Source organism: Anguilla anguilla, chromosome 2, assembly GCF_013347855.1.
Source record: "Anguilla anguilla isolate fAngAng1 chromosome 2, fAngAng1.pri, whole genome shotgun sequence".
In the NCBI taxonomy this organism is placed as follows: domain Eukaryota; kingdom Metazoa; phylum Chordata; class Actinopteri; order Anguilliformes; family Anguillidae; genus Anguilla; species Anguilla anguilla.
Genome location: NC_049202.1, coordinates 14,304,953 through 14,377,041, shown reverse-complemented (window position 1 = coordinate 14,377,041; position 72,089 = coordinate 14,304,953). Strand labels below are relative to the sequence as shown.

The 72,089-nt window shown below is 41.7% G+C and overlaps 1 protein-coding gene across 4 annotated transcripts; it reads left to right on the top strand.

Moving 5' to 3' along the window:
- Nucleotides 1-22,006: 22,006 nt before the first annotated feature.
- si:zfos-911d5.4 lies at nucleotides 22,007-54,149 on the top strand. 4 transcript variants are annotated; one of them, XM_035402743.1, is made up of 7 exons: nucleotides 22,007-22,111; nucleotides 22,806-22,960; nucleotides 23,141-23,241; nucleotides 23,946-24,094; nucleotides 24,971-25,199; nucleotides 26,475-26,695; nucleotides 53,931-54,149. In XM_035402743.1, exons 2-7 carry the CDS (start codon nucleotides 22,836-22,838, stop codon nucleotides 54,096-54,098), a joined length of 993 nt encoding a protein of 330 aa, XP_035258634.1. In that variant the 5' UTR covers nucleotides 22,007-22,111; nucleotides 22,806-22,835; the 3' UTR covers nucleotides 54,099-54,149. The 4 variants fall into 4 exon arrangements, with proteins under 4 accessions (XP_035258634.1, XP_035258637.1, XP_035258636.1 ...); XM_035402746.1 differs by having other exon boundaries at nucleotides 22,038-22,111; nucleotides 22,824-22,960; XM_035402745.1 differs by having other exon boundaries at nucleotides 22,048-22,111; nucleotides 22,810-22,960.
- The last annotated feature ends 17,940 nt before the right edge of the window (nucleotides 54,150-72,089 follow it).

Sequence of the window (72,089 nt, the reverse complement as noted above, 5' to 3'; positions counted from 1 at the left end):
ATAATGGATGGATGGATAGCCCTATTCAAGTAAAACATTCTTCTCCAGAACACATTGATGCTAAGCACAGTGGAAAGCAAATGTACTGACTCCCTCAGAGTGGTGTCTTACACTCACAAGAAGTTTGGACAGAGGAGAGCTGAGAGGAGGGTCTTCTGACGGTTGTAAACAAGTGCTCAAGGCTCAGTTTAGGACAGCCAGTCATCATTACCTTTGCTGAAGTTTTTAATCCAAAAGCGGAATGGTGAATGGGGGGGAGGGGGACAGATGTTATCTGACATTCCATTAGGAACGAGAAGGGTGAAGGGTTGGAGGGGTGGGGGGCAGGATTCAAGGTGGTAGTGTGGAGTCACAGGAGTATCCATTTCTGTAAAACTGGTCTTAACAGACAGGTGATTAAAATGAGGAGGAATGAACATTTGCTACATGTCATACAGAGTGGGGCCTCAGCAAACAGGAGCCTGTCTGAGATAAACTGCCTTTTATTTAAAAAAAAAGAAAAAAAAGAAATGCACTGCAATCAAAACCACCACCATAAGGATGTGTATGTATATATGTATGTAACTATGTACACACACACACACACACACACACACACACACACACACAGATATACGTGCATACAATATGCACATGCATCATTATATGTTCCTCTTACTTCCGGTCTCTGGGCACTTGTCACATGCCTGTCAACCCTCTCCCTGCGAGTTCAGAGCAGAGCTCTAACACGTACACTTGACCTCTCATCCTCGTGGACAAGCCACCACTTGTCCGGCCTGCTGAGGCTGTGACCCGCGTTTCTGCCTCACTGGCCCCAGCTTTGGCAGGAGGATCAGACAGCTGCTGCTCTGGTCACTATCCAGCCACTCAAAACGCCCTGGGCCTGATAGACACAGACATGTGCATGTACACACACACACGCACACAAACACACACACACTCACAGACACACATGCACACACCACACACACACATACAGGCACAGGCACACACACACACACACACACACACACATGCACAGGCACACACACACATACAGGCACACACACACACACACATGTGCACGCACGGACACAGAATAACGCTTTAATTATTCAGTGAGCAGAAAACTGACATTTTGGCTTTGTATAACATACTGTACAGTGTACAAATTATTTATAGTACTTTTATGCTATATTATTTATATACACTATTCATGTAATTATGTATTTTATATATACATATTTATGTATTTTTTTCTTCTGGAGATTGAGAAGAACAAATGAGAAGATTAAACAAAGAAGATTTAATTTCCACCTGACTTTCTAGTTAACAAGAATACTATTTATTTGTGAAGAAGTAACAAACTTCCTTTGAAGCCTCTTTAAATTTCTGAACGAAAGTAGTTTTTCATTTTATTAATAACAATGAGGGACAGATTCGGTGTCAGATGCTAATTAGAAGGTATCCCTGCTCTGTGGCCTGTGACCCTTTTTCCTCCAGGAGATGAAAGGTGCATATCCAGAGGAAATGGAGTTACCTCCATCCCAGTCCATAGCATGGCCATTTAACCACGTTTACCGGAGGATACGTGCTTCCTCAATTCAAAATGCTTGCGGATAAGAAAGAAGAAGAAGAAGAAGGAAAAAACGATCTAAAAATCCACAGCCAATGCCTGTAGGGGGTATGCAAACAGGCCCTCTTTCAGATCCCCCAGAAAGAGGCAAGCCCGCTGTGTCTCACCCGTTGCCCTACAACAGCACAGCCATTCATGAGGCCTTACCCTTCAGCTGAGCTGTGTCTGCCCAGGCCAGAATTACAGACCTTTAATCTAACAGAATGTACCAGCCACCTGAACTACTTAACTACTGTTCTTGTTCGGGGGGAGGGGGGAGGGGGGGGCTAAGATAACCAAGTGTAACAAAATGCCTGAACCTTATCCTTTCTCGGGATGAGTACATTTCCTTTCTGTTGTTCCTTACAAAGGGCAGCAGGTACAAATGGCCCCCGCTATCTGTGTCACCGGGAAGTGGGGAGCAATTTGTTTCTATTAAACAGGACGGTGCTTTTTTCTTACTCTCTTGGCTTTTGTGAGCTGCCAACCTTTAATGTGAGCTGCCTTTGACCAGAGGGGCTCTGCATACCCCGAGAAGAATTCCCCCGTTTCTTGTTCGGGTAATTGAGAGAATACGGGAGGGGAAGACCCCCCTGGGGTACGGGATTAAAACACACAACCCTGCCGTTCTCAGAATCGTACAAAGAGTAAACCTGAATGCAACATTGAGTTCCTGCACCTGCAGGTAATTCTTCCCCCCCACCCCCACCCCTACCCCTACCCCCCACCCCCCACTGCCCCAGTTCACAGGGGGGTCACGGCGACTCCCTTCTGTTTGGCCGGATCACATCCCCAGCTGCTTGACCTGTGTGTTATACACAGGGCCGAACAGAGCTGGAAACAATGCAAGAACACTGCGTTTCACACAGTCAGCGTACACGAATCAGCATGCAAACATACACTGAGGGGTGCCGGAAATGATTCAAACCTTTGGATTTCCTTTCCAAAATTCATACTTAAAAAACGTTATGAAAGAAACACACACACATACACAAACACAGACATGTAAACACAAACACAAGCGCACGCACACTCACACACACTAGTGTGGTGTATTTGAAAAATGGATGGGTGGGTAATTTGATTTCCATCTTGGATCACTTTTCTCAGCCAGAAGCTATATTTCATTTTAAAAGCAAATGTCAAAGCTCTGATATTATATCCATTCATAATACCAAATCCAGGGGACCATAAGTGGCTAACGCTAGGTCTGTAGCCTGTATATTCATTGTCTGAGCCTTGGCCACATCTCTAGGTGACTGTAGCTGAGAGTCAATAACATTGGAATGCAACTGGTTTTGTCCTGCTCGGGTAGAGCGGGTTACAGGAATACAAACAGTGCTGGGGAAATTATTATAAAAGCATAGCTGTACAAACTTCCAGATACTTAACACTAAAAGTAGAACTATAGCAAAGCTATCCTAAAAAGAAATATGGCTTGCAAAACACACACACACACACACACACACACACAAAAATTATCAATATCACATTCCCTAGTCATGATGTGTGTCACATGCACATGGGGAGAACCACAAGGCGGCTCAGAGCGATGAACCAGCATTGTGTGGCAATTGGCAGTTGACAGTTGGTAACTATGGTGGAGCAGAATGCTTCTTATCAATCAGGATTAGAAAGGAAAGAGAGAGGGGCAAAAGGAGTTGGTAATTTCTGTAACTACACCTAGAAATAAGGAAAAGTAATGAGCCGCTACACAAATTTCAATGTAGTTTAACTACCATCAAACTGCGGCAAAATGTGATTAAACTACTAGTTTAACTACATGTAGTTAAGCTAATCCCCAGCACTGCTTACCAACCAGGAAAGTTGTACTACTAGTCATATTTAACATACAATATAAAAATGACTATTTACTTTCTTACTGTATAATTATCACTTCACGATGAAGTGAGATGTTGTGAGTGAATGAATGTCTGTCATTGTCTGTGGACAGCCTTTGACTGTTTAATAAAACATAGCAGTTCAAATTGTGGTCAGGTTACTAATTAAATGTAGCTCTCATCTCTGGGTGAGGCTTAAATGTACATAATGTTTGAAAGAATCAGGATCAATACAAAGCAGTGGTGAGAACGTCTTGGCAAGGGTGCATTTTAAATAAATAAATAAGCAAGAAACAACAATAACAAGAAAGCAGGAAACAACATTCAATACATGGTTTTAGTTTATGTATATCATTGCGCAACATAGTGTTGTGGAGATAAATTTAGATTGGATTCATCAAGTCTCCCATGCTGGTAATGATGTGGGCAGTCTGGAAGAAGCTGTGAAGGTTACGTGTAAAGGTTGTGGTTGTTTTTTCAGCACCCAACAGTAGCTGCATATTGTGTTGTGTTTATCCTTCATACACACAGTCGATTGGCCAAACTCAAAGGACTGAACGATAACGAACCTCTCTGTAGTCAACCAAACAGTGAAACCAGAAGTAGCGGTCACAATTGCACTTTGTCAAGCTCATTATAGCAGATTTCAAAGGTAGGCTGAAAAGGGAAATGAATCACACTTTCCACTGGTGGGGGGGACTAAATACTACTGAAATTAGACAAAGTGACGTGTGTGTGTGTGTGTGTGTGTGGCATTTAAAGGTGACCATGAATATTGTTGGTCTGAATTTGGTTATTCACTTAAATTAAGGTGTATAGCAACAACATTGTTTTTGCTTATATGTCAGTGATTTATAACTCCAATGAAAAAGGAATCAAATTCTTAAAATTGGTTTGTTTTCATGTCATTGTCAAATGTACAAACAAACATTACAACTACACTCATACAAATATCCTGCCAGTAAACGTTGTTCTCGATGACATGATAACTCTTGTGGTAATGTTTCTGGAAAGATTTTTAGTTTGTGCACCTATATTTACTGCACTGAATATAACTGGAACAGTAAAGAGACCAATTTAATGCATGTGACCTTCAGCGTGGGTACTTTCTTATCATTAAACGAGACCTGGATGATCTGCAGGCATGAGATCCTCGGGGATCATGGCAGCCTACCCTGGGTCTAGTGTGTCAGTCATCATTTGCCAAATAGAGACTCAAACAACTGAATACTACTGTAAAGCATACAGTTGGCGATACAATGTCCAAATAAAATTCATAATATTTTATAATATATCATCAAGTTTTAGTATTTGAGTGCTACTATTATTAAATACTACTATTTAATATTATTTAATCAGACATTGTTGCTATGATAAATTCAGCTCATGGAGTAGTCACAGGCCACAATATGAATACATACACATGAATTTTTAATGAATGTTTAAAATTATTTTTAAACATAAATTACTATTAATACTGATTAATACATTTTGTTATTTTTTGCATATTGTTCTCCATATTACACCCTACTCCGCACCTTACGATTGGACCAACAACAAAAAAAGAGCATGATATTATTTATTCATCATTCATTAAGTGGTGCCATCACAGTTAGTTTGCGATTTTGGGAATACTCAATACTGCTAAATTAGATGTTTACGCAATATGATATTTACCATGTTTTAGAGGCTGTTTGCCCTCTGTTTTCAGCAATGTTTTCAATTTGTTTCATTAAAAAACCCAAAAGAAAGCAAAAAGAGACTGATTTCGCCTACAGCAAAAAGAGAAATAAAGGACATTTAGTCCTACTCCTGACCCTTCCAAGCCATGAACGTCATTACAACAAGAAGAACCACACTGTGCCTCCGGACACTGCCTCTCTCCTCCCCCCACAGCATTAATAAGCCACTGGACACATATGCTTCAATTCATTAAGCTAATGAGCGCCGTCAATGGCAAAAGATGGGGGAAAAACACCTCCATTTGTGATTGGGCCTCGGAACCCCATCTGGGCCTTTTGGGGGCGTGAAATGCACAATAATTATTGGTAATCATCACAGACCTTCAGAAAACGATTCTAAAGCTGTAATTACATGATAAATGTCTGTATAACACATGCCCCCCTATTCCGCAGCACCCAGGAGACCCTGGATAATAGACAGCAAACAGGAACATGCCGGAGGTCTTTTATTCCCCGGCCGGTCTATTGTTTACGCGGCCACAATACATTCTCCCGGCCGTTCAGCAAACGCGCGAGCCACCGTCTAAGCCCGCCGCGCCTAGCTGGGCTCATCACTGCACTGCCCCGCTAAAAGACGGGGGCTCGGTCATTCGGGGGCCGAGACGGATTTTTTTTCATTTCAGGTCCTCTTTGCAGGGACCTGGTTTGCCACCGGCTGAAATTCTTACCGTCCCTTCCCCGGCACGCGCGCGCCTGACGGAAACGCGAGATGAAATATTTGCAATTTGTAGCGCAAGCCCCTTTTGTCCAGATGAAAGCCCCTTTTTTTTCTCGCCTTCGACTCCGAACGCTCCCTTGCTGTCAGGAGGCCAGTTTTATGCGTCCGCCCTCTCCAGGTTCGCCTGCCGTGGAAATATGGACGGGGAGATCGGGGCATAAATCTGGCCGGTGCATTTCCCCTTAAATAACTCTACAGAGAGACCCAGCGAGATTGGCTTTATATCGAAATCTGACGCACAGGGCAAAGTTTAGAGTCGCACTGGAAATATGGCCTCCAAACCAGGGAGCATGTTCTGGTCCTTTATTGACACATTAGTACTGAACGGAGTGCAAACACAATTTCCAACACCGGTTATGACCCTATTATAGGGCAAATATGTCTTTTTGTTTGCAGCATGACTGGTGATTTTAAGAATTTTTGTTTTCAACTGCTTTGCAATTCTAGTGCATAAATAAGCGGCATAAATTCTTTTCACGTGTGCTTTATTTTTCACTTTTTTGCAAGCGCCAGCACTTCTATTCCTGTGGATATTCCACGTAGCTGGGTTAAACTGATGTTATTCTCCCAGATGATGTTGTCTTCAATAAAGGGCCACTGATTTGCATTGGACAATATGATTTAAATTGGGTTCATTTGTTACCAGGGACAAAAGGCAATGTTTGTATAATCAACAGCATATTAGCACACAATGTGTGCTGTTAACTTCAAGCAATACATCTTGTATAGGCTAGTGTTTGTGAATGTGATATGCCTGTGCCTTTACCAGTCGTTATAAAGTTGAGTCTTCTATTTTTTTTCAAGTCAGGCAAAGGTCAATGTTTTTTTTTGTTTGTTTGTTTTTTTTTTTTTTTTAATACAAATAATTTATTTGGTGTAATTGCTCGATTCACTTCATGAAAAAAGTGAGCATTGTGAGGAGGGTCAATGCTGTAACACACCTCTAGATGGCAACAGTTACTGATTTTTGAGAAGACTGCATGGCAAGCACCAATCACCTAAACCATAGGTCTGTTGAGAGTCCCAGTATCAGTGTATAGCCTTTACACCAGCTGTGCTTTGGGATCACTGACCCATGGCAAGGGGGAGAGTCAGTCTTTGTGGAGCCAAAAACACAAGGATGAATGCTCTATAGTGTGCCTGAACATCCCATGGAATGTGATCTTGATATAGGGGAGGCAAAAGAAAACTAAACCTACATTTGAAAAGCAGATTGAGCTTAACCTGTTACAGATAATATAAAGGGGTTTGCATTTGAAAAATCTGAATAAATTGATCAGACATAGCCAAAACATAGGATGTATCAAAATCAACTGTTTGTTGCATTGTTAAGAAGCAAGAACACACAGGTGAGCTCAGCAATAGCAAACCATGGAAGACCACTGTAGTGGATGACCAAAGAATACTTTTCAGTTGAGAAGAAAAACCCCTTTTATACTTCAAACAGATCAAGAACACTCTCCAGGATGTAGGAATAAATGTATCAAAGACTAAAATAAAGAGAAAAGTACACCAGCATTACATCAGAGGGTTCACCGCAAGATGCAAACCACCGGTAAGCCTCAAGAACAGAACAGCCAGTTTAGCTAAAAAGTACATTTTTAAAAACTGTGCGGGTTGTGGAACAAACTCTTATGGACATATGCGATGAGTATTAGACTGTACCAAAAGAATGGAAAGAGAAAAGTATGGAGAAAGAAAGGAACTGCTTCTGATCCAAAGCATTCCACCTCATCTGTAAAACATGCTGGAGGTAGTGTAATGGCTCCTGCATGTATAGCTGCCACTGGAACTGGCTTACTGGTCTTTATTGATAATGTGACTGCTGATGGCAGCAGCAGGATTAATTCTGAAGTGGACAGAAACATCTTATTTGCCCAGATCCAACCAAATGCCTAAAATCTCATTGGACAGCGCTTCACCTTGCAGCTGGACAATGACTCCAACCACACTGCTTAAAGCAGAGCCAAAACGTGTAATGTTATTGACTGGCCAAGTCAATCACCTGACCTGAATCCAAATTAACATGCATTTCACTTGCTGAAGACAAGGCCAAGACTGAAAGCTCTTGACACAAACATGAACTGAAGATGGCTGCAGTACAGGCCTGGCAGAGTATCACCAGGGAAGATATACAGCATCTGGTGATGTCTATGGGTCGCAGACTTCAGGTAATCATTAAACGAATAGGATTTGCAACCAACTAAATATTACAGCTCTTATTTAAGATATACATTTTTGGTCAACCTAAAATGTTTGAACATGTGATCCCATAAAATGGTAAATGGCTGTAATTTTTACATAGACCACTGGATATGGATGTAAATACTCATAAATTAAAGCTGACAGTCAGCACTTTTACCTCATAGTCATTATTTCCTTAAAAATCCAATGTGCTGAAGTACATCAACATACTCTATTTATTCCATTAAATAAAACATTAACTGGACATCTAAGTCTAATGAGTATGTGATAGCATGCTTTAAAAAAACACTTTAAAAGATGCCCAAACAAATAACCCTACAATTAGATTAGATGCAAGGCCACCCACACATGTCTGCTGATAAATGTCAGAAATTCCTTAATTGGAACCAAAAGCTAATGAATAATCAGATCTTCTCCACAGTAAAGTAAATCCTCTGCCCTTTTCCAGTTTAACATCCTCACATCATTGCTAAGGGAAACGTTTCCCCGTTTCAGCAGAATTGGCATTGGCAGTGCAGCTTGTTAGTGTGATTGAACTGGATGTGGAATGTGTGCTCTGAGAAGCATTTGCTCCATTATACGCGCCTGTCTGCGGAACAGAAAGCTCTCTTTGAATACGGCGTGAAGACAGCCTGCGGTCCGGCTTAATTAAGACAGGAACAGAATTTCTTTTGACTGAAACATGGATGCACGAAATTCCAGTCCTCTGCCAATGCGACATTCCATGCAGCCACAGAGGAGCGTATTGCACAATACTAAAACCACAGTTTTTCTCATTTACAGATAGTCATCTTTAAAGCATTTGAATAAGTATTAGCTGCAGGTATTCTGATGGTAGCAGTATTAGCAGTGGGATGTATCATTATCATTGTTGAAATTATAGCCATTGGTTGTAGCAGTACAGTACCACTTAATTACTGCATTTCTTTCTATTAACACTTCCTTGAAGTATATCTCTTACCATAGACAGCCACCGTGAGATTTTATATGTTGAATCATTAGGTGAAGGTGTTTAAATGGTACATGTCATATTTTCATCAATGCTTTCACATCAGTTACATCGTTGCTTTGGCTGTCAATGTAACTAAGTTAGCCACTTCCTCTTTTGCCTAACTCTGTGATCTACAGCAAACATTTACGTACTTATTTCATTTTAAACAGACAAAGAGGGATAGACCATATCCCCTGATTGTTTTCAAGATGCATAATGTCTGAAAATCATGTGCTCATTTTTGTCACTGTGTCACTTACTTTGAAGTCCAACCTTACGCATTCACAATCTTTATTTTTGTTTTCGTTGCATCTCTGTAGAACAGCTTGTCCTTAAAAAGTAGAGTATGATTGGTTGAGCACCATCACCATAGATCAGGAGAATCAGCTGGGCCGTTAATGATAAGAATACAGGTTTAGAGTCATTATCAGTTTTGGTCCTCTATGCTCCCTATTCGTAGCTCACTAACTGCAACTGTTTGTAAATCGATGTGAAAGAGGTGAATTCTCCAGCTTGTTCTCTGTGATATCAGCCGATGATTTATGTATTTTGTTAAACTGCCGACCATGCAAACCTTTACAAGCTGACCCATAATTGGCCACTAACTACTGCTTCAGGCTGAGTAATAAAAGCTTTTCATTAGACCGGCCTGCACTAGGAGCAACTTAGCAAAAGGGTCCTTTGTCTAATTGCTTAGCATTACAAATAGCGTGTGGTGGGGCGAAGTGTGAAGCATTGTTTTCAAACATAGAGAAATTTCATTGCTGGCTCTTCGCAAAACCCAATAATAGCAGAACATTTAAACTTTGGTAACCCAATTAGCACTTCACTGTGGCAGTCTCGATTGCATAACACAGAGACTCATTGGTGAAAATTAAGTCTATTAAGGATAATTGGAAATGATGTGCCAACAGTTCAGAGCAGATGTACACTTCTTTCATTTCTATTAATTTATTTATTTATTTATTTATTTTTTTGCCAACTTCAACAATAAAACGTCAATATATTATTGGTGGAGAGCCAGCATTCTTTGGGCCCTGAATCCAGATTGAATAAGAACAGCACACTTTTGGTCTTCTCCAAGTCCCTTGAGTATTCAGCCTATGTGCCAGCATTATGCCATTACGTGCACCTTGCCTTATGTACTTATTTAATTCATCTCCTCTGTGGAAAATATGGTTCCGCTCATTTAGCTGAGACCCTTTCAATACAAACACAGCAGCCTAATCATTTTCAAATTAATCCTTTTTCACGCGAATTGATTAATTGGCAAGGTATAACCTCCTTTGCACAGGCCTGTCCTAGCCATGGTGGCTGGTTGAATGTGTGCATTGTGGCTCTGAGGACATGGCCTTTGTAAAGAGCGCGTGGACCCATAATGATGCTAATCACGCATTTGCATTTCAAGATAGGCTATCACGTGTATAAGGAATAATTGCCCCCCGCCCCCCCACCCGTGGTGTATTACGGTGAACTGCGCAAGCGACAATGTGGACAGTAATGAGCAGATGCTGGAGGGGAAAAAAAAAAAAACAATTTCCTTTGGCACTTACTGTACCTGACACAGTGTAGACAGGCCTCTTATCTGCAGATGGGGTGTTGGGGGCGATTTCAGCGGTGACCTTTTGCTTTAATGTAGAGTGAGTTTCTCTCACCAGCACAAAGGCACCAAGGTGACAGCAATTGGGTTCCAGTTCACGTTTCAAAGAAGCAGGTGTGTGTGTATATGTGCTTTTTTTTTTCTTCATTGCTCTCCAATAAAGAACCATGCAAAATATTACAGCAGGGGCCTCACCTCAAATCAAAATGAACAAAAGGACAATATACATTTGGTGTATTGGAGTGTTCTGAGAGATAGGTTTGGTTCTGTGATTTGCAGACTTTCCAAGCTTCCAATGGTTTCTCTTGCTAAAGTACCGCCACACTCCAGATCTGGAAGTGTGTGACTCATTTGTTTCACCTGATTAAAATAAAAAAAATAAAAATAAAAATCCAGGGCTCTACTGTTTTTTATTTAATATATCCCATATTTCATTAATACACATTTTACAAAGCATGAGATGTGTAATATGTAATGGAAGCATATTTATTAAATAGAAAACAAACACGTTACAAATATGAATTATTGCTGATGCTTAACATTATGAAGGTGATTCACATTTGTCTCTATGAAGCTATTTAATTACATGAAACCTCCTCTACGACCAATCAGGTAGAACTCATGTAAAAGGGCTCCATAAGAACTGAGATACAGATTATATATAGATGTTGAAAGTATTTGTAATTAATTCATTCATTTTTGCTTTGGTCCACATAGACTTTCTGAAAACAACAGTTTGTATTAGTTATATTTTGTATACGTGTAAAATCTGACAAAACTTGGCTTCATTTCATTAATACACCCAACAGTAAACTCCTTCAAATGCAATACACCATAATCATCATCATCATCATCATCATCTTTAGTATTGCTGATTGCCTGCACTATCATTTGTATTGTCCATTCTATTTTGACAGCATGTTAAGTAGTTGAAGCATGTAATATAGTATACCATATTTTCCACTTCCAGCAAAAATTGCAATCCCATTTTTGAAACAATACATGTTCATCAAAAAAATAAAAATTAATGTGCATTACAAATCTAATAAAATAAATGCCTGTTACCTTTGTGACCAACAAAAAATGCCTGTTACGTTTGTCACACACACACACACACACACACACACACACACACACACAGAATTTCTTTTATTATAAAGTTCTTGTCACACACTGAATCTCAGTATGAACAGTTATATTGAAAGAGTGTGGGCATGTATCTACATTGTAGATTTTATTATTTGACCTGCGATGACTTATGGCACTGATCCATTGAGGTGCATGTCAGTGGAGTGCAGAGTTTTCATTATTCGAATTTCAGCAGTTGAACAGAAAAAAAAAAAAAACTGTGGAATGTCAGAGGGCCTCTCGTAGCTTCATTTTGTATTCAGTTCTCAATCCCTTCAGCAGAAATATTACACTAACTCATAAATATGATCAGGAGAGAACCAATGACAGCTGATTAAAGTTGTTCAGGTGATGAAGGCCAATGAGCAGAGGGAGCTGCCGGTGTTAAGCTGAACGGCAGCTGTGACCCTCATTACCATTGGCTGATTTATTCTTGATATATTCTTCTCTTTCGAAAAGAGTAGATAGACTACTTACGCACTTAACTTAAATAGTAGCAATCTTTGTTGGAAACAAATTAACGTAGCTCCTGTGGGAACATATGGCATATTTCTCTCTTATTAATAATTCAAATGAAATGGGTAAAATGAGTTCGCTCGGTTACTGCTGCATTTTGTTTTGCATCAATTTCGCAGACATTTCGGAAATGGGGCTATTAAGTCAAACCCGAGGCTAACACTTCAAAAAAAACTGTGCATTTGAACCTACAAAATATCTTTCAAAATAAAATTTAAAAAGATTGCTCAGAACCAGTAATGAATCACCTGTATTTAAAACTGGTGTGCCTTTTATTGTTGTTCAAGTTGTTGTTGTTGCTATTCCTGTTGTTGTTTTTGTTCTTGTTTATTAGTTGAATTTCTTTCAACTGAAGTGCTTGAGATTTTTCCAGGAGTACAATAATTAATCTATGTGCAATCTAAGGTTAGTGAAGTAACTTTATTTCCCAGTGTAGACAAAAATGATCTGTTCTATTATTTCTTCAGCAACAAAGGAAGATCAATGTTTCTTTCAGTTCATCGTACTAGCATGCATATGAGTCCCCACACAGTAAAATTTACAGTGTAACAACGTACATAAAATTGCAGTTGGAGTTGGAGCTGAATTAACACTCGACATTTTCCTGTGCATGCATGACTGTGCTTCATGTATACTAAAAAGTGCTCCACAAAAACAAATCTCCCTCAGTTCTTTCAACGCGAGTTATGTGATAGCCCAGTGCCTGTCTTTCATTTACAATGCAAGGTTGTTTAGCAGAGCATATCTGGTCAGGCACTGGGCATGTCACAAGGAAGAGCATGTCAGTGCACCCTTTACGAAAACATAAAGCCAGCTGTCAGAATAAAAGCGGGGCATGATATAAAGAGGAACACTCTGGAGCACACAACTCGCCAGGCAACAGATATCAAATCATGCTCAGACTCAGAGGAAGTAGAACCCCTGGAGCACACCACACGCAGAAGAGTCAGACCCTATGACCCTGAATAGAGTAAGTCTAATTTGACACATCATATCCATAAAGATCCACAGACATAACAAATTTCAAACAAACAGGTAGGTCAACTGCACTCTGAAAGACTCTGCACCAGGATTACTGCACTCACAATCTCAATGTAAAACAGTGCAGATACATTATTGTCTTATTTTTGGAAGCTGACAAGCAACGGTGAAACCTCTAGGCAGTCTAATTCTGTCTGAGCTTCCCTGACATCACCACAGGCAGGGGGGAGGTGTATCTAAAAGGCTGTAATACTGTCCACATGTGTTAAATGCTGACACTGAGATATAGGGGGCTGCTGATTCATGACAGGAAGCGTGTGGCTGTGTCATTACCCCACATGACAGGTGACAAGGCAAGGCCCTCTGCCCAGCTCACAGTGGGCCCCCTCAGGCAGTTGTGTTAACCTTCGGCGGCTGTAATCCCCCTCGCCCCTCAAGTCTCTGCAACTCCGTCGGGTTTTTTTTTTTGTCACCGTCCACCGCGCCCCAGGGGTCATTTGGGCCCAGAAGAATGGAGAGCCGCTTCCTCCGAAGACCTTCCTGCCGGAGTGCCTGGACGAGGCGGTGAAGTGCAGAGCGAGGATGGGCGGCCGGGCGCCGTGCCATTAGCTCGGACACGTCATTAGAGCCCGGAGTGCGCCGGGTGACACGGGGGGCCAGCGCACACACGCGGGGACTCGAGGGCACTCTCTGCAGAGTTCCCTTAAGGAAATGACCCAGGCTGGCACAATGGCTGAATTGGAGGCTTTTAGACTGTGAGTAGGGGCGGAGAAAGCCTCCAATTCAGCCCCCCTTTTTTTTTTTTTTTACTTTCTGGTACAATACATGACCCTAATGATGGGATAAAGAGGGGGTCGGGAGCAGGCACCACTTCACTGTCAGCTGTTGACCGGGTCTGTAGATTTTTGAGGTTTGCCGAGGAGGAAAAATGAGTCTATGGATCAGCAGGGGAGAAAGAAAACAAAATGTGACACCAGTGTCCACTGGCTCAACACTGTTACCTATATGTAAAATCACCATGTGACTTGGACATTGTATTGCATATTTTTAAGCCGGAGTTAGTTCAAGGCCAAAAAATGGGCATTGCTGAAGTGAATTTTTATCTGTAAAATTAAATTATAATAATATGTGGAGATTCTTTATTTCTCTGTACATTTAAGACAGAGAGAAATTGAATCATTATAATTTCAGTTTTGTAGAGTATAAATAAGAAATACTTCAGTCATATTTTTGAGGTGACATATTTGTCATCTTTTGATAACATTAATCTTAAAGTATTACCTTAAACATATTATTTATGGTTTATACTAGAATACTGCTTTTCCATGCTGGTGATGCTGCAGGTAAGATTTATACAACATCCACTACTATAATCACATTGCTTTACCAGTCAGTGAATTAACTTTTACATTTTAATTCCATTTTTTTCCCATTGCATGATGGGAGCAAAAATTACCTACATGAATAATGATGGCATACATTATTAATTCATGGCTGGAATGTCGAATAAATTACATTACAGAATTATAAGGTGCCTTTCCTGCTACAGTAATTGTGTACCATTTTATAAATTGTATGCAATCCTGTTTTTTTTTTTAAGTACTCCATTAGAAATTCTGTTAGACAAAGAATGAGTGTGGAATAAATTGACAAGGAAGTGAAGAATACAATTCATATTTATCTCTCCCCTTTCTCTGTAGCTAAAGATGTTATCACAGCTGCCACAGAACCCATGAGATGGGAAGATAAGAGAGGGAAGGATCCATCAGAATCTCGTCAATCTCATGAAAGCATGCCAGAAACTGAAAACTGCCTCTGCATCTGAAATAAGAAACGGTGTCTGCCAGTTTAGCACAGAGCGAACATTTTTCCACTGTAGATTTAGATGTAGAATTAGACTAGACAATGAGTGTGCCTTTAATTTCCTGATTATAAATCACATACTATTATTCAACTCCTTTTACCTTGAGGCCAAACACATTATCCTAAGCGACATTTTATCTTCCGACCCATAAGTGATGGTCTGATGAGAGGACCATCACACAAATCATACTTTCTCTGGTAGCTCAGAATATATCTTCCTTTCCTGAATTAGACATAAAATGTAAGTATCATTTCCTGCACTAAAGAGTATCTTACATGAAATATAATAGTCCTTTAACTCGTAAACATATTACAATATCACACTGTTCACCTTTCATGCAGGGTGAATTTGATCTGTTCCAAGATCACAGATAGGATTTTGAGAAGCTGCTGTTTATGAGTCTACTTGTCTGAAAAAAATGTAAAGAATTTGTGGGTGTTTTGTGTTTGGTGTTTATGTCTATTTGCCTTGATTTATTTTACATTTGAGAAGGAGTAGGGGATTTCACAAGTTATCTGTCAAGCGTCTGCATCTTGCAGTCATTGTTTGGGTAAATTGGTTAAAACCTGAGATGTGGCTGAGGAAAACTGAGACTGAGGTTTCAGTGCTTCATATCACATGACCACATTTGGAAACTGTTTCAGGAAATTCCCAAATGTTTTTCTTTGCCCTGAAGTGAAAATGGAAAGCATACTTGATAGAATGCTAACATATTTTTTAATGAAAGACTGCATTAAAGACAACCTTTCAGTCCTCATATTTACATGTATTTTTAATGCTTTTAAGGCTTCAGCCTATTTCAAATATCCAAACAACTTAAATTATGTTTTGAATGCTGACAATGTGCAGACTAATGGGATGACACAAACAGTGAAACTAGTCCGTAATGCAATTTTAGCTTTAATTATTGCTGCCAAGATTTTTTTTGACTGTGTTTGCCAACTGGATTATTTACAGGATGTTATCAGGTAAGATATATCCAATGGAATAAAACTACAGGGAATAAGGAAATACATACAGTATATCACAGCAGGCTCAAATGTATTGTACATATCTAGAATGTATGCCAGCATCAATATCCCAATGTAGCCTTTTTCATTTAATAGTTGGAGGTAAGTAGTGCCACATTCGGTATTACTTGGGTAAGAAGGGAAGTTAAGAGCACTGAAGTTGCTGCTGCTGTGGCATTGGTTGGCCAGCATGTGGAACCCTCTTTCTGGGCCAATGAGATGGCAATAACAAAGAGTAATGATGGGGACATTGATGCATCCATTCAATTATTTTTCCCTAAATTTGATCCACAATGAATTGTTCGAGTTTCTTTTTTTCTTCTTCCCAAACATAAATTTGCAAGTTGGCACTTGAACCTGGGGAAAACAAATTACATGACAGCTTTTCATCACATGATGAGAAGCATACTTGGTGCACATTTAACTTGCATCATTAACTCTGTTGTTCCCTTTTAATTGCAACCAATGCCATTGTATCAAAAATGCTGTTGCAGATCACTACTTATGTTACAGCTGATGAAACCTTTGCAGTTTGTGCAATAGGTGAGATGGATGGAGGTAACTTCAGTAATTTCTTTATTTTTACGGCTAGATCTACAATGATGCTTGCCAATGAAGTGTGGCTGGAAATCCCCAGTGTGATTTCACAGGAATTTGGAAAATAATCATGTTCGATAAACAACAAGGGGTCAAAAAGTATTGCAGTCCAGACATATATCAATAACAACCAAATGTTAATCAACATGGAGGAAATGCTATTCTACAGGACGTCATTATACTGTAGTATATATATATATACATATATATGTATATATATATAATTATATATATATATATATATATACATATATATATAATTACTTGTGCACCCTTCTCCACAAGTTATGATACATTTTTTGAAATATGAATGAGTGAAACCTGATCGAAAAAAACCCTCACTGAGTTTTATAATAACGTCCACCAGAAGAAATATGGTCCCCGGAAGCTTCATCACACTCAGCAGTCTCAACACCACCCATAAATTGCGAAATCATTGTGTTATGCGTCCTCCTCCTCTACTGAGCGTGTAAGTGACAGAATAGGTTTTGCCGATGACATTGAAAAATATTTATACTGACAATGCCACGAATCACCACAAAGCGAGTTTAAGACTCAATGTTCACAGAGTGGACATCTAGTATATTCTTGTTAAATTCTCATTCACTGTGTGATAAATATAGAAGCCTCTTTTCTCTTCTTCCTTGTATCTGAACACTGTTAACTATAATAGTGGTAATGAGTTACTTAAAGCTAGAACAAAGTGAGGAAGGGGGAAATCACGTTAAATTATCCTTCTGGAAAATAAAGCTTTCTGTCAGTCTCCACCTCAAATAGAAATTGATCTTATGCTATGGAAAGAGCACACTGTGTTAATTTTGATGTATCCAAAGTAACTGAAAGATAATTCTTGTATCAATAGTCTCTAGCTTTACTTGTTAGGGATTACTTGTTTAATATGTACAATATTACAAATAAGTGATATACGAGTTTCCATTTGTGTTACAGTAATTGCAGTTATATTTATTTAGTGATTCACTGACTCAGTCTCTGCAGCATATGTAAGCCAGTCCAAGGAATTTATCCAAGCTGTGTCATAGTGCTTTTTTTTATCCTTAGACTACCAAGGTTTGATTTTCGTAAACCATTCTATACCATTACATACCTGATACTTTACACAAGTTGAGGTTCTGTCTTGTGATTCCAGCTGTTGTGAGTGCTGTCCCACCCATGCTTTTATTACCGCAGTAATGAGGGCCCCTGTTTCAAGCCTTATTAGCCATAATTTTTTTAATGTGTGTGTGATATTCTTCAGTATGTCTACTTTAGGCAGATTGTTAACATAAGCTCAATTCTGTAATATAGCATGGACAATTAAGTGCACAATTTTTGTATGAATGCAAAAAATCCCTCACTGTGAATAATTTAGTTCAGCCACTAGAGCATATTTAATAGAGGTCTTTCAGCAATGGCTTTGGCCACAGAAAACTAATTTCATTCTGTGCTTTGATTTAATTAGATTTTGTGATGTATGCTAGCGCTAATTCACCAGCTCCTTTTGCGGTGTCTAGGTATCTCCCCCGCACTGGTGGCGAGCTGTCAGGCTTCCATTTTTAACAGTATTGAAAAATTCAAACTTTATTATTGCCCGCTCAGTTGCTCTCTCCCATCAGATGTAAAGTAATGAGCTCTTTCCCTTTTTTTGAGAACTACCAGAGAGAGAGAGAGAGAGAGAGAGTCAGTCCCTCCCCTCTGCTCCAGGCTTCCAGCAGTATTTACAGCCTGATTCATGAGTTAAGTTTCCTAACTGCCTGTGGCTATTAGCTTTCAGTCATTTGGCTGTCGTTTCGTTAAAAAGAGTCTTTGGTTAATGCATGGCTTTAATGAGATTCCGTTGTTCGTCTATATTTTTTTTTTTCTCATGAAAGGTCACAACAGGAAACAGGAAATATTAGCGTGGATGTAACGCGACGGCGATACTGTCAGAAGGCGGGGGGTGGGGGGGGGGACTGGCAGGCAGCCCGTCTCGCCCCAATGCTGTAATGGGCTGCGGAACTGATGGGCTCGCGCTCACCTTAACGCTCGCGCTCCATCCATCACGAGCGCTAAGCAGAGAGCGAGCCCGTTCGCGGGGCCAGACACAAAGAGGAGGCATGGATTTCATTACCCATATAATCACCCACATGATTGCCATACAAGTAATGGAGACGCACATCAGCTGAGCTCCTGCAAATGTATGAATTTAAGCTCGCTTGACGTTCACAACGTGTTTGGCGTCGACCAGAGAAGTTTAGCAGGAACAAAACACTTTTTAATTAGAACTTATACCTAATATCAGCTCTAGAAGGCGGATTTTTACAAATAGGCATTCTATCGGTTTTGTTAATTTCCTCTTTTCATTATAGATGTTTTTTTTCTTGTATGCATAATTCAGTCATAGTAGCTAAATTCGAGAGAGACTACATACTATGACGTTTTTAAAAACGAACCTGTTTCCATGGAGTGGTTCTTGTTATGGGCAAGCAGTCTGCACAGTTTTGTCAAGGCTTATGTGAGGTTCTGAATTGTTACCATAAATATACATTTTATGCGCAATTTAAACGTTAATAGGCATGTGTGTTCATATGTTAAAAAAATTAAAAACTGTACCCCCCCCCCCAAACCCTCAACTTTTTACATCATACCTCTTATGTTCTTCCGGATTTTTGATCAATTTTCTTTTCAAAACTCGATGCAATTTAGATTTAAAATTATGACATCATGTATTTTTTTCAATAGTTGAAAGCAGTTTCTTTTGTAACTGACAATGTGGGAACTGATAATGTGGGATGAGACAAATCCAACAGTATGTCAAATGCTGAATTAATGAGCAATAATTATTGAATACACGGGCTCACGAGGGCAGCATAATGATGCTCACATTGTTAAAACTTGATAATTAACGGATAATGGAGACAGAGAATTAGATTATAGTCGCCAGCTGAATTCTGATGTGTCATGCTGAATTACCACTTCACGCTGGCCTTAATTAATTTGATATGCAGAAAGGAGAGTTCAGCAGAGAGAGAGAACATGGCGTTCTTCCTGGAAGTGCCAGGAACTCCAGCGTGCTCTGTGAGAGCGCGTGCAATCCAATGACTCTAGGAAAGGCCAGTTTTCTGGCAGAGAGCGCGTGTGCTGCTGTGTTGTAATCAACAGCCGTGCATCAGTCAACAAACAGCCAGGCCCAGCCTCCCCCACTGTCCGCCTGCCTGGCATGCTGTCAAGGAAGGATTAGACAGGCTAAGGGAACAGAAAGGTGCCCATGTTAACCCCTGAACCGCATAATCTAACACTAATCCATTCCAAAGTAATCAAGCATTTACGAGGCTGCAGAGGCAGCAAGGGAAGTTAATCCATCATCCCCGCACTCTCATTACCTTCCCGGGCATCTCAATATGCCCATGCAAATGAGACAGGGGAGCTGTCGTGGGTGTGTGTGCACGCACAGAAAGTACAAACAAATATTCATCCATAACGCTGGCACGATTCATACATCTCCAGCAATAACCGTGGCTGCACTCGCAGTCCGCGGTATCAATTATTTATAGAGCAGGAACTGACGTGGCTGTCAAAGTGAATTAGTGGCACGTGCCAAGCTTAAATTGTAAATCTCGGCTCACTGTAACACTTCATTTTCTTTGGATATATGGGCACAGTACATGGAGGATGATACAGTATATTGGAATAACAAAGCAGCGGAGGAATTCATCAAGGAAACTTCCGGAGAAAGTGGGTTGAGACTGGACTTGGGGAAAAGGGGGTGCAGTGAGGTTGTGTTGAGTCAAGATTTGGGCTAATAAATGTTCTCTTATTATTAATAATAATAATAATAATAATAATATGGAGGAGAAGAAGTGTGCTTGATGTTGAGAACTCACAATTCAGCCCGTCTAGTCTTGACATTTGGCTACAGTCTAGAAGAACCTGGCTCTGATTCAAGAATGGCATTTCATACTCCAGGGGTCTTTGCATTCTCAAAGACCCCCGGGAAGCTATTGCATGTATTATTAACTCACTATATGAAAATAAAATATAAATAATTTCTATTTATGCTGATGCTGTGCTGACATACATGCGACATATAGGGAGCAATAAACGCAATATAAACACAATAATATGTATGCTTGTATCCATGTTCTCATAAGGTCTATTTGAAATACAATAATTTTAAACAATTTGCCTGTAGGCACATGAGGTTGCAGGATTTTTGTTTTACGAAATTAAGGAGAGACCATATGCCAGAGTCTGTAGGGCAGCCAAATCAACGCAACTCAACCCATCCATGAATCTGCCAGGGCTTTGACTCCCCAGTATGCTAGTTTCTGTACAATGATCCCATCACTATCTGTACCCTCTCTACTCTTAAAAATAAACAAATTATTTACTCAGCCAAATACTTCAAATACAACAAATAATTTTTCATTTGGATACTATGGATACTATGTATGTGTAATAATATGTATAGTGAATGCTTCATTCATTCATTCATTCAATCAATCATTCATACTGAGATCATTAAATATATATATATTTTTTATAAATGTGCAATATGTGAAAAAAAACAGACATACTAATCAAATTACAATGCACAACAGAACTGCTTGCAGAATTAATCAACATCTTTCTTTTGCATCTAGAAAATGCAAAAAAGTTTCATTTTTGATGACAATGTCAGTAAAGATTGAAAGCTCATTATATTTGTAGATGTTTTCAGTTAAATTAAAAATACATGTCTTTATACACTCTATTAATATTTAGGTGGGACAAGGCCATCAACATCACGAAAAATGGTTTTGTTCAAAGGGAACATGCCTGATGGCATTGCATTTTGACCAGCTTATTAACATTTGATATTTGTCATGCGATCTCCAGGGAATTCCTTAAATTATTGCTGAAATGATATCAATGCAAGATGCTAGCAGAGAAATATAGCAGCTCCTGGCAGGCTTAACATTATAGGACAGGGGTATAAATATGCAGGCCCATACATGTATTTGTGTGAATAGCCTACCTGGCTAATAAGCACAACGAGAAAGGTTATAGATAAATAAAAATACAAATTGCATCCAATAGACGAGAACACAAAAGGGAAGCAACATATACACTTTAAATAAATGGCATTGCTTCTAGGGGTGAAGTGAAATGAATAAGAACGATGAAATGGAGTTGAATGGTGAATTATAAACAAGCAAGGTGACGTTTTACGCTGAGTACGCAGCGTCACTTCTGTTCTAAAGGGGGAGGTTCCGTGGAGGCTCCACGTGGCTTGTTGTTTACATCTTTCAGGAATGCCAAAGAGGGGGCGAGAGGAATAACTGGAGATTGTGAAATCGCGTTGCTGGGTAAGATTACAAATCAGGGCTAGTCATTGCATATTTATAGTGTAAACGTAGTTTTAACATTTGAGACATGTCATATTGTTGATTAAAGCTCCGCTTGCTGCAGTAAGAGGTCAGTGAGAGACAATTGCCTTTGTATTGTTTGCCAATTGGCTAGTTAGCTGGCTATCGTAGCGTTAGGCTGCTGGTGAGCTTTGTTCTGAAGCTAGTTTGATGCTTTCGAAGACGTGTTTTGATCAGTCGCTTCCACTGCCTAGTTAGCCACTTCAGTAGCAGTAAAACAAACAAACAAACACTTGTTTTCTGGTGTAGAGGGATATTTAATGACGTACTTGGATGGATATGATAAGGCTATCTTTTTTTAATCTTGTTTGAATTTAAACACATAGGATATCGATCTACTGATAAGAAACGTTTAAACTTGCAACTCGTGTATTCACCAGGCCAACTGGTGCCACTACTTTTTGTGTCAAATTATAAAAATATACTGTTATATTTTTCTATGACGTACAAAAAGACGACAAAAACATGTGCAGCCAGTTTACAAATATGTTTTGTATATTAACTTCTCCTGTTTTTTGTAGTTCATGTAGTTATTTCTTAATTTGGGCCAGGTTGTCCAACATCATAAAATATATCCTTGTTTTATGTTTTAGGGATTTTTTCAGTAATTCATACTGTTTGTGTACTGTTTCAGAAAGACTTCTGTTTTTAGAAACTCACCAAAATGTTCCAGCTTGGAAGCAGACTGGTCCAGTTTCAGTTGACTGCAGATCCCTCTGAGTATCGTGTAGAAGATGACGACACAGAACAGCTATCGCACAGTTTTAACGGATTTCTTGATAAAGTCAGGTACAAATCGCTACTAATGGGAGGGCTTAATGGACTACCTATGCAAAGTTATACCTCATTTTCGTCTGCGTGAAGGTTTAATTGATATCACTGACGAGGAAGAGAAATTGTCAGTCGTGGTAACAAAGTGTAAACTGTTACGCAATATCTGACTTTCCTTTCATGTTGATTGCTATGAAGAAACGTTGGCGGACTGAAAAAAGAAGACATGTTCTGCAACTTGCGGATTCCTAACCAGCATAAGATAGCTAAAGATGAAATCAACCTAGTCCTTCTCACAGGTAACAATAGATACTGATCGCATTAACGTTATCTGTATGCTACATACTGAGGATGGTTTTTAAAACAGTTAGTGATACTGAGTACCACAGCTTTAAGCAAGGAAGCAAGATGTCTTTTTCATATTTCCTTCTATTTTGTAAGGATTAAAGCCTAAAATTGATGTAGGAAACTGTGCTTATGAAGTTACTCTGAATCTGATAACTGTTTTATTTTTAAGAAGACTCCAGCCTCTTGTAACAGCTATTTTTTTCGCAGTATTGTCAGCAATGACTGCAGCAACGTTTTTTAAAAAGCGAATGATAGATTCAATTTTTGCAGGAGTTATCAGCAAGTTTGCTCAACTTTGGCTGACATTTAGGTAGCTTTTGCTGTTAATTTTCACTTTTCAGTGATATGTTAGATCAGGAATATTCAATGGCCCTGTCCCATGATACTGAAAACCAGACCAAGAAAAATTCTTAACTTAGTGATCTGATCTTCAGGTGTAATTAATGATTGCTCCACCCCATGGCTGCCTTGAGGTGATAGAAGGAATGAGTTTTCCTTCTCAGCAACATTCATTATTTGAATTCTCTGTATGAGTCATTATAGATACCTCTCATTGCCATACTGAGCTAAAAAAGGAAAAAGAAACACACAGAGAAGGGTGGATGTACAGTTTATTTTCCAGTGTCCCCAACTCCTTTTTGCTTCCCATGCACAGGCCGTGCTGTGTTCTGCATTGACATTAAGTGCTGGAGGGGCAAGGTGTCGGCGCAGAACCAAAATTGGCAGCTCCAGCAGAAAAAAGAAGACCAAAACTTTACCAACACCTCCATCCTGCAGGTGGCTGACCCCATTGAAGCCATTATGGTAAGGTCACAACACAGGAGCATGTGCCATGTGGTCAGGCTTTTCTCAATGCCACGGTTTGTTTGAGCATCAGTTTTTGACTAACCTGTAGGTGTAGTTTGTGATACATACAGTATTACCTTATTCATGTAGAGAGTGGCAAGATGGAGAAATGCTTCAATAATTTAACACATTAAATATTTCCACCTTATATATTTCAATAATTAAATAGTTAAATTAATTATAATCGATTAGAGGTTACAACAGTTTTTTTTGCACAATATCTGGTATTAGTTTTTGATTGATTCTTTTATGTTTAGTTTGTTTAGAATTTGGGCAACAACACATTTTGTATAGCTGGGCAAGTGCTTCCGGTATGTGAATTTAATGTAACATATGGTTAGAATCAAAGACACAAGTTTTATGTTACTGTAGTTAATTTCCATTGAACCAGCCAACTGGAACATGTATTTAATCCAAAAATGTTTCTGGAACTCTTTGCTGAAACTACCTACAGTCTCATATTGATCATGCATATAAAGTATGCTTTATCATTGTAACAAAATTTTAAGTAAGTGCATTTTCAGGATTTTCTCTGGTAAGATCTGCAGGCCAATAGTTTAGTTAGCCATTCTATATTTTTTATAGTTCTGGATTATGCTCTGAGTGCTTTTTTCAGTCGAAATGATGATTTATTCAGAGGTAGCACATTACTTTGCTGAAGAGCATGGCCCTGCGTTTGGATTGCTCTAATCATAGTCGCTAGAGGAACAACAAGGCCTCACGCCAGCTGTGTGGCAAAATTTTCTGCATAGAAGTTCTGTTTCAGCAGTGGCTGGAATAAGCATGGCTCACTTGCACACCTTAATCGTGATGGACAACACTCTGCTCTTTCAGACCAAAACAATCAATCTGTGGAACCACATGAGACGCAATGGGGTGTCCGTGCGACAGACGGTCTTCCTGCCCAGGGTGCTCTTTCTCTCACCTGACTGCCAGCTGGAAGAGGGACTGAGGAAGAGGAAGGAGCTGGTGTCTCATGAGGACTTGGAAGCGTTCCTGCGTTCCTTCAGGGAAGGCTATGTGGCCTGGTTCTCCGACGCACTGACTCCATCGTGGTTGACTGGTGAGTAAAGTTGCCATCTCATGAAAGGAGACACTGTAGGAAGCAGGACGTTGTGAACCCTAAATATGGTAACCCAGAACATCTGCTTGGCTAGACTTGTACTCTGTTCCAGTGTTTGTCAACCCACGTTCTTCATGTTCCTGTACATATCTCTGGGCCGTTGCTGCCCAGTTTGCCAGTAACTGACCATGCTCTAAATGTATTCTACAGTGAGCTAGCAAAGTCTTTAGTGTACCTGGCATTGATTGGCTATAATGTAGTGTGTCATTTCAGTCTGTGTGTTTATCTTACACCGCCCTGTAGTGGATGTCATGATAATTCATGTTTGCATTGGCAGCAAGTTTCAACAAAAGGCCGAAAAAGATGTTAAAATGTAAGCTAGCTTGTTTAGTGCATGTTATCCACTCTAATGTGTTCCTGAGCAATTGCAGTGTAGCGTAACGGTTGAGTAACTGTGTTTGTCTATGAGGCTGTAGGTGCCCAGGTGGGGCACTGTTGTTGTACCTTTGAGCAATGTACGTGAATTGCCTTGGTAAAAATCCAGCTGTAAAAATGGATTGTATGTAAAGAGCATACAAGTTGTACCACTCTGGATGACAGCATTTTCTAAATGCCTAAAATATAAATATAAAGTTAGCATTATCAAGATTATAGAAATTATATAGCATCGATAGCAGCAAAAAACATTTTTACATAACCTAAGTAATCAGGCAACATTTGTGGGAAAATGTCCCCCAAAAAATTAAGGGAAACACTGCAATTTTTGGTAATGCTGTCATTTGCAGGCTAAACTAGCAGTGACAGGCGGTTCCACAGCAGAGCTCACACAGCTAATGCTCATTTGAGGGTTAGTATCCATGACAGTCAAAAAGTGCACTTAGCAACAAACCTTTATCCCAGAATTTTTCCTCCACTCCAAAAGTGCGCCTGAAGGGTATGCTAAAAACCTGAAATACTGTATTTTTGCCAATTGTCAAATTGAGAGGTATCGAGAAAGTTAATTGGATAAAATCAAGCTATGCTAAATTGTAAAATTGACTGTCCATATGCTCATTGTGAAACCGTGACGTCGGCGGTTCGAGTTCGACCGTGCAACCTTTGTCGGACGTCTCTCCCTTCCCCGTTCTTCCTGTCTCTCTACACTGTCCTATCCAATAAAGCTGAAAATCCCATAAAAATATATAGATATTTTGCTCTATTGTTGTTATTATTATTCAGTTTTCAGTATTCAGTTCAGTTTCAGTTTGTTGAGTCCTGTGTGCTTTTATGTTGCAGGTCACCTGTCGTACCGACAGCTGGGGGAGGTGAAGGAGGTTCTGAAGAAAATGGGCACCTGGGACCTGGTGAGACTGCACTGCGGTGAGCAGCTGAAGGGAGACTACCACGGCTGCCAGCACATCGCTCTCAACCGGCAAGAGACGGACAAGCTGGAGTTCTCCAAGCTCAGGGCGCTGTCCGCCGGGTCCCTCTGGGCCCTGCTGGGACACACGCCGCAGGTAAGCACGGCCCCATCCTCCTGTGCGATTCGCCTCCCGTGTTTCTCAGGAGATGCAATGTGTAGGTGAATGTACGCTTCCAGACAGGCAAATGCAATAACACGCACACGCGTGTGTGCACACGTGCGCACACACACACACACACACACACACACACACACACATGCACACACCGTAAGGTGTAAAGGAAGAGGCTTTCAATGTGAGAACAGTAATTATGTTAAAAGAATAGTAGGGTCATCTGTTTAAGTCAAAACTTTTTGAAATGCTGCATTATAAACTCTATTCCTCTTCTTGCATCTGCTTTATGTTGAATAAAATAATTTAATCTGGAGATAAGTACTTATTCAGGCATAAATGAGAACAACAGTGAATATACATTTACTGAAACACATGAATATCCCATGGAGATGCAAGGATACAGAAATACAATTAAAATGTAAATTTTTTTTGCAGATTGTTGTTAGACATTCTGAAGTATTGACTCGAATGACAACGCTCTTGTAATCCACTTCAGTTTTTCGAGGAGTGCACTGATTCGTGATGTAGTATTATACGGGCTTCAATTGAAGAACTACCGCAGGACAAAAGAGAAAAAAAAAAGAAAAAAGAAATGATGATAAATAATGAAGCAGAAATAATTCCCATGTTTGGGTGACAAGAGAAGGCCGATAAGTTTGCTTTTTTGGTTTATCGCGGGGCGTTATCCAATCGGCGGCATGCGTTTCGTATTTCGCGGTAGCCCATGAAAATGAGGGATGTCCAGGAATGTGCCGGCGGTGAGGCTGGCACTTTCAATCAGGGCCCCGGCGACGGGGGACAGGCCCTTATCGAAGCCGTAATAAATTACCCGCGAGTCCCGCGGAACAATAACAAAAAAGTGTGCGCCATCCATTTCGCCGCCATTTACAAGAAATCAATATCAATACTTAATGCAATACTGCTGAAAAATGAGCAAAGATACAGGGAGCATAAGAAAAGCGCCAACGAAAGACCTTGGGGCAGTTCACCTCCTGGGGGGGGGGGGGGGGGGGGGGGGGGGGGGGAAGGAAGAGAAAACCCATTTTCATCATGTTTTCACGTTTGTAATGGCGTGATATTTTTCACCGCGCCCCGCTTTGATTCGGTGTCCTACCTATCGGGCGCCGCGCAGTCACAGACCTGTGGAAAGTGAGGGGAATCTGTCATTCTTCTGCAGACAGTAGTCTGTTGTGTCTCTTTGGTGTGTGTCCTCCACAATCCCAGCATGCCTGATTGCTCTCGCCCCACATGTAAATATATTTTATGGTACTGGCTACCATAAAGCGACACACTGTTTTTCACTGATAGGATTAGCTGTTTTGTTTCTTCTGGGAAACTAGTAACATTCTCAGTATCTCAGTACACCTGTTCCCTGTTACAGGTACCTGTGTGTCAGGACTTGCTTGAACTTGCAGGGCATGAAAAGCATGTGAATGTGTATGCACGTCAACACGGCCTTGTGAATTTTTTATTTGATTCATGCTACCCATGGTCAGCTTTGAGGTGGCCAGAGTGGCACACAGTTACCCCCTTGCTTCATCTGTTTAACGCAAGATGAGGTAGTTCGAATAAAACAGAAAAATTGTATGGCTTCCTGACTAAATCTGCCCGATAAAAAGCATTGCTTTAAATGTTTCACTTTTTAAAGTTTTGTTGCTTTTTTGCATGTATACCCTGCAGAGTGATGTTGTGATACATACATTATGCTACGCTGTACTTTTATTGTCAAAATATAGTATCGTCCTCTTGAAAAGTTACTTTTTCCCACAGGCTTTGTTACACACATCCTGAGTTACTTGTCTTTGCTAGTTTCATTACCTGCAGTTCGGGCCAACTTTAGATGTCAGGACAGACAGGTATTCATCACTATGGGTAAGAACATTAGTGCGGACAAAGTGTGCTGATAGACTTTTCATCTAAATTTTGTGTTCATATGAATTCAAAATCTCCATTATGAATACAGTCTGGAATCTGAATGCGAAATTAAATCTTGTAGGTCCTGAGCAGGTTATTTTTAGTCGGACCTCACTGTTTCTACAGTTTTCCCTTTGTAAACATATCAGAACATATCTCTCTTTTAGTCCAACACATCAGTGCCACAATTGTTTATATGAATTAGTGAATGTATGGTTGTGTTTCCAGCCTAGAACATGCTGGTTGCCAATAGTGTCACCAGTGTGTGGGCTGTGGGTGGCACGTTCCCTCACACAAGACTTATCCGTGCATAGTTCCAGTTTTTCCTCACCTACCAGTAGATGGCACTGCCGTCAAGTTTTACTGGGTGAGCAGCCAGACAGATCACATTGCTAAATAGAAATGTTCAACTGCATTTCTGTTTCTTTGGTACGGTGCAGACTTTTCACAGTTGTGGGCAGGAGACGGCTGTGGAGGGGAGCGCACAGAGAGAGTATCAGTGACGGTTGTACGGCTTGTCCGTGAACATTGCCAGCGGTTCCAACTGCACTTATACCCTGATTTCCCTTAAAGGCTACCTGATCAAATGACTCTCTTTCTGAGAAATACAAATGCTTCTGGTCATATAATAAACAAAATGGCCACCCCCACCCCCGCCTTACTCAAGTTTCCAAGCCTCAAAAGCACTGAAGATATGCTTAAGATTTGGAATATCCCTTTCTGTATGATAAAAAGGTGAATAACACCAATTAGTCTTTAGAGCATCGAGTGTTTGTATTGTTGGGGTAGGTATCAGGTTCAGGAAGGAAACTTTGTCATTGTCTTCAGTTAAGGCCCTTAGAGAGTTGGTAAGTGTTTATTAGACTCAATAGAAAGCGAAGAACAAAGGAGTCAGATATTCTTACGGACTCAGATAGTTGCGTCGTAATTACAGTATATAAGCTGCAGCAATCACCAGGGGTAGAAATTTGGCAGCATTTCAAATTAAGCTTTTGAATCAGCTGGCCCAATTGTATTATGTTTTCCACCTGGGGACGCTGGCAAACATTTATTACCAGAACAATGCTTTTTTACTTTGACGGTATCACGTATTACGTAGCCGGCGTAGGGCGAGCCTAGTCAAATTCGGGAGTGGAGCAGGGTGACCTACATAGATAAAAGTTCACAGGACGATGTGCCAGGTCTGTCTTGTCAAACGGATACTGCATTAAGTGCTGTAGTCTCCGTTTGAGTTTTGGCCTGCCCGGTGTGTGTACTGTTGAGTTCATGAGGGTGTTTAGTCATACAAACTTGTGTGCTGTTTTAAAGGTTTTGCATGTCCAAATCATGTTTGAATGAATCAGTAAATGACAAGTGTTTCTAAATTGTAATGTTCAAGTAATCCGGCTGTAGTTAGGTAAATACCTGTTTTCTGGCCTGTATGAGAATTTGCAATGTGTTAAGTCTATATCACGTGCTAATATGTCGCAGATTTTGCTCGATTGTTAAAAGAAAAAGCACAGTAAGAATAAATATATATATATATATATATATATATAATATATATATATAGTTGTGAGAGTATCAGTCTTTCAGTAATGGGCCCTAGGAAAGCATGCATGCAGAGATAGTGTGCCCCTTTTTAAGGCAAGGACATTTTGAGAGCTGTTTTTATGAGTCACCGACCTTTAAGGAAAGGAATAAAATATCTAGATATGGAGGTTTTTGGAGAGTAGAGGCACTGTACATGACCACAATCAGTCAGTATGCATTTTCTGTGTTCTCTAGAGAGCAGGCATTGGGGATTCATATATATATATATATATATATATATATATATATATATATATATTACTGTCTGCATATTTGTGTGTGAGTGTTTGTGTGTGTGTGTTTCACACATGCATAACAACAGTGTGAAAACTGCATAACTACAAGGATCTGAATCCGTTTGCAGGCCAATCTGTGTGTGCATATGTGCGCTTGTCTGTGCATGCATGCGTGCATGTACGTTATTTGGAGAACATCTGATCCCCCTGTAACTAACCCTGTTGAGGAATAGTGTGCACATATCGTCCAAAGTGTATTCACCAATTACAGTAGACGGTGCCATTTTGAAAAGTAGCGTGTGTTTTTATGACACAGGTCAAGTGCTCTGTTGCTCTTACTTGCATCTCTCAACTTCATTAACTTTTACAATCACTTAAAATGGCTGTTTTTACCTGCCATGTGCATTATGCTGTAGGTTGGCTGCACGCCTTTGTTTATGTCATCTCAATGTAAGAACTGGCCTCGTGACTCACAGATGCTCTCCGTGATAATGGAGGAGAGTCGCATCTTTCGGCAAATGCGCCTCTGCACTGGCTGTGCGAAACATTGGCAGTCCAATGTTTAATGTGAAAATGTAGTGGCAGTGAAGGACGCATTACAGAAATGCCAGAGCAGCTATTACATTTTAGTTGAGGAGCGGCAATCTCAGATGCTCGTTTTAGCATTTCTGCATGCGTGCCGTGCTGTGCTGCGTCTGTTTTATCACAATGATCTGCGGGAGAAGGAGCTCTGATTGGGTGGTTCTGGCCAGGTCATGTGATGTTGTGTGAGTGTGTCTCCACTCAAATTGCCCTAACTCCCCCCCCCCCCCCCCCCCCCCCACCGCCCCACCACACCACACCAGCCCCCGCCTTTAATTCCCCTCTTTCCTGGCATTGATGATTTTTCAGATCACTTCCATTAACATTGGCATGCCGAGCGCTAATTACTCACTCGCTGTTCTGGGCCGCCAAGTGCTCGTCCCGGTAAGCAATGCTGTCCGCTTGCAAGATGCTCGTTAACCGAATGCGCTTAATTATATAAGAAGGTAATTGCATGTAAATGTTGCGTCTAAAAGCCCCTATCAAGCCCGCTCGCCATTTTAATAGGCCGGTGCCTGGGATTTCTGTTTTGTTTATTTTAGAGGGAGGCAATTAATTGATTTACCTAATGAAGTAAATATGCCAGATGCTCTCTCTTGGTAAGGTGGCAGGCACCCAAATTGGATCCAGTTAACATATACCCAGTGGCCATGTTTGATTTTTTTAAATTTATGCTCTTTGAGATAATCTCCCACTAAAGGTGCTAAATGCACAACTAAGTGTGCATTATTGGCCGGCTCGATCTGACATACTACCTCGCTCATCAGTCAGTTGGTGACTGTTTTTTTTTTTTTTACAAAACACCTTGTTAATATACTCCTGATGAACAGCAAAGTTCCATTACCAGAATTGCTTTCAAATATATATATTTTTTCTTGTGACACTCAAGGATTGTGGGTGGATCTTATAAATAGCAGACGCACGTTCTTGTGCCTCACGAGAGTATTTAATATATAATTAGCATTCAGAAATAAAATGCCATGTCATGCTTTGCAAGTGCTATTCCCTTCACAGGACTTACATGATACATTGTAGTAAAAAATGTATATACATTAGTTGGAGACACAATAGAAGCCCCACTCTTTACCTTTATTTAAACACTTCTTTAGAAAGAATGAGCCAGCATTTCCTTTATTAGTGTTCCATTGCCAGTGACAAACGACGTGGCTTTAAATCCCGTTTAATTTGAGTGCTGTCAAACGAAAGCCGTTCGGCGTGTTTTTAAAGGAAGGGAAGTCAAGGGTAAAGACAGGCCCAAGGTCAGAGGTCACGGGGGTCCCGCGGGACAAACCGCCGCCCCCGCGGAGAAGCGCAGCGTCCATTAGGTGTGGTAATGGAGGGGACCCCTTCCAGAAACAGAAGGCAGCGCTCCTGTGGGACGGCCCGGTCTGGACCCTTGCACCAGGATCCATACCGGGCCTGGATCACACCACCCCCCCGGCACACGGACATCCAGCTGCTCTGCATTCGATATGGGCCACACCGGTCATCGGGCCAGTCTCCAGTGAGCCTGGACCAGCCCACTGGGACATGTTGTGTTAAAACATGATATGTTATTTTCCAAAAAATATTTGTAAATGGAGGCCACAGTGTTCATCATTATGCACCCGCCCCCCCCGCCTCCACCCCACCATCTTTCAAAGGGAAACGTGATAGGCCTGCTTGTTTGAAAGATGTCACAAGACGTATGCCCCAAAATTCCTTTTCTGTGTAACGTGTCCGTCTTACTTTGTTGCCAATTGTTTTCTGTCTTCCTTCTGATCTCCATTGACCAAAACCTGTTATCTAAATCTTTCCGATCCCACGTGATCGGTGATCTCACTCAGTCGCGCCGCACACTACGGGAAGAGGTGTGAGAAGAATGCAACGCCGCTCTGTAAAATATTGGTGAAATGCATACGTTTATTTATTTCTTTTGTTCTTGCCTTAGCCGCCGAAATGGAACCGCTAAATTCCTGGAAAAGTGCAAATGAATATTAAACATGCGGTGTTTCTGGAACGAGCCCTTTTAGATAATAAATTGACATTTCGATTAGATTGTCTTTTTGCAGAGCCACTCAGGAAACAAATCCGCCGCAAGAAACCAAATATTGTAGAGAAGCTGACAGAAAACGCTCCATTGATTTTCTTCTTTTTTTTTTTTCGTCTTCTTATTGTACATTAACAAAATCCAGCCATTACGCCCAGTGCATTTATACAGAATGGCAGATAATATTGTAAATCACGGTCGAAGTAAAGGCAACATACAAGTTTTTAGCAATGCTAAGTTGCATTCAGCATAAGAATAAATGAGCATGTCTGGTTGGTTCCGCATCATCTGGAAAAGGAGTTGGAGTGAATTCACATAGGGTGAAATTGTATAGATGGATCAGTATGTCAAACTCACAGTATGTAAAAAAACAAAACAAACAAAAAAAGTATCATACAACATCTATCTTGTATCAGGGAGAAAATGTTTCTTTGAAAGGTTGCGGCACTTGCATGTGAAATGCGTCCAGCGTGTTCGCTCTGCAGATGCATGGATCATGTGCTGTAAGTAGCCGCTGCTCGGGGACGCTTGAGTGTATCGGGGAAACCCGATAGCTCCCCCGACGCGTTTTCAGCCCCAGAAATAAGATGCATATTTGATTTGCTACCTGTAAACAGACGGAGGCCGGGGACGGCTCTGACCGTTCGGGCTGAAGTACGACTCCGAAATCTGTTTCGAGTGAAGGATGATCACTCCACGACGAGTGCTTTCCCTAAAACCACCTGCAGTGGTTTTCGGGAGTTCAGTGCAAACAGTACTTTAAGTTTGGCTGTTCTCTCAAAATATGCTAATTTGGCTGCGTCGTGGTTATCGTTCAGAATGTATGCAAATAGGAAATGGATTCGATTTTCACAGTTGTTCAGGTAATATCAGCACTGATGTTTAAATTTTAACGCTGGGGATTTGCTGGGTGTTCTGAGCACATATCCGCTGGATAATCTTCGCAAGCGTAATTTCTCTCATGGTGATATGTCTGTGTATTGTTTTCAATTTTTCCCAATTCGGAATGTCGAGTCCTACTTCTACGCCTAGGTACATTCAGAAGAGCTGGAATTAGCGTGTGCATTCTCCACCTCCACAGTTGCACGAAAGGTTGATCTATGAATTTTGAGGAGACAGTCCGCTTATTTATTTATTTGTTTGTTTGTTTATTTAATTCTATATGCATTGTTTTAAATAATCAGAGGTGCATGTTATGGAGAGGTGCAATATGCCAGTGACATGGCAGGCTCTCAGCCATAAGGGTCAGACGTAACTTTCGTGGAGTGCTACTTTCTGCCACTCTACTCCTTTTTTCAAATAAAGTTCATCATCTCAGCCTTCATTGATGTGACATTACATAGAAACAGAATGAAGCTGTTCAATTATTAATCGTATGAATGTAATAGAGGGCGGAAAAAAAGTATTGTTCTTTAAATACAATAAATCCAGCTCATCTGACGAAATGATAAATTAGCCAGCTTTTCATGCCATTCGGAAGTCTGCTTTTTCAATCAAGTTTCCTTCAAACGTTTCGCTGATAGAGGCCAGCTGAGAGAGGGGAGGGAGTCGGGGGGCGGGGGGGGGGCAGTGTGGGTGGAGTTGATGTGGTGTGTGCAGGAGGGTGGGGGCGGGGGGGGTGAGATGTGACCCCTGGGTGGAGAGTGGACGAGCAGAACAGGCTACAATTAATTAATTACGGAGTTTATTTGCAGACCGCTGTGCTGGCCTTATTCAATTTCTATGGATTGAGGCCTAATCAGTACTGATGACTCATAGAGCAGCCCTGGCCATGCATCCTGGCCTGAGTGCTGTTCCTCCTGTCTCTTTGAATGTAGCGTGCCGCTGGATTGTGTCATTGCTACAAACTATTGACAGCCTCAATCCCCACACAGGCAAACGCACACACACGCACGCACACACACACACTCAAAACGCAGATATGCTGTAGATGTTTCCCCCCCGGCAGTCTACCCTTGTCGAAAGCTTCACGGGGAAAAAACCATGCAAATTCATGGCCATCGGCATTAGGGCCACACATCGACGCTCGATTGGATTACGCGAGAGGAAATTTGATTTCGCGCTGGGAAATTGTGTGTTTGATCAAAGTTGGGGGATTCAAATGGTACCTCGTTGTGTCATGGAAGTCCATTTACAGCATTTTGCTCAAACAGATGGCCGCTGTCTATCAGTCCAGTTACCCAACAAGGTTTAAATCAAGATGAACATTATGGCGTAGCGATCGAAAATGCAGTTCGGCAAAACGCTCTGACGAAGGTTATCGACCGGACGGTTAGCACGAGCAAACATTAATGTTTTTGTACAGTATACTATGCTAAAGGTATACGGGAGCTTATCACTGAAGTTATTTTAATGCCTACAAGGAAGAAGGAAAATAACTTTCTGTATTTAATAATTAGGTCTGCTAGGACCGTTTCTGCTATACGCAGTCTTTTCCATTGCCAGTGGTGCCGTATATGACAAGTCTTCACAGGAACAGGACTGGGGTGTTTTGATGCCGGAAGGTTCCGCTGCGGCCAACGCAGCCCCTCTTTGACGCACGGGTCTGCGTGCAGCACAGCAGTAGTGGGACCGGGCCCCCGGCTCGCTCCTTCCTCCTCCTCGTGGGTCAGCTGAGCCTCTCCCGCCAGCGATTGGTCACGCCGATTGTTTACCCGCACGGACGAATCGGGTCTTAATTGGCCATGATGAATGTGATTGCCTTTAATAGCCTCGCCCGTGTCATATCTGAAAAATGAACCACTTCTTAATTTTCCAAAATAGACGCAATTTGCCTTCCCGTTTTTCTTTTTGTTCCTTTTAGCTTGGGGGGGGGGAGCTGCCACAAAGACCCTCCAAAAAATAGACGCGTCTTTTTTTTTTCCGCGCTAAAAGCTGGAGCGCGAGCTGTAATTTCTCTCTCGCGTACCCCCCTCCCCCCCCCCCCCCCCCACACACTTCTCCCGGTGTGTCCTTTCCTTTGTCTTTGACTGGTGAGAAGGACAGTGATGAGTCAGGTCTGTTTGGGCGCGCGGCAGGCCCGAGCCGGTAGACTGTCTGCCTCCAGTCTGTGAACTTGACTCGGCGTGCTGGGGCTAATGTGGCCGGCGAGAGCCCCGCAGGAAGGGGAGGGGCGGCCGAGACGTCAAGTCCGTCGGTCGGCTCACGATTAGACGTGACACCTCACGTTCCATAGATCAAATTTTGGACTTTAAAAAAAAAAAAAAGTTAAAATTCTTGCTTTTTTCCCCTTTCTTATTTTTCGTCTACTTCGCGTACGTATTGTACCCGCTTTAACGCTCTGCGACCGTGATGACTTCTCATTGACCTGAACTCATTATGCCCTCCCAGAGGAAGACTCAGGCAGTCGGCGAAGATGCGCCGAAGAAACGAAACACCGTAATAAAACAGCGCTCGAAATATCAACATCCTCGGACTAATTAGAGTCGGGCTAATGGGCCCTAATTGCAGTATCCGAGATGCGCCCGATGAGTTCTTCCAGTGTAACTCGACTACGCGTCTCTTTGTACTGATTAATGGAACCGGAGCCACAAACTAAAACGCAGTTCATTTAGCGTAAGGTCTATCAGAGGGTATGAGAGGGGGAGATCGTGGAATTATCAGCCTCCTGTCGCTGGAGTTACGTTTCGCGTCTGACTCACTGCCGAGTCCGTATAGATTAAGCTTGTTCATTTTACTTACCCCTAGCATTCTTCTCCGCATTTCTGCAGCCCTGCTTCCGTGTTTCCTTTGGTCTGAAATGGGCTGAGGTGATTGGGGGTGGTGGGATTTGAAAAGAATCCACATCCTGAACAGGTCATGCTAACAGTGTTGTGCTTTTAATTCATCTGATTACTGAAAAGGGGGGGGGCGGGGGCAATTTTCTCTATTTTCAGGCTTAGGCTTTTATGGTTACTTTCTCCATTTTTTTTCTTCAATCCTTTTAGTCATAAAAAGATTGAGCTATTTTCTTCCAGCAAGCAGGACAAATATTTTTATCAATAAGAACAAAATGTACTAAAACCCACCCCCCTCACCCCAGAAACCTTCTGCAGTGGGTTCCTTTTTAATCAAAAATATATTTATTTCATTCATAGTTTTATGTTTTAGTGTCTTCAGTCCTGGGTTGTGGGACCCATCCATGCAGTAGAACAGTGCCTTAACAGGATGTGCCTCCCAGGTTAATGTATTTTAAGTGGTACGGTAATCTGTTCTCAGATTTAGCCAGGGTCTTTTCAGTTGAGGCTTCATGAACTTGCTTGTTCAAATTAAAATGTAAAAAGTGCATCCTCAGCATCATTTATACCATCATGCTTTGGGTCACCTCTACTAAGCCTTTTGCTACTCGTTTCAGGTACAGATATGACTCATTCTGCCCCAGAAACATGCGTGTTATGTATCAAACAGGCATGCAGGGCTGTAAGCACAGTATGCGTGTCATTTACGCGAGAAACCTACACTTAATACATATGTATTTAAGGGAGGATCGTGCAGTAATGGGTGGAGATATTGTAAGTGTGGCTGGTTTTGTATTCCATTGAATATATTACAGTTCATGCATTATTACAGTTTTTGCATGGAATTTGTCCACCTCTAAAGAGCAGGGATATGTAAGGGGAGGTACCACAGGTGAATAAGAGGGAAAAATTCCTTTCCTCCTATCAAAATAATATTTCTTTCCACCTGCATGTGTTTGCACTCTGTTACACTGTTTATTTATTTTCCACAGGGCAAAGTTTCCAGAATGTATATGGTACTCGCTTAAAAAAAAGGGAAAAAAAAACAAAAAACAATTGAAAGCCACAAATCACTGTGGTGATTGGACATCTTAGTTTGACAGGACTGTAAATGTAAGTACCTGTCATTCTTGTGCGGGTCAAGAAATACTTGAAAAGTTTTTGAAGGAAATGAAAATCGATAATGGAATTTTTCATAATGCAAAACTTTTTCTTTTTTTTTTTACCTGCTGCTCCTGAAATTAGTGAAAATTATAGCCATTTTCAGATTTCTACACTTGGGAAATGGTTCTTCAGAACTGGCAGTGATTGGAAGTAATTGGCTGCAAAGTACATATCGGAGGTTCTGTGTAATTGCATATTACTTAAGTACCACGAATCTAGCCGGACATGGAAATAACTGCAGAATCACAAGTATCATTAATGAGTGTTTTTCTTCCTGAGGGGCGAAGTCAGGCATGTACCTGCAGAGTATGATTCATTACATTCTAGCCCCTTTTTTCATCAAAACATTGTTCCTTGAGTAAAACATGATGTGGGGAGAATCATTGCCTCTCAGCATCCTGGTCACTCTGGCAAAGGTTTGGTGAAAGCACTGAGCTGAACTTTCTGTCGACAGAAACTTGTGCCGCCTGTTCTTAAGGAGGTTTCAAATATTCCCTATTATTATGTTAGCATTGAACGCATAGACACTTGTCCATTTTTTGTTTCATATTTTCCACAAGAATAGTGGTGATCAGCAAAAGCACAATTATCTCTTTCTCTGTTACAGATAAATGAGTGTTCGTTTCTCAGTGTTTGAACGTCGTTAAACAATGACTGAAGTAGAGCTTCAGTATCTGCCGATGGTAGACCTGTCTAATTGGCACTGTGGAAGAAGGCCCAGCCATCTCTATCACAGACTAAGGGTGTTACTGAAGAGTTTCATGTGCTTCCATTAATGTGACATTCCTTGAGCCATTTTCTTATATTTATTTTAATACTTGACTGGAGGTTGAGTTTACATCTTTAGTTGAATTCACAAAACCAAATTTGTGAAGAATGCTGTATTACTATAACGCTGTGATTTTTAATGCAGTGTTCAAGTTGACATGACGGGTTTTTGCTTTCTCAGAAAGTTAGGCAGGGATTCAATCATAACACAGATCCCCCAGATTGCTATCGATTCAAATTGTGTTCGATGCCTCTGAGAGGTAATGAGCAGTTTTCTTGAAAATCCTTCAACAAAGATGTGTTTTCAAGGTGTGTAAATATATCCAGTATATTATATTGAATGTAATACTAACAAAAAATAATGAAATAATAACTAAAACAGCAGTTTAGCAAATGGTTATATTTTTGCATCAATAGTATCTTGGATCATCAGGACAGTCACTTCTGGTGATTGCATAATGAAATAACCCAGTGACTTAAGTATTCAAAAACCAAAACAGACAACAATTGTTAGTCAGGCATTATCTTAACCCTTTATTAGAAGAAGCATCAGTTTCCCCACGAACAGCTTGTTTCAAAACTACATTGAAACATATAGACATAATTGCATAATTTCACACATTGTGAGTGTTAGTAGGAGAGATGCTAAATTGTATTGAGATATCTTGATTGACATCATAAATTTGTGTGTACCGGTTCTTGGAGGACATGAACAAGTATTTGCCATATACAATGCTCAGAGTGATGTCATTGATCTGTGAAAATAAAATGGTCAACGTTTGCTCAGCCAAGGAGGCATTAAGAGAAACAGGCTACAAAAACAAAAACATTTAGAATGCAGTTCATTCCCTCTTCCCACATCTGTACTTTATTTTGAAATTATCCATTTATTTTAAAAGTCTGTGGATTGACATCATCAGTTTGTGTGTACTGCTTCCAGGAAGACATGACCACTAGCTAAACCTATTCAGTGTGTTTTTGCTTCCAGGAAGACAAGAGCACTAGCTAAAAACCCTGTTCAGTGCGTATTTGAAAAATAAGACCAATCTCTGCCCTTGATTTAATGGTAAATGCTGGCGTAGAAAATGATTGTATTTTGAATGCAGTATGCAAGTGGCAGTTAGTTATGGTAAATGTAAGACATTAGTCACTGCGCTTGTTAATTAAAAACATTCAGAGTAAGATGGAGCTCATTGGGTTTCCATGGTCACTCATCTCTTTTTGCCCTCTGGCTGCTTTCAGCCCGTCACGCCATGCGTAATGGAGAAACCTCAAAAGAGAAGGGGTTGCCAGCGCATTGCTCGCGAGCTTGCGACATTTCAAAACTTTTATTTGTTTTTAGTTTTTTTTGGATAAAGACACTAGATCTACACCACCGGTTAGAAGTTTTAGTACACCCACAATTTTCAAGAAAGATTAAAAAAAATGAATAAAAAATAGACACCTTTTGTTTTACGAAAAAAAAAAGTATGTGAATCAGAAATAACTGCTGAGCATATTCATGGCATTTGTTCTACAAGGACAGCCATATGGTTCAGAAAGTTCACACCTAACGCTGCTGTAGAAGTTCCCACAGATGTGCTGCACTTGTGGGTTGCTTCTCTTTGACCTTTCTGTTCAATTGTTTCCAAACCAGCTTGGTTTTTACTTCTCTTGTTGGGAATGGAAATAATTTGTTTACCTGTTTTGCCAAAAATGGGTTTTTTATTCATTTCAAAATTCCAAAGGAGTGAACCGTGCAGGTAACCCTGAGAGCAAAGTCAAATCAACAGTGAGTACGCTAATGTCGAGCAGTGGTCCCTACTGCTGCAGAGCCACAGGGTCTGCTTGTCTTTGTTTTCACCTTAAAATCAGCAACTAAGACCAAAGACCGAAGTAACCAGGCAAGGAGAGTTCGCTGTGTAACTACAAGTTATGAATTAAATGTTGAGTGACAACAGAAAGAACAATAAAGCAACGCTGTACAAATGAATCCTTCCGTTTATTTACTGAAAGAGACTTGTCAATGGAATAACATAATCCACAAGCGCACCCCCAGGTTGACATACACACAGCAGATAAATACCTCCCGCTAACGAATAAACAAACAGCACCTGGCCGATTAAATGCTGCGTAATTCCTGCGTGACAATCCATCCAGCGCGGTTTCCAGCGGATGCTGCAGAGCTGTTCAATAGAGGCACTTCCCCCCCGCTCCATAGTCGGGCTTCAAATCGGCTGCCGTGTTTTCCGCTTGTAGCGTATTGATTTATGGGCTAATACGCCTTCCATTGTCTGACAATTAAGAGCTTTTTTGTCACCGCGTTGGCATCAACACACGCCTTCGGTACCAGTCGCTTAATTGCCGGCCGTAGCTCGGCGTAGGAGTTGGACGACGTTAGCATTAGCGAGCGCCTTCTGCAGCGGCACATCTTCTTACCGATTGTTGCCTCTCGCATGCCGTTCACGGTCGTCGTTTTTCTTGTTTTTGTTTTTGCGCCGTTACCGTTTGGTTTTTTTTTTTTTTTTTTTTTTAATTGGACCCGGTCATGAGGCGCGGAGCGCGGTCAGGGGTTGCACTTTAAACATCCATTTGTTTAGGCCCCCTGGACTTTTACGGTCGGGCAACAGATAGAAATAAAAGGGAAATCAATAGCGGTTCATTAGAATGGCGGATGGACCGGGCCTGCTGCACACGGCTTAATTACAGTTTCAGAAGCGTTTGCTTTAATTGGGAAGAATAAAGAGAGTGAAGTGGAGTGGATGGTGGAATTAGCATATCTATCAGTGAGTCAGATCACCCCCTGGCCCCTCCACCCTCTTGCTCTGAAAAGTGTTCGCTGCTGGTCCGGGGAGGGGGGGGGGGAGTGTGGGGTAGGAGTTCTCAGGAAAGGACTGTAGAAATATTGGATGCTAATTTGCAAATAATCTGTTTGCAGTAATTCAAAACGAACTTCATCATTTATTTTCTTAATTATTTTTATTTCCGACTAGATTGTGCAAGCCAATACCGGGATAGAATTGGCAACGTTCCAACAGTGGTCTGCTCTGTGCTGTGTCACGACCGACAATGAAGTGTGCAGTTTATTTAGCCGGTGATAGTAAGAAATGCGTCGGTTCCTTTATTGTTGCAGCAAGAGCACATTTATTTGAATGGAGACCGCGACTGTAGAAAGCGGCTGTTTTTTTCCCCTGCGGTAAAATCCTGCTTTATCATAGATGTTCCTGAGGCAAATGGCCAAATCGCATTCATAACGGCAGAGGGGATTTGCTAGCGATCGCGCGCATACGCGGGAGCCGGTTTACACCTGTCACGCTGGGAAATAGCGCGAGTCATTCGAACCACAACACAGGGCTATTAAAGCCCGCCGTGGCGCGTCCGCGGAGCTCGGCCCGGTACATCACGCCGAGCCGTAAACATTACGGGAAGGAAAGCGGAACGGGGGGCTGGGGACGGGCGGCTGGGATTGGGGGCAGGACCATTGAATGCGTCTGTTAGAGCAATTACTCATGTCATCATCTGTTTCTAGGCCCCGGTCCCCATTCCCCCCAAAAAGGCAGCCGCATGTTTCAATTAACTTAATGACTCAAAAAGTATTTTATTTTTTTTTTCTCCCTCCAAATGCTTTTTGTTCGCGGGCTCTGCGCCTTCGCGAGGCGAAGGTCCAGCATGCACTTCAGCAGTGAAAAGGTTGATTTATAATTTGCGGCATTGCCATCTGTCGTAGTTACGCGAAATTACAGATAAACCAGTTAGTAAACACTTTGCCCCATTGTCTGTTGTTTTGATAATCACCCATAATAACGTCCAGCATCAATATGGTCTTTAAACCCGATTTAGGAGTTAATGGAATAAGAGGGAGGCAGTCAGTATATGCACCGGGGGTAATGTCATTAGAAATGTTTGTGAAGAACAAATTAAATCAGCTGTAAATTGTGCTCTCAAGTCAGCCAGAAAACCAGCCTCATTGAAGAGAGGGGGGATTCATATTTTAACCTCTTGCAGAAAATGCACTTAAACAGATTAAAATAAAGTAGGGACTATGTGGATGGATGTAAATGGTAATTGCTGCAACTCTAATGGCTTCCTGTTAGCCATGTCAGACTGTAGGCTGAGCTATTTTAAAGTTAGCCAGTGATTGAGGTCATAGCTTTGAGCAATCTGGTGATTAAACTGAATTGTACATGTCACCAAATAGCAGATTATCTGCCTGATGGGCTTGTTCAAAACAGGCAATTTCCACAGTTTTTTGGAGGGCTGGTAGTTTTTACACCTCCGTGATGTGGTGCTTTTTGCAGCGTTTTCTGTCTTGTTGAGAATGTGGCGTTTTAAATGTGCGAGAGTGGTCACACTTGTCACCGTGTGCCTTTTTCCCCTAGCTGCAGTCTCCTGTTTTAGTGTGGCTCTGTGTACACGTGCCAGGGCAGTCGTTGTGGGGACTTAAACGGCAACAACACCAAAAAAAAAGAACATAATAATAGAATTATACAGTCTGAAATATACATTTTGAAAAGTGATAAGCAGGTTTCAGAACAGAAAAATCTCCAGCTGCTACTTCTTATTTAAGCATTGTTGCATTTTATAATTTACTATTCAAAATTTAGTGTAACTCTGAAGGTTTGTGTCTCTTCTAGTTTCCAGAATACTCTGGTTGTACCTTGATTACCAGTTAGTATAATAAAACACTAAAAATGCTTATTTAAATTGCACTTTATGGGCAAGTTTAGCACACTAAGAGTAAACTATAGCATGGCATTAAACGTTGGTGATTAATACAGTGAGCTCCATAATGTTTGGGACAAAAACATTTTTTTTTGTGATGTGCCTCTGTAATCCACAGCTTTAAATTTGTAATCAAACAATTCACATGTGGTTAAAGTGGCGATTCTCAGCTTTTGTTAAAGGGTATTTGGTATTTTTATACATTTCGGTTTCATCATGTAGAAATGACTTTTTATATGTAGTTCCAAATTTCAGGGCGCCATAATGTCTGTGACAAATGGCTTCTCAGGTGTTTATGATTAGTCAGGTGTGTTCAATTGCTTCCTGGGTGCATGTATAAGACAGCTTTCAGTATCTAGTCTTGATTTTATGCTATCGATTGCCTTTGGAGTCTTCTACCGTTCAACATGAGGACCAGAGTTGTGCCAATGAAGGTCAAGGAAGCCATTATGAGGCTAAGAACCTGCAAAGAAGATGGCCAAGTCATGGGTTTGTCATGGGTTTAAAACAATGTTATTAGTAAATCGTTATGATACGTTACTGTATTACTAGGTGTGCAGTGCAGTCTTGATAATGATTTCCACCTAAGACTTGATTGTACTAATCTCATTATGTACACCATGAAACACAAATAGTAAAAAAGTTATCACGTGGTCTGCAACATGAATCCTGGTCTAATCGTAACAGTTTAAGCAACAAAAAGCAATGATGAGTAGTAGTTATCACTTAGTTCATTTAGTTCAGTTTATCTTTTAGTTCAGTGTAGTGAAGTTTGTAGGTTTCTGAAGGGACAGAGCCGCGATCACATGGTTCCAGCCCGTGGACGTTACGGCCCTGCTCGGCGAGAGGGCGCTTTTTTCAGCGCTCTCCGCCGTCTGAATCCGCTGATAGATGGGCGGACAATGGAGGCGGCCGTCCCCAAGGCTCGGTGTGGGCTTACACTCGGTCCGGGTTCACCTGAAACGCGGCACCTTTAGCCCCCGGGTAAAAACGGCCTCCCAGATATTCCCCCGCATTGTGTAAATTTACAAGGGGGAACCTTGTGCATATTGAATGGCAAACACGCGGGTGCTGACACGTCCTCCAAGTTACAAAGTGCGTGTCATCGCTCACGGAGCGTCACCTGCCACCCCGCCGATCCGTCACCTGTCCCCCGCCGGTCCGTCACCTGCGTAGACTCTCAGTACCGGCACATCTCCATGGAGACTGGAATGCTGGATTTTTTAAAAAAAATTTTGGAGGGGGAGGGGGACCGATATCGAGTGACATTAAAGGTTGTCATGAGGTCATTCAACTTTTATGAGTGTTGCTGTCCTTATAAGCTGGGAAAAATAATGAGTGATTTGGGAAGATGGGAAAAAAAATGCAGAGCTTAGCTCATTGTGGCAGAGCAGTACTCTGTACACCCCAGCTATATTTTCAGTGTCTGCATCGGCTCAATGCTGGGATTCACTTACTTATTGTGTGTGTGTGTGTGTGTGTGTGTTGGTTTGTTTGTTTGTTTGTGTAAAGATAGATCTAGCTTGTTGCATTGTGTACATTGTTTAATGATGCATTACAATGTAATGCATCATTATAAAAATATATTACTTGGCAGATTTATGCAATTGAGATTTTTAGACCTAGATAACCAGCGGGTTATCCTAAAATTGACCGAGTTTGTGATATGAGCTCATGGTGGTGTTGCATCTACAGGTGGATAACAGGAGAGACCAGTTTGCATCAGAGAACACTGGGAACAGCTATAAATTCCCACGATAGCTCTTTTGATGGGGGGTGGCGGGGGGAGAGAAAGGTTCCATATCAGATAAGGAGGGCAAGAGGTGAAAGGTAAGAGCAGAGGCACAGCAGAAAGCGGCTCCCTCGGTGAAATGCGAGGTCTGATGTCATAAAGGCGTTTCGCATGACACAGAAAGCCCCTACCGGGGTGTGAGGATTTGGGCGATGATGTCATCCTCATGGCGGGCCGAGGCGAGCGCGGTTAGACGAGCTCCCGGCCCTTTGTGTGGCTCCTGAAGCCCCGCCCACCATCCCACGTCCCCAGGGGCCCCGCCCACCGCCCCGCGTCCCCAGGGGCCCGGAGCTCTCACTGGAGCATTCTGAAGAGGTTCCCTCCCTCGGGCACAACGGTTGACACACCACAGCCTGATGGGGATATTGACTGAGGGGATTGTGCTGTATTGTAGCCAAAAGACATAGATCTCACTACAACTTTGGGGGGACAACAAACAGGAATTTTCTTTAGGATTTTGTTTTTTGTTGGTGGGGAGGCATTTCCTGTTTTTCCAAAGTTGGGGGGGTGGGGGGGTGGGTAGATCTCCATGCTTATAGGCATCGTCATTCTCCAAACCCAGCTTAGCACATGTGTTTGTGACCCTCCCACCTAAAGACTTGATCGTGACCCTTAACCCCCCCCCCCCCCCAAACACCATTCCCTATTTTCACTCAAAATGTAAATCTGAGGCCTGTTCAACAAGCATGCAGAGATGTCTGAGTTAAAGTACGGATGTTCACGGATGTGCTGCTTGTTTGGGGGTAGGTACCTAAAGGTCTCAGACAGGGAGGAGGAAGGACTGGGTTAATTAGTACATTTTTCAGCATGTTAACACACTTCACCATGTTCCTGCTCTTATCTCAGATTCCCCCAGACCGCCGTCTCCAGTGTACATAAAATAAAAGCGCAAGGAAAACCATCTTCCTGACACCTTATCCCTCCGTTTTACGCCGGTTGTCTCGACCGCTCCCGTCAAGAAGTCCCTGGAAGGCAGGTTGAGTAGACCCTGCCAAATTCCCCTACGCTCTTTCCTTGAATTATTTGTCAGCTTGGGCAGGCCAGGAACCCACCGGGACTGCGTTTGTGTTCTGGTTTTGCGTGTAAGAGAGCTCTTTCAACATTGCTGTTCTTGTTGTTTGTGTTCGGCGTTGGGGAATACAGTTGAAGCGGTAAAGAGAAAATCCCTCAGACTGATGGAACAGATGCTGTCAAGGGGGTGGCCGCAATAATCTCTGTGGCTCATGCTCTGGCTCCTATTCACCCATACCCCCCCCCCCTCCCCCCCAGAAAAATCCCCAAAATACAGGACCACATTCTCTTCTTTCACCTCATAAATTCATTACAAAATAATTATATGTGTTGATTCAAAATGCAAACAGCCTAAATCAAGTTACTTTTCATGTCAAAGTGTGACAGTTTATCTGTATGCACCATGAACAGTGAATATTGTGATGCTCATTTTGACGAGAGCTCTCAGCTCCATCCTGTGTGTTTCCCAAGTCACATAAGTGTTAGTCTCGAGCTGGCTGAGTTTAGAGCTGTTATCAGCTTGTCCTTATAAACGGCAAATATTTGGTATGCATTTATTATGTTAAGAATTTTCAAGTGCTTTTCTACAAGTTTAACTTTTCCCTGGAAATTTGACAGAAAATGATAAAGGTAGTATTAACAGTGTTTTCAGAATGTCAGATGAGATTACAAAATGGGGGTAAGAGCACTATAAGATGTTTTGAAATTATACTTTGTTGCATTTCAACTAGAAACCATAATCATAATATTCTGCCGCAAAATAAAAAAAAAAACAGAGTACTAAAAGTATAAATTTAGGTAAATTTAGATGGTCTAAATGGACTGTTCTTGTCATTCTATATTTTTGTTCTTATGTTATAAATTATAGGGTGAATTGAGAACAGGTTGAGAACTTGTTGTTTTTGAAGTTACAGATAAACCTTGTGTATGAAAGCATCATTGCAGTACTCTTAAAAATGGACTTAGTCTTTCATTATCTTATGTCAGTATTGAGGCTGGCTGTCCCAGTTATTCCAATTGACGATATGATGAAAATTGCCACAGCATTTGCAATACACTTAGTCTGGCTGTCAGTTCAGGCTGTATATTGCAACTTATGTGGCTGTTGAAGCATTTTTAAAGGAGACCAATTGAGATTTTTAGTAGATTCTGAAAAATGTAGATGTATTTCCCTACATCAGATGTTAAATTTGAAATATGTTTCATTTCTAAGACAAATTAAAGTAGTAGAAGACTTTTTTTCCATTCATGATAACTGTTTTCAGTTTTCATCTTGTTTTTTGGTTCATATTGTTTCATTTAGATTTTCATTTTCTTTGTACTTTGTAATTTCTATTCTGTGTTTTATCTGTAGAATGGTTTTGACATTATCATATTGATTTAAAATATAATCCACTTGCTAATGTGCAATCAGTATTTCAGGCAATTATCAATAATCTGTAATCAAATTATAGATGCTAAAGTACTGTCATGTGGGCGAAACCACAGCTCAGCCAGTAAATGCATGCCTAGCCAAATGTGACTGGGATAGCTAGGTGTTCCAAATGGAGTATTTCCTTCTGGGACATGGAAACATATACAGTGTTTAAGGAAATCTGTAAATGAAGAACAGGATTTGGGCTCATTCCTCTTCAACAGAAACTGCCAGGGGTGGTATTTCGCCCTGACAAAAGGCAGTGCAAGTACGACTTGTGGCCACAGTAATTCTGTCTGTGATCATACCTGGCAACCACGGTTATAAAGTATCTTTGTCCAGACAAGAATGCCCCCTGATTACGGAAGGAATATAAACTCCTGACAGGTTCCAAGTCCTGAATGCTATTTAAAGAGGAATTCAGCACAACAAGCTAGAACAAGGGGAAGGGAGAAGTTTGTCTGGAGTCGGTGATGCAGTGCATCTTGCTGGGAAACTGATGACAGGAAGCAAGGCCAGTGTAAAAGGAGAGCAGCAATGACTTTCTTACCGTGCTTTTCTGGCAAAGGGGGTCACACTTCCTGGCTAGTTCAGCAGATGTGTGCGCAGTGTCACGGTGCTATTTATCAGTGTCGGGCTTGGTCGTCAGTCGACCGCAGAAATCCAGAATAGCATATTCTATAGTGAGCTGTTTTATTATTACCATTCCCCAGAAGAGCAAGTGCTGGACAGTTTAAAGAAATACTCTAAACTGACGTACAAAAAGGCTTTGTGGTTTTGTTTCCTTCCTTTGTCTGCATTGCCACAAACTCGCACTTTGTTCCATCTCCATTGCCTTTACACAAAAGGAAGCGATGTCGCTATGATTTATGATAAATGTATAAAAGCACATCAAGCGCATGGACAGTCAGGTAGTAAATAACATGCACATGTGTGGCTTTGAATCATATTTTTGGGTTGGGAACTTGGAGTGTGGTAGTACTTGCATGTGAACTAAATGAATGCAATCTATCATTTCCTTCATTTTCTTTGACTTAAAAAAAAAACACAAAGAAGGATGCAGAATGTGATCAATGTGCCTAAGTTGGTGCTCCGACGGTTTTGAACATATTTTTCTCTTTGTGAGCGGAGACAAAAGTTAAGTCTTTTATAAAGCATACCAGTGCATGCATAGCACTTGAACTTGAGATACAGACGTGGCAATAGGCGAGTTTTGTCACATCTCTTTATGTGGCAGACATGAAAGTAATTTGAGAAAGAAACCAAATAGTCTTGTCACACTGTCTTCCATGTCTTACACTCCCTTAGGTCAAAACTTATGAGGGCCAAAATAGTGCCTCAGATGCTACCTCCACTTTATTATGACACCCCCACCCCCACCCCCAACTGAAGAACTGTCAAACTTACCTCCACCCCGACTTTCCACCTTTCTGAATCTTCTAGAACACTTTTCCTTACCTGAACTACATCCACGAAAGTAGTATGAATGCCTTTTTGTTGAAACTGTAAATTATCCCCCCCATCCACTCCAAAATGCGCAAAACAAAGGAAAAAAAATTGAGCGCTAATATCAAATGAACCCAGAAGATAAATAATACAGGGTGTTTTTCGGAATTAAATACATTATGCGGCAACAGCAGACCCTCTGGGCTAAAATATTGTTTTCTTCCTTGAAAGTCACACTTTTTTTTTCATACAGCACTACAGCTACAGGGATGTCTAAATGGGAGAAACTAGGCACTGCTTCCCCTGAAGGCAGACCATTTGATGGCGCTTCAGGAGTATGATTTATGGTAGGAGCATTCTGCTACACACAAACAGGCAATGCTGTTCTTCTTAGGGCCATTTTCACGCCAGGTTCATTAATAAAGATCCGATTTTGAATTCACTTAATGTCTCGCTGAGACGCTGCCATGTTGGCTTGCGTTGTTTCACGCCACAACGTTCTTCAGAAATGTAATTTTCTGTGGCTCTAGATTAAGTTTTCATGTACCGATATCAGTGCCTAAATTGTAGTGGATTGATTGTGTATTTTATTTGGCATCTTAGAAGATTGTTTTGATAGAGTTGGTATGTTGAAAAGATTTTTTTCTAATTGTTTATATTGTGTTAATATGAGCTATTTTTTTTTTGTCCATGGCAATAGCTGCAACCACAGGCTCTACAGTAATGGAAAAGCACTAACGCAGGGTTTTCAGGGGAAAATACAAGTACAGGGTGCCCGGTATATAATTGCTATATAATTTAAATGTAGTTGCACAAATGACTAAATTGGTTTGTACACACTGCACCACAAACTGGCCAATGATCATTATTTACCCACACTTTCCAGGCAGTTTTTTTATTTTTTATTTTTTATTTTATTTAAAGTACCTGGTAGTTATTCCCTCCATTAGTCCACATTCACATATTTTGATGAAAAATAAATAATTCAGTTGAAGGCATGAGTACATCTGTGTCCAATAGCGTGAAAGTGATTTCACTCTCTTGCCAAACCACAAGGAACCCATAAATCCATTATATGAATTGTAATAATACGAGTATGAATACCTGGCAGTGTGAATTAAAACAGGCTGTTAAGGAGATATCCCGAAATATGATTTGCCGTGTCTGACGCCGTATAAGCAGCTCTTTGATTGCATAGTGCCTGATTGACAAGTGTGGTTGTACAGAGAGTTCCTCAAGAGATCATGAAGTGTGTCTGTGCGTGTGCGTGTGCGGGCGTGTGTGTGTGTGTGTGTGTTGGGCGGTGGGGGATGAAAAATGAAAGTTACTAGCAGAAAGTTATTGTCCTAAACTTTTATGAAGATTCATGCAACCAGAGGTGGCTTTTGGTATTGTAATAACAGATGTCAACTGATAGCCAAATTTTTTGATTTGTGTATCTAAAAGCATGCGTGTGTGTGTGAGGGAGACAGAGAGAGAGAGAGAGAGAGAGAGAGAGAAATTGCACCCACTATTGTTTCGCGTAATTAGTTTAGCAGATTGAATGTGCGGGTGTCGGTGAAGTGTGGTGAACGTGAGGCGCGGTATCACACAGCTTACGGTACGAGGGCCCTGGGGATGCAGTCTTCCCCAATCACACAGCCGCGTAGCTCACCACCTCTTCACTATTAAAATAATCACGTACAATTACGGACAGAAAAGAAGGGGGAGAAAATCCTGCAGCGAGTATTTTTCTCCACCTCTGATGCTTATCTGGCTTTTGATGTTTTTGTGTGGAAATAAAAGGCCTTTTGGCCGTCCGCGATGACCCAGACAATGGTCTTCGGCTGCAGCCACTATTAACTCAGAGGACCTGACAGTTTATTGAATGCCGGAGATGAAAGAAAAAGAACAAATAATTTAGAAAAATTGACCACCTCCAAAAATGAAGAAAACAAGAACTGCAAAAAAGGCATCGAAATATACTTTAATCTTCCTCCGCCCGAATGCAAGGAAAATAAGAAATGCCATTAAATTGTCCTTTGAAATGGATGCGGTCCAATTACGCGAGTGTCCAAATCTCATTAATGGACCCATTGTCAAGGCGAGTAAACAGGAACAGCAGTACGCAATACAGGTGTAGGGTGTGATAAGTGTGTTATTCAGACTCATTTGAGAGATGAAAGAATGAGAGCAATTAAAGTTAAGTCTCTCTCTCACTCTCTCTCTCTCTCTGTCTATATATATATATATTTATATATAGATATATATAGATATATATATATATATGAACGTATGGGGCTGAAGAGGCCAGTTGCAGGTGAAAGAAAAAGATTGAAAGCTCAAATTGAATTTCTGTTTGCTGTCAGATTGAGTACAAGCAGAGCTCTCTCTCTCTCTCTCTCCTCTCTCTGGGAGGGGAGAAATGAGCGAGCCCGACCACGGAGATGAAAGCCCAAAGTGTGATTAGACTCAGCGACAGTCATTTTAATCAGAAGAGGTGTTTGGCTGCACCAGCCGTGCTTCATGTAAGTTAGGCTAAACAGGCTTACAAGGGGCTGCTGTCACTGCGCCGCATAGACGAGCTTCTTCCTCATTATTAATGAATGTGGCTCCAGGTCTCTGCTGCGCCTCTTTGACTGCGAGAGATGTTCTGCCTCCTTTCGAATTGGCGCAGTCGGCGCCTAGTTTCATCCATCTTTACGGTCCTTTTACTTTAAGGAAATATTTAAAGCTACGCATGTCATCCTTATCAAACCTGTGTTTCTTATTGAACCTGTGTTTTGTAGCTGACCAATGACCTAGATATGCACTTTTGTGTGTCGCTTTGGATAAAAGCGTCTGCTGAATAAATGTAATGTAATGTAATAGTGAAGCAAACTACAGAGATGGGCTTGTCCAGACCAGGTAAAAGCATTAAAAAGCTACAGACTAGTTTTCCCAGAAGCCTTTGCCTGACACGTGGAGGCAGTGTTCTGTATGGAAGGTAAAGACCTGCCGCGGAGGCCCTCCCTGATACCCGCCTCAGGTCCGCGCCGAGCTCGTATCGATCGGCGGCGCGCGGGACGCGGACTTCCTGCGCCGGCCGCCGCGACAGCTTGCGTAGGTAAAGGGCAAAGGTCAAAGCCCCGAGAGCCCGCAGAGGTCCAGACTGAGGTCAGGAGGTCTCAGTCAGTGTTAGGACCCCGCTGACCCCCCCCGGCGGGGTCCGCTCACAGAACCAGAACCTCACCTTCACCTCCACGCTCGTGGAAACGGGGGGTTGGGTAGACCTCCGAGTCAATCTGGGAGGGGAAGATTTAGGTGTTCAGATTTTATTTAAAATCTGCACACATATTAAATGGAGGTGCTCAGACATACAGAGAACGTGCTGATTTTATATTTTGATTTGTCAAACAGGAAGCGATGGATGTTAAATGTATGTGAAAAACATGGCGGTCCGAGACAGTGTTTTCTGGGACTTCCAAATCTTTCCAATTAAAATTGCCAAGGACTTTTTACTTTGCATATGTGTGGCCCATCCAACAAATTATTAATAAGTTTCAAATTAAACAGCATATATTCAAAGACTAACTTATATCCAGAAGATTTTGGAAATGGATATTGCGTCTTGATTAGTCTACTCATTTTCTTGTTTAGTTAACCCTTTGTCTGCTTGGTTGAGAGTGATAGTCTGGGTTCTCATTAATGAAAGCTCATTTCTCCCACCCCCCCGGGGTAAAACGCGACGAGGCTCTCGGTCAGACCTGTCAGCTCCCGCGCGCGGGAGAGGAGCCGGGCCGAGGAGGAGGAGGAGGAGAAGGAGGAGGAGGAAGTGGCGTGTGATATTGAGACCGTAGACGCCGCATTCCTCACCTTTCGCCGTTTGAGATTTATGTCGGAAACGCAGCCCGCGCGAGGAAGGGAAGAGACACATTACCCCCGGCGATGCGCTCCCTGTCAGGAGGAGGAGCTTAATGGATAGGAGTCCGAGCAGAACGCCGTAAAGCTCGTTTGACACCGACCATTTTGTGAATGCCTTGTAGTGTTCTCTGCAGCACTGTTAGCCATAAGTCGTAATGGTGTGTCGAAGGAGCCAGTATTTGTGTGTGCGCCTCTATATAAATATATATATTTATATATATAATTTACCTCATTATTTTATACAAATATGATTAACTTGTAATGCACTTTACACCCATTTACCTTGTCGGCAGTCCTACTGAAGAGAGCTTGCGCTTGACTGACTGTGATTTACAACTCATTTCAGCCTGCAGTTCCATTTACCCTGCTTTTCAATTTACCGTATAATGATGCCATTAGAAAAGAAATACATCTGGAAGTTCATTTGGGGGCACCTATTCCATTTTATCTTATTATTTTTTTGTGTGGATATAAATGCAACAGGTTTTGAGAGAGTGGCAGTATGCATAGCCAATGCCTTTTTTGAATGTAAAAAATGTATATATACATTTTCTTTATATCAGTACATTTGTTTAATATTTTAATATTTATATTTAGAATTCAACACTACAATAAAATAATTTTAATAGTTTGAAATGGCACAGTTTTATAGCTTATTCCCTGTAGTTGAGCAGATATGACTGTAGCATTATATTACATTACAGGCATTTATCAGACGTTCTTATCCAGAGCGACTTATGCAACTTTTTTTACATAGCGTTTACGTTGTATCCAATTATAGAGCTGAATATATACTGAAGCAATGGGTACCTTGCTCAATGGTACAATGGCAGTGACCTACCGGGGAATCGAACCAGTGAGCTTTAGGTTACAAGACCAACTCCTTACCCATTATATTACACATAGCGGTACTGCTACCCCCGGGGCAGTCCTGGCACTGGGGCGGCACGGCGATCTCTCACCCCGGCTTTCCCCCTCCCCGCGCAGGTGACGGTGAAGATGTACAAGCGCGGCGGGCAGGCGTGGCTGGGGAAGCCCCTGAGCGGCACCGCCACCATCCCCTCCAGTGCCCACGTGCTGTTCCAGGTCAGCGGCGAGGACTCGGACTCCCGCATCCCCGCCACCCGCATCCACACCATCACCCTCAGCATATGACCTCCCCCCCTTCCCCCGACGCGGACGCGCCACGCCCCGGCCCAGAGCCGCAACCCCCCCCCCCCCCCCCCGACGCAGTGCTGCCTCACGCCCCCCCCCCCCCGCACTGGCCTCACCCCCTCCACTCATACTATTAATGAGAGGATACCATTCATCAACGGCTGGCTGCTGGATGAGTTTGAGATGCTAGGCGAATGCTAACACTTCGCGTTTATTCTAAAGGTTGGTTTGTGTAAATATAGACTTTCGTGTGTCGTTTTGGTCTTTCTTTCTTTTTTTGTACGCCGATCCGATCAAAGTTAAAGCACACCGTTTTCTATTTTATAAATTCAGTCCGCATCCTGCAAGCGATCTACTCATCAGAAGTGAAAACTGCTCAAATGAATGTAATAGGTATAAAAGGTTTTAAATTATTTAAAATTCATATGCTATGTATAAATATGCACATAACCAGAATGCCCCTACCTCAAAAACCGCCGCATAAAATTCCCACAATTCCACTGCCTGCTCGCCCCTTTAGTGGCCTTTAATCCTCGCTGACAATATTATGTTAATGCACCTTTTTCCAGTAATTAGTGTGATTAATTTTCTCTTGTTTTGAATGACAATTACAGTGCCTGCCAACACTTTAAAGTACTCATTAATTGCCAATTTAATCAGCACGCTAGTCTGTTTCGCCGAGGCACAGTCCTGTCATGTTTAATGTTATAATTGGGGGTGATTAAAAAATGTGTGGCCTTTACCATGAGAAGAGGTGTAAAACGTATTACCAATATTGTTTTAATGGTTCGGTGATTCATCATCTGCTCGTGGGGAGTTATGCTTTTAGTGCTTCGTAAATATGTTCCACCGCGGTAATCGGGAGAGGATAACTTGTTTAAGAGTTCACATATGCTCAAAGAGCACCATTCATTTTTACTAGATTTGTGTTTTATGGCGTTTTTAGTTCTCTACACTGCTCTGTGCGATTCTCGGTAAGAGAGCTGCATTAACATCTTACAACTCCATTTGTCATGGCTGGGATTGACTCAAATGAAGTTACTGCTACTTCCATCGGAGCATCAGTGCCTTAAGCTAAGCTCGGGGGGGAGAAGGGCTCTCTCTGTATCCTCATCTGATCTCTGTAAGCAGCACCTCTCCACCTGAAAGCAAATTAGGTTTCTGCGGCAGCTCTCTCACTGGAATTGTCTGTTTACAAAATTTGCTTAGGGAAAATGGCCGCTGGTGAACAAATTTGGTGGTGATCTCAGGCAACGTTTCTGCACGTGCTCTGCCTAGTTGTCAGAGAGAACACACATTTTTTTACTGTATTTTTCAGCTTTTATTTACCCATACATAAGAGAAGCAATATGTATACAACCCTTAATGACAGTCTCAGGACAAAATACAGTTATGTACTCATGTGGTTGTTGGGTGGTCATTCCCACAGCTATAACATATTACTTAATGTACTGTACATATGTAATTCTGTTGGCACTAGATTTTTGTTAATGTTCCACTGTTTGTTGAATGGATGATGTACTGTAGTTTTGGTTTGGCAGTAAATGTATGTTTCAGGAAAGAATGTGCATCACTGAAAAACACACACACACACACACACACACAAATATAATGTCACTGTCACATCTACCTGATTCTGAGACACTGTCACTACTGTTTACAAAGCCTCACTTTCTGCGAATGTATTTCCAAAGTCTCTAAACCGTTTGCCTTCTGGAACTTACTCTTCTTCAGAGGGTTCCTTGAAAAGACTCGTAGCACTGGTCCAGATTCATCTGAGGTTTTCTCCAATGGCTTTAACACGTGCCTTAAGAATGTTCCCACCACCGAGACCGTTTACAAGGCCGTTTGTCCTAGCATGTGCACTTCATACAGCACAGCTGATAGGACCTCAGGCTTAGGGGAAAGACGGCGAGGTGGCCTGAATTTGTATCGCCCCCGATATGATGTCTTGATGGGGCACATCTGCGTTCCCATTTCAACGAGGTCTACATCTACACTTCCTCAGTGCAAGAAATCACTCAAAGTAATTAGCTGCCCACACTTGTGCAAGGCTCGACGAACACACAAGAACAGATACTTATGGGTTATTTTCAAATCCCATTCAGCACAGACCACAATATTGTCACAGCACAGCACCCTTTGTTGGCGGTGATAGAGAAGAGTGGGGTGATGAAATAGAACAAAATGAGGCCAAAGTGTTGAAGGAGGACTCGAAAAGATGCAATTTACATGTTGCTTTAACCTCCTCTGTGTTTGGAGTACGCAGGTCCCGGATGAATCTATTACCTCTTTTAACAATCCGAACACCCTGAATTTGAGTTATTTTCGTTGTTTTGTTCAGAGATAATTTATGGATCTTGAGGAAAAAGCACTTTTGACAACACTGAAGCATAAAGATGATTCAGCCCCTTTGTACTAAGCCAGGATGCTTGCTTGTTTTTATCTTTGCGATTTCATTTAAATGGAAATGTGATCATGTACTCTGTACTTGCATGTCTTTATCCTTTGGTGTTTACAATAAAATAATATAAGAATCACTCCACTGTATTTTTTTTATTTTTTATTTTTTATTGTTGAGTGTCTGTATGATGATGATGTGCAGTCGTGTGGGTGGGGGGGGAGGCTGAGGTGACAGCATGCCGAGGATGGTTTCTCTATCCCAGAATCCCAAGGGTGATGGATCGGCTGGGGCGTGTCCGCTCTAGCGTGCGTGTTGACTGATAGGCCTCTGAGTTCTGCGCTCATATACAGCCCAACCGCGTGTCTTACCTGTAGCCCTGACTGACAGCACACCCGTCCCTGTAATCTTACATGATGTGGACCTTCACTGATAGCACTATTGAACTGGAGTGCTTGTCTATGGATTTAGAACACTAAACCAAATGTATAAGCTGCGCTGCTGTTCATTCGCTAGCCCCTCTGGATGCTTTACACAGGTTCTCACACAGGATCTTGCATTATGACGACATGACAGTTTGTTTTCATATTTTGATAACTATATTTTGTGTATGTATGTGTGTTTGTGTGCGTATGTGTTTGCCATATTTAGTCATTTATTTGCTTTGAGGCTGCTGATGTATTCCTGGTATTTTAATTGATGAAGAAGAATCTCTTGACTGTGTTTTGTGAACAAGGGGTCAGAAGAGTATATTCTAATGGTGTTGTTTTCATTTAAGCCTGAACAGCATGGACAATGCTGCTGCTTCACGGGTGTTACACATGATTAGAACTAGTCCAAGACTCTGAAAAGCTGTGCACTAACGATGCTGACACACAAACCACCACGTATTCAAACAAACCCTCCTGTCCTGTCTCAGCAGGGAGGCCTGTGGACGAGGTAGCGGCTCACAGGTAGTCTTTTCCCTCCATGTCAGTTAACACTGTGTGGTTATTGTGTCAAGCCCATAAACTACAAGCCCTCATCAAAGACTTCAAAGAGGGAGATTCAAAACGTCCGTCAGCGACTTTCTTTTTCGGGCTCTGGAAAACGTGCATGATATTTCGAGTGGAGGGAGGGGGTGGGGCGGGGGGGATTGTTGCCTCCACCCAGCATGCGAGCGGATGCCAGGACGGGGGCGAGGGGGACAAAGGAGCCTCTGTCGGGTGGAGCGGTGGCAGTTGGGAGGAGATGGCGGAGGACGACTGGAGGGAGATGGGGACCGGACGCACCTCCACCAGGTATCAGAGTAAGCTGATCCCGGCAGGAATTCGGCAGGTCCCACAGCCGGCAGATCAAGGGGGCTCTCTGTCTGACGAGAGTCTAACAGGACATTGAGCTGAAGTGCACCGTGCCCCGAGGCAAAATTATTCGCGTCCCTACGTTCAGTCACACCCTTTTCAAATGTCTAAAATTTCTTGTTTGCTGTGTCTGCCCTGCATACTTTATTGCACACCTGCGGACTGGGATTTGTAGCCCGATAGCACGATGTTCACTGGAGAATGTATTGTGATTTTACAACAAGTGGCCATGTGTGAAACAATTTTATGAATGTGATTATGTGTGTGTGTGATGTGTTTGTATGACAATTGTCGTCTTTGACATCACAACTGGCAGTCCACTTTTCTTTTTTTTTAACAGTTTTTATGGTTGTTTGAACGGCTGTTAGGACAGCCAAATGTTTTTGAATTCATGCATGCAAATAGATTAGCTGTCAGCAGAAGTATTTCTGTTGCAGTTACTCCGCTCCTCTTGCGAGGGCTATTTCATTGTTCGGCAGAGTCTACGCGTGCGACTCGTCTACGCCGCTCTAAGCCCTGTCCTTCCCCTCGTCCTGCCTCTCCGGGGGTCTGTCCGGCCCCAATTTAACCATTATGTTCCATTCAAGCAGCCCCATTATGTAAATACGACCACAAAATGAACACAGTTTTTTTCGCAGCGTGTTTAAGTTAATGCCCCCCCTTAGCGGGGCTTTTGCTTTTCGCAAATTTTAAAATTGCAAGTTTAATAATACTATTTCTGCTCTCTATTGAAACCGTCTTGATTGTGAGGCCTCAAAGTCCACAGCCATTTGCAATCCATTAGTGGTGCTGTGTATGATAAAAAAAGATCATTCAGGGTGCAATGTGTTTTACACAACTACGAAAGTGCATTTGGGTTGTTATTTTTTAATTATTATTCTCAAAGGAAGTGACACAGAAATCCTTTTTTTATGGCCTGACATTTGAATTGATTTTTTTTTTTTCAATAGGCATAAGTACCTGCATTAAACAATCTCTAGTTTTAATTAGCGTACCTGCATCGCTGGTTCTTTTGTATTTGTGATGTAAATTGCCTCACATGCATTTCTACGACAATTGGATTGGGTAGCTCAATATAATACACACTGGGGCCCTTCTCGTGTGCGTTTTTTTATTATAAGCAGCGGCACAATGCGATCCAGCTTACTGCCGCCTTTGATGTTGCCAAAAGCAACCCATTTCAATGCCAATTTGTCCCTTTTTCCCTCTCTTGGCAATCATATCCCCTTCTCCGTAAACACATAACAAAATGTTGCACCCAGGAGAGCCTCCCAGAGTGACTGGCGTGAACGTAATCAACTGCCGCCGTATTACCGTGCACTCCCGCATAAAGGCTGCCCGCTCCTCCTGCGAGCGCCACTTTCTGAGTTCGCGAATAAATAGACCTGAATAAATAGGGTGCAGCAGATTTTTTTCCCCCCCTATATTTCCCTCGTTCTTCCCGAGCGCTGCCCGGGGTGGCGGTTGCTGAAATAAAGGTCCTCCCTCATCTGTCCCAGCACGGACGGGAGAGGGGGTGTGGGGGGTGGGGGGGTGGGTGGGCGGCAGGCAGGGAGCGGGGCTGAGGGGGGAAGGGGGAGGGGGGGGGGTGCATCTGACCAGACTGTGACCCAGGTGCCCGACCCTGACCTCTGGACACGGAGCAGGTCTTTCAGCCGCGGTCCCCCGGGCCCCTGGGCCGGGCCCCGCTGCACTGACCTCTCAGGGGCCGGGCCCTTGAACTGCGGAGCGGGGGGACAGAGGGAGCGTCTCCGGCTCGCTGCACCATATGTGACGGGCCATTCTGTTCTGTCCTCACCGCGTGCGCCGGTCACTGCGCCATTCACGCTCCTACAATAGCGGCCAGCCTCTGCATATGCTGCACGCTCCTATCGATATTGGAGGGATCAAAATATACAAGCGGGGTAATCGATGCAAGGCCCGTGTCCCAGCATGCCGCTGAAAAATTTCCAAGCCCCCAGCAGTTACCGACTGGAATAAAGCTCTGGCTTTGTCAAATGTAACTGGAAAACTTTTAGAGCATTTTAGATTATAAACTAAGATATATTATTTTATAACATTGTATTTGTAATAATTATTTTTAAAAAACAAGTAAACTGGCCTGTGTAGTCGGTACTGAGCAGGCAGGGAAATGCAATATTCTGTTCTGCTAAAGCGGTGTCATATCATAGCTGGCTTCATCTTTCACATGACATCAGATGTGGTTAAAGCTAAGGTCAGCGTACCATGAGAAGAGTTTTGTGTGCGAAGCAACATGAAATACGTTGTGAAGTCTATGGAATCTAATGCTGGTTGCTGTGCGGGACATCAAACACCTATGTGTCTTCTGTATCAAGTCTCACGCAAGTGAAAGCTTCTAGCTGTTTTGCTTAATAAAACAGCCAAGAAAGTTTTGAGATGGAGGGCAGAACCACATCTTCATGTGCAAACAGTATCATACTATTTCTCTCTGTAGTTGATTAAAGTGCTTGTTTGGCAGAACCTTATACAGGCTTTGACTCATTTACACAGCTGAGAAAAATGTATTAAGTTTGAAGTCCTTTTGCAGAACACTGCTGAGATTTCATGTTGAAGCTTCTCACACAACTGGGGTTTCCCCACTTCAAAACGCACAGAACCGGGGTCCATAAAAAGCCGTCATGATGCACGTGTGATTGGTTAGCCCCTGTTCCTCAAATGCAAAAATTCCTTGCTGCTGAACACCATGGCTGGGGCTTACAAATCAACGCCGTATCAATTTGGGCCTAACAGCTTGCCAACAGCCCCGTGAGCACACGGGCAGCTGGATGTACAATTTTAATCTCCATATCCCAGCAGGCTGTTTGTGTGGCTGAATAGGTGAATATATCTGGCCCTGGTTTTCCTTGTGTGGTTGTGTTTTATATTGTATTGCAGTATAATAAGGATCAGTACAATTCACAAAAAAGAGATTGGAATAATACGAGCATTTGTTACGGGATATGTACTGGCACCATTCTCACTGTCAGTGGGTGGTTCCTGTTCCCCAGGAGCAGAATACTTTCATAGAACACAGTCTCCCACCTTATAAATTTGAATACCTCCTTTAGAATTACAGTTTTATATTTATTTCCTAACCCATTTTATCTCCGGTGTTTTTCTTTTCTTTTCTTTTCTTTTCTTTTCTTTTCTTTTCGTTTCTTTTCTCAGATTCTCGATTGGCCAATCGTATCCACGGTCCCGTCTCGTTCTCGTAACATCTTCGGATGAAATGGGAGAGCGCAGCCAACCGTGCGTTCTCCTCTGAAATGCGTGCTGCCGGGGAGCCGCAGCTCCGCAGTTCGCAGTCACTGCGTCTGTGGGGGGCGTTTTATGCGCATCCCGTGCAGGCAGACTTCAGGTGCCCGATCAACCACAGGTGTAACTAGAGCGGCATGAGATGAGTACTGTCCTGCAAGCTGAACCCCTCTCTCCCCGGACAAACAGCGACACTGCAAAATGCGCTATGTAAAATCAACCCAGAGTGCTTTTACCAAATACAAGAGTGTGTATAATCCCTATCAGTGTCATACAAATTCTGTTAGAGCTGATTTAACACTGTGAATTTGCTGTTTATGAACCTACCCAAGGGCTACAGTTCTGCACAGAAACAGGCACTAACATGGTCAAAATTCAATACCGGACCACAGGGCACATCGCTCACTGAAACACAATGTTTTAGCTGGATAAGCTGACCATTAGCTGAAATTTTGTTTTTGCACATGACACATGGAAGGATTACATGAAGGACATTGGAACAAAGATGTTTAGAATGCAAAATTTTCAGCATGGTGGACCATCCCCGAACAACATGGGGAACTCAGCCTGAAATTAGACACTGCAGAACTCGAGGAGCAGCCAGTTTTGCAGACCTCTCCTGTTTAAAGAGGAAAATCCAACAGTGAGCAGGATTGCTACCATAAATGAGGAATAGACAAAATGCAGATGCTGTACTCAGTAAACCCCTTTTCATTCGAAAGGGATCATAGTAAAATAATCAGATTTCTAGTATATGAACTCTCTGTATTTTAGTATTTAATATTTAATTTCAGAAAATGTAGTGCATAAATAGATTTGATATTTATTGTGTTGCATACATAAACATAATAATATAATAAACCTATATTATACAACAAAAATATAGAGAACAATATAATTACAATATTTTTTGCATTTACGAAATATTTATTTAAACTTTTTGTAATTTTATTTACATATTTTTGGTATGGGAAAACAGAGTTCAGATTTTTCTCATTCTTGTTTGTGTGTTGTGCACATAATTGTCTCTCACCGGTAGAACCTAACATAAGAGAGCAAGCCGGGTGGAACAGCTCTATCCTTACCAAAGGACCCATGGAATTAATTTGTACAACTATATGTTATATGTTCTGTTCATTACAAGCACGCCCAGACACACACACAGGCGCGCGCACACACACACACACTTTTCGCAGTGTGTGTACCACCGTGACCCATGAAGTGGTGTTCAGAGTTTACAAGAGCACAGGGCTCATTCACTTCAGTCAGCCTGTAATGTTTAATCTGGTTCATTTTTTCAGGTATCGCAACAAACACCACTTGTAGAAATTATGTTCATCTGCATGTTCAATTGCAAGAACATTTCAGGTTAGAAATCAGAGAAAATTCCCATATTCAGAAATCTTATAATTACACAAACACTCAGAAGCTTGTTCAATTTTTTGATTGCGACAAACTAATGAGATAAGCCATGTGGCAGTTAACTCAGTGTTTAAAAACATAATCTATTTTAATGACCATTGTTAAACTAAGACTAATACTAAAGATACAGATAGATGGGCAGGCGTATGGACAGACAGACAACCCTATATCTACACTATGCGTCTAGAATGTTATATCCATCAGTCAAGCAACAGTGAATAATTCTGTTCATTACTGCTCTTGTTTGACAGCTGTATTCAACCAAAATGGGTTTTATCCAAAGGTTAAGAGTAGTTCTTTGGAAAGCAATGTGGTATTGAAATACTTCTCCAAGTAAAGTATCTTTTGATACATTTCCTTCATCATAAGAGCAGCATTCTGGGGAAATGTAGTAATTTTCCATCCCATTTCAAAGGCTTTTATCTGCAGTCTCACTCTCTGCGGTACATCTATGGCCAGGACCACAGGTCTGATAAAAGACGACTAACATTTTGCGGTCGACAAAGCCTTCTCTTGGATTACTGTTTTTTTTTTTTTTTCATTAAAAGGCCACGGAGTATTCAGAACATTTTTTGGATAGAGATGTCGATCAATTTTTCTTACTTCTATCTTTTTGTAAAAAAAAAAAAAAAACATTGTTCGGGCATTGATTGAATGTTCAAAATGGCTTGCTTGTTTGGAGCCTGATCTCGAAATGATTAAAGGCAGATGATTTTTGAGAGACCAGTACTTTAGAAGAAGAAGAAAAAAAAGAAGAAGAATATGGTTAATGATACATTAAAAAAACGAGTGGGGACGGAGTGGAAGAACCAGGACCGGCGGCCGATAGAATAGGCGGCACTCGAATGCCTATTAAAAGCATCATGCTTGTTAAAGCCTGTAAAAAGACAGGAAATCAGTAAGTGAAATGAAGCTTCTTTGCCAGTTATTAAAGAGAAAGTCCCCACCTTCGAGCTCTTTGTGCTCAGCCAACACCAGTCCCTCTCTCTTCAGCCATGCCCATTGAGCCTAGGTGCATTAGTGATCAGTCATGCTAAAGAGAGGCTGTTACAAAGCACGGGCGGGCTCATTTTCCTATCTGTTGTTAGAACCTCATTCATGGTTGTATTCACCGAATGCGAGGCCGGCTTTAAATCACTGCGCTTCCACCTATGCACTCAAACACTTGTATTTAAAAAAAAAAAAAATCATACTTCTTTCTTTTATTCTCCAGTTCAGCCGAAAGTATTAGTTTGAGGCATCAGTTCAGAAATCTAGAGGCTGTAAGGACTACTGCAATGCTGTCAGTTATCCTGGTTTAAGTTGTCCCCTGCATGGAGGTACCTGGGGGCTTACATCAGTACAGTGACTGCTGTGCCGGGGACAGGTACCAGACTTGTTTGTGCTTACTATGTCAGTGTGGTGGGTGCTGTGCAGGGGACAGGTAGAATGTCTGTGCTGCCTGTGTCAGTGTGGTGATTCTGTGCAGGGTACAGGTAGACTGTTTGTGTTGCCTGTGTCAGTGTGGTGGGAGATGTGCAGGGGACAGGTTGACTGTGCTTCTGTGTCAGTGTGGTGGGTGCTGTGCAAGGGACAGGCAGACTGTCTGTGCTTCCTGTGTTTGTGTGTTGAGTGCAGTGCAGGGACATATGGGAACCAGACCATGATGCAGACAGATGCTAAGTGTCAATTCCAGCCTCTCCCAACAGTAGCCTTTTCACGCTCCAATAAGAGCACAGCCTAGTTCCATATCCTTCAGTTACTTATTTTGGCCTGTTGAATGACAAGGACTGCAAGAGGTCAAAACACAGTGTAGGATGCATACATGCTTGCAAAATTCATTTTGATTTATCAATAAGAAGCCTTGCACTAAATACATTTATTAACTTGCTGATTTGGAGTGAAATGCTGCTCTCTCTGCTACATTTGTGCATATGTATGTGTGTGTGTGCGTGTGTGTGTTTGCATGCATGTGTCTGTGTCAGTTCATGTAATAGACATCACATGACAGTTGTTATTAATTATCATTATTATTATTTAAGTAAGTGGTTGACACTGTCCAGTGTAATTCACGAAGGACTGGTAGAAATGATTTAAATGTGCAACATTAATGTGATTAATATTGTTCCAGGGAACACTGGTTCATCATTTTGTGTCTTTTCTAAAAGCTAAAAGCTATTTTGATCGGCCACCTATTTTCACTGATTACTGTGTTAACAAGAAGTTGGGTTAAACTTCCACTCTGCATCCTGAATCCGGCTACTGGTGTTCAACAGCCTGGACTTCAGCGTGATGTCACTAACGGACGAAGTCCGACCGCGGCGGCTAGGCCGGACTGGGTGCGTGCGTGTCACCCGCGCTGGAATGCGTGAGCGTGACAGCTGTTTGCAAGGTTAATGCGCTCGACAAACAACATCCATCTTTAAAGCAGTTTCATTAGCCCCTGCGTGCTGACCCCTCCACATAATGTTGTCAGATGTGACACGCGTCAGATTATTGGGGGGGTACGACGATCAATAAATATGCAACGGAACGCTCCTGGCGTGGCTGCGGACCGCGAACGCCGTCCCAGCGCACCGCCGGGTCGCTGTCATCTGTCACAAATCTTTTAATAAATGGACGGGCTAAAGGCAAGAGCCATCAATAATAACAGCCCCGTACGGGTAATGATGAATTAGGCCCCGGCTTTTTATGGGGCCCAGCCTGGACGCATTGTTGCTCTAAATGAACAGGCACTAGACAAACACATTGAACCCGGGGATTGCATTAGTTAAAGCAAGTCCGCGGCCGAATCAATGGGGCAGTGCTCTCCCCGAGCCGCTTCCACTCTCTCCGACCTCTAACTGCCTCTAATGACAGAGCCAAACAACGGATGTAATTTATTCTGCTCCATTGTCCTCAGAAATGTTAATAATTGCCGATAATCACCGCGGTTTTGGGGGTGGGGTGGGGGGGGGGTGGATTGGGGCTTCTTCTTCTGCCTCTGACCTGAATCACTGAGATGTGTCTGAACATGACAGATAACTTATGTGTTGCTAACCAGTAGACATGACATGACCATCTCGCTGATGCCAACAATATCAATATCTGTAGATTATTTTACTAATTTTTCAGGCACATTTTTGTGCGAAGCCTAAGAAACAATATAATTAATGAACAGCCATTTGTAATTGGTGTTAATTGTTGATACCAAGTAAAACTGAAATGTTTTAATATTAATAATGTTGTACATTACATTAGTGATAATCAGTTTCTGTGTGCAGAATGAGCAAAAATTGCTTTTACTGTCCTATTGTTCCATTTCCCTGTGTACTCTCCATAAGTCTATTGATTTCATCTAGGGTTTATTCATTCATTGGGTGCATTTCGAACAACAAAATAGAATCTCTTTCTCAGATCTCATTTTTATTCATTTTTTTCACTTATCTTTTTGTTCTGCTTAGAGGTCATAGTGGCTAATGAAGTCTCAGGTCACATGAGCAACATGACTCACATTTGTTCTGTTAGTTCGCCTTTTTGCATGGTGTCATACGGGCCATCAGCTTGAATCTCTGAATCATAAATCCATGTTATGACTACTCGTGTAATTTGTGAGCCCCGGCATCAAATCGACTGTCAGTTTCATATCGGCCGGTATCAGAACTGACAGCTTCCCCACCGTTCGTTCCTCTCTCCTCAGCTCTCTCGAGTGATCAGGCATTCAACACTCTCCCTCCACACGTCAGGCATACTGAACCACTGTCAGCCTTCAGAAAACAGCTCAAAACACGTCTCTTTAGACATGCTCTCGCCTAACCAGCATGGCCTGTTTCATTGCCTGTGCCTCAGTGCTCCACTTCTTACCACACAGGCTGTCACATTTACATTTTATTCCCAATAACCTTTCTCAATTGCTCTTAGTTTTAAAATTACTTTCTTCTTCTTCTTCTTCTTCTTCCTCTTCTTCTTCTTCTTCTTATTGTTATTATTATTATTATTATTATTATACAATCCCACTTATAAATTGTGAGCATAAAAAGCTAACATGTGCTATTTCTAGTTATGTGTTTTATTTTCATGTGAAAATTGTCATTCAGTTTTTAAAGTCAGTGATGTGAAGATGCAAATGACTCAATGTGACCTATTTTCTTTTCACATGTGGAACCTTTCATTCATATGTGAAAAAAGTGGACGTTTTCACATGTGACTTTTTCTTTTTACATGTGAATACCAGTCCTATGCTGTCCTTAGACCAGGTCTCTGCATATACAATACATGTGGTAGCCTATTCATACATGAATTACAGTGTTCTGTACATCTGATTCCTGTGCTTAGCAACAGAACTCATTTATCCTAGTTGTTTCACCCACCGTTCCATCTAAATTGATGACTAGTTCAATAAAAGGATGTCTCACTACTCCCTCGAGCATTCTAAGGCATGCTGTTTGTCGCTAAAACGTTGGCAACAGGTATGATTCAGATCAGGCTTGGACAAATTCAATCCACGTCTATTACCTTACATTCTATCATAAAATTGGAAAAGTCAATAATTTGAGATATTTTGCATTACAAGGACTGTTCATAGGTGTGAGTTCCAAGTACAGGTTTATAACTTTTTCTGACTGGAGTGACCACGATAAAGCAGTCACATACTAATCTACCACAGGAACCCATTCACAATGGTCCAGTTGTGGAACTGGAAGCACCACTCAGAAATCCATAGCCACTGTGCCTGGGCTGAGCCTGGATGCCATCCTGCTGGCTGGGAGTAGGCCCTGACAGAAAAAAACCACGATAAATACTCCGATTCCACGGACACATAGAAGCAGCTCCACTCAGCCCCATCTCACCGACATCCGAGAGAACAAAGCGTTGAACAACACCAACTTCCTCGCCCTACCTTTTGCGAAAGGTAGTTTGAATCTAGATGGGATCTGAAGTGGCTGGAGAGAGAAAAAAACACAGGTGAGTGTATTGGAGATAGGGCTTCAGGGGGCCATTCTGAACCACTTCAGAAACTCCAAGATACAAATTCCTTTCAGGCCATCCACTGCACTAAGGACAGGGCCTCAAAAGGAAATGAAACATCTAAAGAGCACATCAGCTTTTCATTGACTTGAAATGAAACGGCTTCCATAAACTAATGTGATTTGCGAAGGGGGCAAACAGTAAGAGTATATGTTGCAGAAGAAGACAGACGCTGTACGTAAGCACTCTTAAAAAAAATAAAATCTTTCCTCAAGATTTTTTCCTCCAGCCTTTTTCTCATAATGATTTGAGTAATGGTCTATTCAATGACATCCCGTGATGTCTGTTATTAGCAGGTAATTATATTAGAAATGGCTGTGCATTAAGACCATTCATTTGAAAATCCAGGATATTTTTTAAGCAGTTAACAACACACTGTAAATAGCCATTATAAATCATTATAAATCAATTCCAATTCCAAAAGCAGAAGTTGTACCATTGCAAGGCATTGACATATAGTCATAAACAGGCAGCAGAGGCAACACCTAAAATAGTAAAATGTAAAACATCCAATTATGTTAAAGGCACTGTGGAGCTCTTTTTCAGTTTTCACTTGAATCATTGTGTTTCTATGGATCAATGGAAGGATGCGGTACTGTATGAATGTGTCTGACTGGGAAAGATGCATTATTTAATAAAGACTATTCAGCTCTAGAGAGAGAATATTGCCCTGGCTCCAGCAAAAAAAAAAAAAAACATAAAAAAAGGAAAAGGCCTCTTTGGGACCTCTTGATCAATCTCTGCCCTTTAAGTACATTGCCATCTCACGGATAGAAGGTGTGCTAACAGAGACTTCAAAAGGAATGGGACCTGATAATTCAAAAAATGGAGCTGTCTGGAGTGGCTCTGCTGGAGGGTCTATAAAAGCGGCCTTGTTCTCCGCACACCTCCTCTCTGCGGCACAACAGCCAGTTAGGGTAATAGCCGGGAGAGAAAGCATAATTACAGGTAATCATTGGCTGGGAAAGAGCCAGTGATCATTACATTGTAACAGATTGTACTGTTCCCCATTGAAAACACAGGGGGGCCGGCTATGCGGCTGCCGGCAGGTAACGTCGGAGGAAATTACCCTGCAACCTTAAACCTTCCACTATCATCTCTCTCTCTCTCTCTGTCTCTCTCTCTCTCTGTCTCTCTCTTTCTCTCTCTCTTTCTCTCTTACTCTCTCTCTCGCTCTCCCCCCCTCTCTTTCTCTCTCTCTTTCTCTCTTACTCTCTCTCTCGCTCTCTTTCATTTTTAATGCTTTTTTTGGCTGTATTTTGTTGTCGATTCAATTCTGGTGGTGAAATTGGGGAAAAAATAAACCATGTTCATAGCTTCGGATTCTATCTTCACAGTTGCATTTTATATGTGATTGATCAAACACTGTCCAGTTTTGTATATTAATGTACTTTTACTAATATTAGTTGTTTTTCTTTATCTTGTGATCGGTGCTTTAAAAAATCAGTGCAATACTCATGTATGCTTATAAGACAAAAGAATAGCAGTCTGGCTGGCTCTGAGCCTTCTATTGTTGTGAATATTCTATTGTATTTCGTTTTGTTTTTGTTTTTTTCACTAAATTGAATATTTTTATTTTTGGAAATGTTTTTTTTTTTCTTTACCACTTCCAATGATCACATTTCACTACTTAATCTGCACTGAAGCAATATTGATTTTTCAAAGGAAGTAAAAAAAAAAAGTTTGCAGTGAACATGCACAACCTACATTGCAAGTGCTTTCAGAATTACACAAATTATTACTGCAATTATCTATCTTGTCTGCACAGTACATTTCGGTCGCTCTGTTGCAGCAGAGAATGCTGGCTTCGTTGCAAAAACAGCTACCTTTACCAGCTCCCAAGGCAGTTATACATCACTCAGCCTCACAAAGGATAGACGGGGTCTTTGTCTCACAGTATGCGGATAGCACTGAGAATAGAACCTGTAGCTTTTATGATTCTAGGGTAAAAGGTGATGTCATCACTGAACACAGCAAGCACATTCACACATTAGCAAATAGCTCACTGTAAGATTAGCCAGTCACAAAACCCATGGTAAGTAGTAATGGTGCATTTTAAAAATACTCTGAGCATTTACTCTATAAAGAATATTTGTTGGTAATACTTTCAGCTCAAAGTGTGTGTGTGTGTGTGTATGTGTGTGTGTGTGTTTGGATGTGTTTAATGAACAGCGCATATAACATCAACACAATTAAAGAATTCCTATACTGTGAGAATACTGCAAATCAAATTCACATTGTTTCGTGTGCTGAATAATGGTATTTGTCTGATCAGGGCAGTAGTGTAACTCTATCTATCTGCATTCATAGACAACATTCAGTATAGAAAAACTACACAATTTCATACTAACATTATTGAAGCTTCTACTGTTCTAGTGTGCAGTCAATTCATAATTGAACAATTTGTTGAGGTGTGTCAGGTTCCTATGAGCTACAATATTCCTTCTGAAAGCAGAGTTCACCCAAAATTCAATTTCTGTCCTGCCAGAAGATTTTTTTTCCTACCGTCTGCCATCCTTCATGCATTGTCCTTATGAAACAGTAGGAGCTGCCAGTGAACTATGTTCGTGTGCCAATAGATGTGCTCGTTTTACACTCCAGGCTACGCTGGTGGTGTGCCAGCTGTGTTTAAATGGGACTTCATTTTAAAAATGCCTGCCTTGCGGGGGACGCAAGATGCCCTTCACTTACTACAGTATATCATGCAAGCCATATGGCGGTCACAAACACAGAGGTGTTAGGATTTGGAGAAAATATTTTAAAAGCATTTTATTAATATAAAAATGTGCTTTCAGGCAAAAAAACAATTAACTTGTATTCTCCATAATATAATGGCGTGTGCTGGTCTCATAGTCAATTTAAATAACCTGATTCCCTGTTGTTCAATAATAAGATTCACCTCTTTCACATGATTGGATTTCCATATTCATTTATTAACATTAGTGTCTGCAACTCTAAAACACCCGCTCTGGTCCAAGGCAGTTATGTGCTAATCAGTGGCCTGGTTATATGGCATATCAAGTGCACTGTAGCTACTTTTCAGTGGCAAATCATACAAGCCCAACCTCTATGATTCAGCAGAAAGAATCATACTGCATGATAAGCTCTAAAATCTCACAATTCTCAGACACGGTTTCAAATTGCTCTGTGCTGTGACAATAATCATAGGCAAACACTCTCTCACATATGCACACGTACGTACAAACACGCTTTCACTCTTAAAACACTATTTGAGTGACTCATGTCACATGGGGAATGCTCCTGTGTGGCATGCCTTGGAGCAGGGGGCATGTGTGTCCTCTCACAAGCAGACAGGGTCAGCAAATTCACAGGTGCGGGGCCCTCATTTCACAGGTGTTCTGCCTTTTGTTGACACCTGGACAATAGATGAATAGCAGATTCGACCACCACCCTAGACACTGTGACAGCCTGCAGTCAAAGCACAATCATTTACTATATAATATAGCATATTGATTTGTGAGCCAATTATTTATATGTACACACGTATGCTATATACATACATACATATATTTGTATGTATAATGTATATATTTAAGTTTGTACTGCCACCCCCCCCCCCCTCCCGACACATACACACTCCAGCACAATCAGACATACATCCTGTGAGAGGCCTCATCTTCGAGCCAATAGCAGACAGAGATATTGATTTAGATCAGTACTGTGTGCGCCGAACTCAATCACTTGAATGGCTGTCTCGAACACGGTGACAAAGCTGATCAATCAGGATTATTAGTGTCCACTTTTACCTGTCTGTATCTGATACCAGCACAGATTTGTCAGCAATTTGCTCTACACAAACAGAAGGAGGCAGGAGGGTGGCAGGATGTCCAAGGGCCTCTGATTGGCTAATTAACTGCCTCGCCGTGTTGTCTTGAAAAGTATGAAACCAAGGGGTTGTCATGGAAAAAGCGGTTCTCGGTGTATGGACATGTGTCACATGTCTGATATCAGAGTACCAACTGTGCCAGTGCTGATTGAGGCCAGCAGCAGTGCAGGGCACTGCATAATTGGCTCTAATTGCCCACAGATGAAGGGCATCGGTCAGCAGGCTCCTCTGCATGCAACTCTTTGATTGGTCAAAGGCAGTCTGCCAGCACCAGCCATATTTGAAGAGTGCTCCTAGTGAACTGCAGAGTGAAAAAAGTTGCAACTAGTGGTACGCACTTAGTAATTTTCTGCATTCTCCTGAACTGAGAAAAGAAGTTATGTGACAACATGTGAGGAAACCGAACTTGTGATGTGTTTACTGTGAAGTGACACATTCTCTTAGCGTTGCAAATTGTGAGAACAGGTCTGAGGTAGCGATGCAGTAATGTCACTCAAAACCCATGAGATCATGGCAGCTTCACACTGCTTTCACAATGGTGCCGGTGTAAGCCATCCCACCAGACGAAAAGGCGCGGTGAGATCATGCCTGTCTTGACCTACATGCTAAACAACACGGTGGAAGCACACCATTCCAGGGAGGGAAAAAATAGAAGATTATCTGTTTTTGATGACACAGAACATGGGATGTGAGGGGTGGGGTAGCGTGAGAGGATGGGAAGGGGGGGTTATAATGAAAAG

Bases quoted from the DNA above. Each gene is read 5' to 3' on its own strand.
- si:zfos-911d5.4 (XM_035402743.1), top strand. From the start codon at position 22,836: ATGTTCCAGCTTGGAAGCAGACTGGTCCAGTTTCAGTTGACTGCAGAT. The intron at 24,095-24,970 runs GTAAGGTCACAA...CTGCTCTTTCAG, and splicing joins ACCCCATTGAAGCCATTATG to ACCAAAACAATCAATCTGTG. The intron at 26,696-53,930 runs GTAAGCACGGCC...CTCCCCGCGCAG, and splicing joins TGCTGGGACACACGCCGCAG to GTGACGGTGAAGATGTACAA.